This window comes from Solanum lycopersicum, chromosome 1 (assembly GCF_036512215.1).
Source record: "Solanum lycopersicum chromosome 1, SLM_r2.1".
NCBI lineage: Eukaryota > Viridiplantae > Streptophyta > Magnoliopsida > Solanales > Solanaceae > Solanum > Solanum lycopersicum.
In genome coordinates, this window is record NC_090800.1 from 3,668,578 (window position 1) to 3,740,666 (window position 72,089).

Sequence of the window (72,089 nt, forward strand, 5' to 3'; positions counted from 1 at the left end):
TGAGAGAGAGAAAAAATATTGTATCCATCTAAACCCCTAGCTATGGAAGGTTTACAAAAGGGGAAAACACAAAATAAATAAATAAATAAATATATATATATATATAATTGTAATTCAATCCCTTTTTAGAATGATCGAATAATCAAAGATGATGAGTTGAAGTTTTGAATATGAAAAAAAATTTAGTAGAGGATATTTTTTCTAAATAAACCTTACGTTATAAGAATTCGAACTAATTAACCTTTAAAGCGGCGTTGAAGTTTAAGCACTTAATTTATCTCTTTTTTTTTTTAATTTACATGAAAAAATCTTGTTGAATCATAGAATATGACCAAAGGAACATTTGTAATGCAAAATTAAAATTTGTACTTTTGAATATGTGAATTGAAAATATTCCTCTCTAACTATACTTGCTTTTATTAAGCTTTTAAAAAGAGTTTTATTGATGCATCTTTTTAACTACAAACAAAATAAATGACATATACATTGCTTAACATCTTTTAATAGGCCGATTCATAAATAAATTCTTAAACTTGTTGGGTTTTTCACTTCAGGTACCTTAACTACGTTATTTTCCTATTAAATCATTGAACCATCCATAATTTGTTTCTTTTAAACTGTTGGCTTATTTTGATAGATTTTTCTATTGTAAATGCCTTCAGTTATGTTCGCATTGTAATGATTTTGATTGAAGGAATAAAAATGAATTGTGTGTTTGTCTCATTTATTTTCTAATGTGTTCAAATGACTTGAAGAAAAAAATACAATTATTCTCGTACATTTGCACTATCAATTGGACTAATGAGTTCTAGAACAATGTGTATTCTCTTTCAATACCCCCCTCACAAAATCGATTTCCACATCAGCCAACAGTATTTAAAAGGGAACAAATTATGGATGATTCAATGATTCAGTAGGAAAATAACATAGTTGAGGTACCTGAGAGTAAAAACCTAACAAATTTAGAGATCTGTTTATGTATTTGACCTTTTTATATCATTTATAAAATTATACTGAATATATAATTATTATACGTGATTTTTTTCGACAAAAATAATTAAGAGTAATAATGTATACATGTTCTGAGTTAATATCTTTATGATATTATATGAGTAGTTTGTACTTCAAAGAATTTAAATACTTGAAAATTATATGAAATTTTTTATAAATTATTGTAATTTGTTTTATATCAATATGAAAAATTACATGTCAAAGTAATAGTATAATTTAACTCTTTGAAAAATAAAGCATAGATATTTTGAATATTTCTTTTATTCACTTTAACTTCTTTTTAGGCAATTATTGCAAGATAGGGAATTAGGTTCTAAGGCTACGTGGAAAACTTGTAATAGGACACGTCCTCCTTTAATCGTCATGGTTCAATCAGTAGCGAAAGCAAAAACTTTTATTAATCAGTTATGATATTATTAATAGTCAATAGATTAATAGAACAGGTAATATTCGTACCAAGAGATGAATATCGATTCAGTCTACTTCTAATATTACAAAATTAATGAGAATTTGGATTCGATACATACTTATTTTATTTTAAAAGATTTTTTTTTGATCCAAAATGGTTTTCTCAATGGGAAAAAAAGAAAAAAAAATTGAACTTCTAGGGTTTAGGATTTAGGGTTTAGAAAAGTAATCATTAAATTTACAATTATTAATTTTCACATGACAGTATGATTATTTCGACTCCAACACATTGTGGCTAAATTGTTTGGATTCTCTCAACAAGAGGAAGAAAAGGAATAAGAATTTAAAAAAGAATGTTATGAGTGTAATAGCATATCAATCACAACACTTTGGATTATATGAGACAAAATAGAAGCAAGAGCATACCACATCAATATCAAATTGACAAGTGGCAAATGCACGAACTCATTCCATAAAGTCCTACAAATGAAGATTCAAGCCCGACACAATATAAGTGAAGATTCTCACAAAATCCTACAAATAAAGATTCAGCACTGTTATGCACAAACTCATCACACAGAGTTCATCTATTCGAGTCTCTCATGTATGAGCCCATCGCCCATTGCACAAAGTCCTACAAATAAAGATTCAGGTTTGTCATGCATGGGTACAAACTCATCAGACACAGTCCTACAACTAAAGATTCAGGCCCGTCAGGCACAACCCATCACACAAATTCCTACAAATGAAAATTCCAATAAAGTCCTACAAATGAAAATTCTGGCCTATCATACACGAACTTATCACACAAAGTCCTATAAATGAAGATCCAGGCCTATCATACATGAGTTCATCGTCCATTGCACAAAGTCCTACAAATGAAGATTTATGCTTGTCATGCACGAACCCATCACACAGTTCATCTATTCAAGCCTGTCATGCATGAGCCCATCGTCCATTGCACAAAGTCCTATAAATAAAAATTCGGGCATGTCAAGCCTACTTTCCATAATCTAAGCCGGGTGGTGGAGAGAAAAAAAAACTTAAAAGAAGAGTCCGATAATGGCTTGTCTAAGATTCTTCATCAAGATAAATATGTAACATGGAAATAAAAAGGAAATAATCAGCCATTGCTCATTTTCTTGTCAGAGAAAGCTTCTTTTCTTCTTCAAATTGTTACATTGTACAAGGTATCATCACAAATTACACAAATTTAACACCCCCTATCTATGATACAAGAACTCCCAACAGAGATTTCAGGACTATATATATTTCATCAATAATATATATATATATGGGACCTCAAGTCCTCTTTTACCATAGACAAAAATAATACACCTAAAAAGAAGAAAAATATATATATCAACAACGCTGAGAAAGTACAATAAACAAAACAAAAATCCAGCACTACAAGCCCTTGATAACGAAGAAGACTCTAATTCCTTCTACTTGCCTGTGGCTTAATTTACAAAGGCCCCAACTCGAAACCCTCAACTGCTTCAATCAAGTTGAACAGGTGCATCTGCAACCTGGGAAAGTTTCAATCTTGCTCTGTCTGAAGCCTGTCCTTTCTGTTGAAGATCCCTAGGGTCTCGAAGCCTCATATCTCTACAAGATATCTATAACTCCGCCATTTTTCGAAATGGCATCATGCTGTACATACAACTGGAATTCCTCGATGTTAGCAGGAGCCTGAAGTGCAGGGAACAATCTTCACTACTATCTAAATCCAAGCAAGAGAACCTCGATCATTGGCAGTTTGAGGACGACCTCTAGTTGGCGTAGGTGGTCTGTTAGCATTTAGCTCCTACTCAAACAAAGCAATGTAAGCAAGATTGATATAGATCTAAGTAAAGTTAATAGTTGAAGCAAAAGATCTGGAAATATTGAACCTGCATCCAAGTGTCTTCCATACGCTCAGGTGAATTTTCGGGTGATGAAAGTGCTGGTGGCAATGGGTGAATAAGTTTTGGAACAACTACAAGATCTCTACCCAATACCAAGATTGCGCCAGCATTATTAGCAGTACCTGCATCCACAAAAAAAAATATAAGAAAAATCCAGAGAAATACTTAGAAAAAAGATAAAATTCGCTATCTTGAGTAGAACTCTTCCCAATTTTCCAACATCTAAAATTAGAACATACCACAATAATTGGTGGCTGAAAATAGTGTAATTAAATGTCCCTGAGCAAATCGTTCAAAGCCATCCATCACACATTCGTGCGCTCGCACTATCAGTTGAAGATCATTGTTGTTGCAAAATTCCATCACACGATCAGGCTGCACATTGGCAAAGGCTTACATGAGGACACAGGAAATGCTAGAGAAACTGCACTCAACCAAAATTCTACAGAAACAAGATTAGAAGAATAACCTACAGTTTCCACAGACCAAAACCAGAATTGAGCCAACAGCAAAATGATGTCCCTGATACTTATAAGAAACCTTCAAGGACACCCAGCTGACTGAACCAAATACCATTAAAGGACTGTTGAATGCAATTTTCTTGGAAGAGAGTAATTGCACCCAAAAAAAACAGATTCGCTCAGACCCTTGTAGTTAAAACGTAGAATTATTGCAAATGGCAGGACTGCAGTTGATCCCAAAAAAGTTGTACTAAAGATTTTGGAAAAAACACAGCCTATCAATGAAAAAATTTAAGTAATAGAGGGCATGTGGAGACTGACTTTTGTGGTTCAAATGCCAGTTGATACAGCTGAAAAAGAATGTGGCAGCTCCCAAAAGGTTGGTCTAAAACCAGTCAAATGAAAATCAATTTCATTACTACCCTGAAAGAAGAGACTGAAAGAATTACTCACCCCAAAAGTAACCAGCCCTGGACCTCTTGCATTTGGTCTTAACCCTTCAACGCTATCATTTTCCGTTGGATCAGACCTAGATGTACACAAGTAATGTAAGGAAGTGGGAGATAATCAAAAGTAAAAGACATAAGAAAAAGAAAAGACAGAGACTAACCACAACAAATCCATCAGAATAATCGACCCTGCTTCCATGGTGATAGGACGCTGGATATTCTCTATCTGTTCTACATGATTGATCGACCTTCCAATGCCACCGTGCATACAGATTATTTTTTTCTCAATTAATGCTGCGAGAGGAAGCCAATTGAACAACCTGTTAATCCGATGCCAAGCCCAGATTCCATCTCTCTCACCCTGTTCCAGATATGAACATCAGTAGCTAACTCAGAAACTGGAGTTCTTTTCCAGTAAGTGATCTCATACCATGCGTTCAATGCACTCAATTCGAAAGCCGAAAAGTGCATTTATATCTGCCGCTTCATGATTCCCTCGAATTAAATGAACGTTGTGGGGATGCTCAACCTAAATCAACCATTTTATGAGCGTTAAAAAAATTTAAATAATTACAAAAGCAAAAGCAGAGCTAACATCCAGACAGAACAGGTACCTTTAAAGCAAGGAGAAGAGTCATGGTCTCCAAGCTGTGCTGGCCCCTATCAACATAATCTCCTAAGAAGAGATAATCGATATACCTGATGATAATTCACAAAGAAATTTCTTGTTAGAATCATTGAGACTATCTCTGATTGGCAGATAAAGGATCACCTAAAGTGTGCTTAAAGCCCTATAGGGTAGTGAAGCCTGAGTTGTGCACTTTGTCTAGCTCAATTGGGGATCTAGTGAGGCATCAATGCGCAAAGGCAAGCACAATTTCATTAATTGATTCTGTGTATAAGAGCATCACACTTGACAACACATTTAGTTGGCGACTACGAATAAGAAATTACAAGTTTAGTATAAGAAAATTGGCCACTTAGAAACATAAAACTACATCATCTCATCTAATTCAGGAATTCAATGATTTTTAACTTGATGACATGATTTTAACTACATACATATATATAGAAATAAAGAGCTTAACTAATTATTTTCAATTCTTCTGTCCGAATAATTTTATTTTATGATGGAAAAATCCCAAGGGCTGGTGCACGTTCAAAACTCGATAGTTAATGGACTGCCCCCCTACTTTTCTCCTCTTAAATACCAAGTTTTTGTTTAAGGTGGGTTCAAACCAATGATGAGCGTGTAACACACATATCACGCATTACACTCTTACCACTAGACAAAAGCCCTGGGGGCATCCAAATAATTATTTTTAGCTTTTATAGTTGCATTTTCTAGCATTACATTTCTATTTTTTCTTTATTGGATTTTTTCTTGCTAAAACCCATGCTTTAATTGCACTTTGCACTTGAAGCCTCAGCAGACTTGGGCACTTCTCGACTTTTGACTACTTGGTTGGGTAGGAGTACGTGAGACCTAATACTTGAGGGATGTAAGTGTAACAGCTTTCAAGGCTAATTGTAAAGAAGCGTGAAAATTGGTCTAAACGCCATTATCATTTTTTTTTTTTAAAAAAAGTTGTAATTGATCTTTGTCCAAATCTAGTTTCTGTTTCAACTTTTTGTTTGCAATTTGTCCATATCTCACTCGTTTCATTCTTTTGTTCCTATTTTTTCCAATTACTTGTAATTTTGGCTCTACTTGATCAATCAAATTCTCAATCAGTTAGCTTATACATTGTTGATTATTTGAAGAATAACCACAGTACTTCCTCCTATTCCATACCACTAATGCCTTTCATAAGCTCGTACCGATGTACCTTTCACATATGAAGACTTAGGCTCTGCTTTTATCCTAAAATGTTGTGCTCAGCAAATCACATCAAATAGCAGGCTCTGCTCATCCAAAGATTCTTTCTACTATGTTAATCTCATCTACGAATTCTACAGCTTCTGATAGTAGATTCTTAGTCCGAGGACTATTTTGTAGTCTATTTCTGACACAAAGAATACACCATCTTAGTGCTAATCATTAACAAAATTTACTTACCTTATGCACCCAAAAGGCCAAAAAAACGCTTCCCTACCTTAAATAGGTGCCGCCATTAATAGTTATAACTTGTTCATAGCTCATTCTTTTCGAACTATTATTCCTATTTCACCCAGCTATAGTATTTTAGGCTACCACTCTTAACAAGATGTTTGATTATTACTATCTGTGTTGTGTTGATTATTTGCATAACATGGTACTCCTATTTCCTCAACTTTCTTCAATATTTATGTATTTCCGCATTAATCATGCCCTTTGACAGGCCTATAATCATATGGCTGTACATTTCTCTTCCAAATGCTTAAGCTCTGCCTTGTACCCAAAGATATTGTGCTCATCAAATAACAGCACATAGTAGGCTCATTTCATTCAATTCCTGCTGCTATGATCATCTAGAAGCTCTTGGTCATAAACTTCACTCTTCTTTATGCCATTTCATAATTCATACCAATTCACTGCTGATCCTCCATTGGAATCAGCTCAAAAGTCTTCTTTTTCATCCAAAGAAGACATCCTCATTTCTGCGACCAAATTCTTTTCAGCTGTATCATTTTGATAACACATCACACTCATTCAAGTTATTCAAGTGATTTCTGGTTAATAAGAACATAAATAAATATATGATCATACAACACTAAAAAATATAACATAAAAGAGAGACTAGCTTAAAAGTGAGTAGAATTCTTTTATCATCTTTTGTTATTATTTTTATTTCTTAAACAAACCCCCCCATAACCAAGTTACTGGAGAGAGGTAAAGTTTTTAAAAATTATTGAAACATTACAAATTAAGGGGTCCGAGTCTCATATCCATACATATTGACACTCATTTTTGCTCCTACATAACCAAGTCCAATCATCCTTAATAATCAGCATGAGCAATTCTCACCAAACCATTTCAGCAAACATACATCAGTAACTGCTACTCCTGTCCCTAATTACTTGTCCAATTTTCCATTTTTACTTGTCCATTTTGACAAATCAAGAAAAGATTAAAAAGAATTACTTATTATACCCTCAATTAATTAATTTTGAAAAAGGTAGATCTTGAAAATCTTAAATGTTTAATTCATCCACTTCATAATTAATAGGGGTAAAATTGTAAACTCACTATCTCAATCATTGTTTTCTTAATAGGGTCAATCCAAAAGTGGACTAATGATTAGGGACATAAGGAGTAATACTTTGGGCTTTGAAACTTTTGTATCATTATATGAAGCATTTTGTTCAACATTAGCCATTTTCATCAAAAAACTTACGACAACCATGTTTGCTTTCTGGTAGAGTAATGGAAGAAATCCAAATATATTTGCGACTATGTCCAATTAATCATTTCATCATTCTTTACGCATGGAATATAAATTAAGTGTCAGGAATGTATTATATCATTGCATCAAAACTTAGAAAAGTAAGTGTCATGAATGTATTATATCATTGCATCAAGTGATAAGAAAAAATGGTTAGTTTTGTCACACAAAATCAAAAAAAAAGTAAACTTAACACTTGGGGGAAAACTTGTCATGTTTTAGTTTACAAATAGTTTTGATACAATTAAGTAAGAAGAAAGGTGTGTGTTAACAGTCAAAACCACAGGGAAGGTTTGTGCACGTATCCCGAAAGAGAGTTCTAAGATCTCCAAAGAAATAACCTAAGCAGGAGGAGGACATTATAACTACAAGAATTAGCACCTCCGCTAGTTTGTTTTTTTAAAAAAAAATAGAAATACCAAATTATGGCAGATGGAAAGCTAGAACGTGCAAAAAGTGGTTAAGCACATTTGCTGACCATATCCTTTTAGCTATTTCCTTGACATTGAAATGTTTTAGTTTGATCTAGTGCATTTTTGCCCAGAATGCTTTCCAAGATTGGCATCCTTATTTTAGACTAATTTAGAAAGGACTTCAAATTTCCTTACTTCAAAAAAAGCACTCACGGGTGTGACCTAATGGGCAATAAAGGGAGTTCAAAATCATGAGGTCTCGGTTCAAATCTTAGCGGAGGCAAAACACTAGGTGATTTCTTCCCGTTTGTCCAGGTCTTAGTGAACAAAGTTAACCAGTACCTGCGTTGATGGGAGCTAGCAAGTGCGCCTAGAAACTAGTCAAGGTGTACACGGCGCACAAGCTGGCCCGGACACCACAATTATGAAACATACATCATTTGGTTTCTCCCTCGATACACTGTTCCCCTTCTATTTGTATGCTCGAGGGAGTTTCTATTTATCTTTGGGTAGCTACTAACAGACTTTATTCAATAAGGTATACAAATTTATTAGTGTACAAAATAATTCCCACATAGAAATGTTTACAACCCACATAGAATGTTTACAAAGTAGAGGATCTCAAGTTCTCATTCAAAAACATGACTCTCTCTCTACAAAGAGCAACAAATGTATGTTTTCCCTAATTACTAGCAAGAGCTTTGCATGATGGAAAAAAAGGTGATTATCATCATTATAAATATTGACAAGGTATTATAAGACTTTTTCGCCAACTTTATGAATATAAAATGCACAAAAAATTCATAGATACTGAACACAGGCAACCTAAGCTGCTTAAACGGCGGAACTGTTGGTTAGAACAAGAAACATGAAGCAAGATTGAGTCAAGACACTCACGCTATGTCTCCAGCAGTTGATGGGGAACCATACTCATCAAAAAGACGCATCAGATCCCCAAATTGCCCATGCAAGTCACCAAATATCTTAATAGGAGCTCTTAGCTGTAAAACACTAGGTTCACTGGAAAATATTCTCTCTGCACTATCACAAAGATCAGCTATTTCATTGCAATCCAAGAAAAATTGCCGTCTGACAGGCGGCTTCCAACCTCGAGGTTTCAGAAGATGGGCAATCACCTGAAAAGGTAAGGGGAAAAAAGATATAAACTAAAAGCATGTGGTTTATGATACAAGATATATCAGCCAAAGCTAACAACAGATATTCTAAAAAAGTAGAGTGTATTCTTTTATTAGGAAGGAAGGTGTATAAGAAAGTGGACTATTTTCTTCTTCAATCTGTATTGAGAATATTTAACTCCGCATGTGTGAGCTTGTTCACATTGCCGTTCCGAAGCCCAGATAAATAAAATAGCACAAAGCCGGTGTTGTAAAAGACGAAAAACTTAAAAAAGCACTCCACAGCTATTGGTGCTTTAAGCACCACATGCAGTTGTGTGAGTTTTAGGTGCAAAACTAGCCAAATCACATTGGGGCAACCGGAACTAGAGAGTACAAATTTATCGGTCCGGCCCAGTAGACGTGTGAAGCTAAAGCCATAATTCTCATTGCTAATCAATATTATTGAACCACATAACCGAAGTAATCATACCTTTTTGGGAACACTGTTAACGGACATTTGCCTATCCAAAAGTTTTCTCGCTGCTGTTGCATTTTCTGGGGTTCCATAACTTACTCGCCTGCCTTCATTTTCAAATTGATCAATTGAAAGTTGTCGCACCATGCCACCTAGGGCACCCCCAGTCTCTGCAGCTACAACCACCTACAGGTGCATTAAATACATTAAATCAGTTCACATACAAATTTAATCTGATAAGAGAACATATTATTTTAGGCATAGGACTAACAGCACGGTGATGCAGCCTAACTCCAGTTGGGGTAGAATTATTTGAATCAGGTTTGATCAAGGCAGGTTCCTCTTCACCACTAGGTGTTGCCTCAGCTCCCCGATCCCTATCTGGAAGTTCAACTTCACCATTACCTTGTTGTCGAGCTTTGGCAGCTGCTAGTGCAGCAGTAATGGCCTCTGCTTCTGCTGCAGAGGCCTCCACAAGGTATTCAACACCTTTGCCAAGTTTCCTACAAATTAAGCCATGGGAGATGGAATTCAAAAAATAAAATTGCAATAAACGAATAACAGCAGATATTGTCATTCTTATGCAACTGCAAACTCACCGACATCCTTGTAGCATGGCATTTTCAGTGCTTATATCAGTAAACATATCACCATTTACAGGAGGGGCAACAGGACTTCCCAATATAACAGAACCATCATTAACTTCCTCTGGAATGGTTTGCCTTGTTCTTTCATCACCAAATCCATACCTTCCGGTAATCCTTCCATCTTGAACATTAGATGCTGCAGCTGCAGCGGCTGCATGTGAAGCTGCACTAGTTGTTTCAGCAGCAGCCAAGTCTTCCGCGACAAGCAAGTCATCTAGCAGTACCCCTGCGGCAAAAACACCAACTCAGATACCGTCTTGGTATTACAAAATATCACCTACACATAGAGATTCCAAAACATCAGCCATTTCTCAACACCAGAAGCAAGAATGCAGCATAAACCAGGAAACTACCTCAATACCTGCTCCTGGGGACATAATTAACTAGAGAGCTTTGTTAAGCAAGTATATTTCATAACAATAGTTTTATATAAGTAGGATCAATCCTATTTGCAAAATTAAGTTGCTCGGTCTTTTCAAATCCTTGCCACACCTATGTCGACACAACATGGGGGTGGGGGTGGGGGTGGGGTGGAATCCACACTGAAATTCGGTCAACTTACCTAAGGTGTTTTGCCTTCATCTACGAATGGAAAGTATAGATTAATTGGGCTTTTGGTTTTTTAATCAATTGAAATATATACTCTTTTTTTTTATAAACAAAAAAAAAAGGAAATTGAGATATATACTTCAACTGTCATAATATATATTTATTGGTTGTTTCCCAGTACCCATGTCCACACTCGGATCCATACCCCCTGCTAAGATATGGTATTGGGCCCAACTCAATCTCAAAATATAGCTAATGAGGGGATATTTGTCCATCTCCATATAAGGAGACCAATTTCTCATCCCTCTACCGATGTGGGACTTCTTAACACTCCCCAAGAAACCCGAAACTGGAGCATGAACCCTTATAAATGGGGCCCAACATCGGTGAATAACAAATTAGGATGGGTTCGACACGGATAACATGTACATATATGGTGCATAGGTCTAACTCAATCTCAAAAGCTAGTTTATAAGTGGAGGTTTGTCCAAGTCCATATAAGGAGACCAATTTCTCATCCCTCTACCGATGTGGGACTTCTTAACACCCCCGAATCCTAAAATTTATTTAATGAAGAGTCCAGTCTTTAGATCCGCACCGTACTGGATACCGGCATCAAGTCCGAGCAACTTAGTCGAAAATTACAAGTAGATGCCATTCTGGTACTCAGAAAGATGTAAGAGCTAGGAGATTGCTAAGATTCACGCATCTAGCAGTATTTTGGTATCTATAGTTTGGAAAGTCAATAATTACATAATTTGGACTGAGAAACTAATGATCCCAATCCAGATCATCTAATTTAGTGCTTCAGCTTCAACAGTACACATCCAAGATTCCAACACTTCATTTGGAATAAGTTCAATGAATGTATTGAAGGCATGAGTCCATAATAACCTCTCCTAGGCACATATTTCATTACAGTAATTTAAGCAAGTGTACTCCATAATAATTCTTTCACATAAGTAGATGGCATTACAGTACTTGGAAAGAGGTAAGAGCTAGGAGATTAACTAAGATTTAGGAATCTGCCCGTATTTTGGTGCCTATAGTTTGGAAAGTGAACAGTTTCATGAGTTGGAGAATTGCCACAACTCAACAAAAGACTTTCATCTGAGATCAGCTAGTTATTGTTCTAATAATTGATCACAGCTTCTAGTTTACATCTCCAACACCTTTATTTGGAGTAAGTTTAATCAAATATTCAAAGGCACATGTTCCACCGAAGAATAAGGGAAGAGTTTGATCTCAATCTCATCAATGAAGTGCGCATTATAGGTAAGAGTTTTGGTTTTTCTTATGACGGGAGTGTCCAGGCAAGCTTGCGCACACCTCGACTATTCCACCAGGTACATCCTACCTCCCACTAGCATAGGTACAGGTTAACTCTACCAAGGCAGATAGGGTGGTGGATAGGGAATACATTTTGCTGTTTTTGAAGCCTTCAATAGCTTACATATCGAGCAATCAGTTATCAATGTAACCTGGTTGTAATTAGATGGTGTTATGATGTGAACAAAAGGAGGTGCTCTTAATTGCAGTTCAATCTACTGTGCAGGCCCGCTTTTTAAACCTTTTCCAGCAGCAGGGTATGAACATACCTTTGGTGTCATTTTATTCACATGGAAAAGATATTCAGCAAAGTAGAAAACAAAGGAAGTGATCTCAGCATTTCAGAGGCATGTCTTTCACTAGAACAGATAAGGAGTCCATCCCATTTCTCTTAAGCAACAAGAGACTCTTTTTGGCCTACAGCGCCAATTTAAAATCCCTCAATGGGGATAGCTAACTACTAGGTGCTATACAAAGAGCATCCGTTCTAGTTGCAACTCCACCAGGCAAAAGTTGGCCAACCAAGACCAGACCTTTTACACCTTTTACATTAAAAAAAGACATTCGTTCTTAATATTTTAGAACTTAAAAGACAGGCAAGTTAAAACATTAGTTTCTGTTGCATATAAATATATGAGATGGTCACACAATTCTATAAGGTGTGAGGTACTGAGTTTAAACCTCATTGTTACCCGTCATCAAAGAGAATTTCTGAGTGCTTTACCGAAGAAAAAGACTCAAGCTACAGCCCGCACATAAGGAGGCGTATTGCAAGCCAATTTAAAAGTACATACAAATTGTGCTCCTCTTAACAGTTAGATATTTAGACAATGCGGCACACATTTCACCAGTTTCAGTTTTCAACAGCAGCATTTAGTTTTAGTTTTAGTTATATCAGCATGGCTTGGCTCGCAGTCTAGGCACAGCAACAAATTACACAATTTACCTACGAAAGACAAAGAACCCACCTATTAGAAAGTGAAACATAAGAAAAGTAGGCAGTTACCTTACCAATGGTATCCATAATCAGTGGAAATAGGATAAATTTTTTTAAAAAAAAAAATCTATCGAGAAAGTACAGAATAGATGTTGCTCACGCATTCCAAGAACTTCCATTTTTCTATCTATATTTTACTTTACAAGTAGCTAAGATCGGGATTTAGCTGGGCTACTTATAAACACATACACCAAACAGCACATCCTCAGCAGGGAGGAAGTAAGAACATAGAATTAAATGTCTTCAGTTATCTTTTTTTTAAAATAAGTAATGTCTTCAGATCATACTCAAAAAAGTGAAAATAGTTGTCATCTGAATATATCAAATTAGAAGCGAATAGATGGCCATATTCTAGCATTACCTCCACGTAAACCACCATACATATATACCAAGTCACCAACAGCAGCAGCCGCATGCCGACAACGCCTGGTCAATTCAACTGCGGCATCTCCCCCAGCCGCATCTGCACTGTATCTACCTGTCCTAGGACTGGTGACAACAGATTTTATGTCACACCACACTCCTGCAGCAGTATCAAGAACTGCCACCAGACAAAAGTTAAAGGAAAGAAAGAAATATGCACGGTTTTCAGGGATTAACATTTAAAATAATAATAACAATAATTAGAAGTTCAAGCAAAATCAGTTGTCTGTAAGAAAATGACAAGAAATCATCAAAAAGTACCGGCTATACTGGAAGAGTCTTCTACCATGCGTCCACCACCAAGAGCCCCTCCAGAAACATGGAGCCGAGCATTTACAAATACCTAAATTACCAGAATACAACTGATAAACACCTTACAATTTGTGAGGATTAACTGAGTCATTAAAACCACTTACTGCGGCATGCTGATATCTAGGAGATGGTGACACACCAGGAGCAATGGCCCATTCCCACCGCCCATCTCTATGTTTGGCCAGTCCATATGCACTTGCAAGTGGCTAAGAATCACCGAGACAAAAGAATATGGTAAGTACAACAATCACGCAAGCCCATATTCTTAAATCCAAGTCGCAACAATCATAGTACAGATTAACTGCAAATCAGATCCAAACCCTTCAAAGAAGCTTCGTAACGTTTACATCCGTTTAGAAAAATTCAAAATTAGACATCATCACAATCATCTATGACCTGGTGCTGCAAATTGGTAAGCCAGACTTGGTGGTTATCAGGAGAGGAACACTGAGGAGAATGAGATGGCAATACAACGGAACACAGGGGCTCAATGGACATCAGACAGTAAACTAAAACATGAGGAAGTGCGGCCATTCATAATTGTTGCTAACATACAACAAATAAATAAAATGCCCCCCTTCCCCTCTAACAGCTTAAACTTTGGAGATCAGACAGGATATTAAAACATGAGGAAGTGTGGCCATTCATAATTGTTGCTAACATACAACAAATAAATAAAATGCCCCCCTTCTAACAGCTTAAACATTGGCTATTTACACAATTGAACATGTTATTAGAACATGCAATTTTCAGGTCTAACTTCCAACCATTAACAGAAATAGTGTTCACGTGCTTGACCCAAAAAAAAAAAAATCAGACCTGCAAGTGAATGATTAATCTAACCTGCAATATATTGTCCATATAAATATGAAAAGGGAGAATAATTGAAAACTGGGGAGTGTGAACAACTATATTTCACCACTATTTATCCATGAAGGTGACTGGCAACAGCTTACGAACTAAGTAACATAGCTGGGAATCATGTAACATCAAGAATATGGGCGCTTCATGTGTGCGTGAAGGTAAAAAGAAAAATTCTTTGAGAAATGATGGATATAGAAGAGGTAGCAGAGGTGGTAGAATTGAAGCAAAGAGGAATAAAAAAAGGTAAACTTCATGGTAACATAGCCTACCAAAGTGAATGGTATTTAATATTTATAAGACAAGAACAATTATCACCATAAGAAACATTTTTTTTGTTTGCAGTAGAACATGATTCACTCACCACACTATTGGCATCCCGCCCTCCACAAAGCAGAAGAAGACCATCAGAGCGTGCACTTGCAGTTGCGTACCTGGCCAAGTAACATAAGCTGATAAGCATTTCCATTGGTTGGTGCAGATCAGGATTGCAATAATTCATTTCAGCATTGATCTTATGGAAGGAAACTCATGCTAATCCACACAGAAAATTCAAATGGAAATGCCAAACTTTTTCAACCAAACACATAAAGGATTTTTTTCACTGAATGGCCAACATATCTGGTCGCATGTCACTAGACCCTCCTTGTTAAGCCCATCTTCCAAAGAAGGAAAGAACGCATTTCTATTTCTTTTGCAAACATTCTGTTGGCACATAGGCAGGCATGATACAAAGAAGCAGTAGCAACTCTAACGAATTATTGTTAACTCTGTCTGCAATATACTATAAAAAGTAAGTTTGAAATGTGTCCCTAATATTTTTTCATATCCACAGTACATGTATTTGTAGCTGATTTAGGTTTTCCTACTTATGTTTAATCTTTACTGCAAGCTTCACACCCAGCCAAATTCCCACGCACCCCTCCCGAAGTAAGGGGAAGAATAAAGAAGCTCTACACATCAGGTTTGGAGATACCAAACATTCTGTTAACAAAGATTTGTCATCTCTCTAGTATGGGTGTTCTTTTAACAAAGAGGTAATTAACAGGTAAGGGAAGGGAGTATAGGACTGCATCAATCAATCAAGTACTGATAGGACATGGTTGACAGAGTTCGAATGACCCTTGTGGAATGCGAAGTTTTAGTTTCCCAAATCATTGCACTATTCTATAGCTGGGTGTCAAACATGGCCTAAAAATTGATGGTCTACCCAGAAACCCAACATCCTATGGGTTGGACCCAAGATAATTTTGTATTGGGATGGGGGTTTTTTGAGAAAGGTATTGGGTTGATTTTTAGCCTGCCCAACATAACCTATTTTTAAATTGATATCCATTGTGGTCCAATTCTAACCCATTTGAAAGATTTACTTTAATTTGGTAACTGTTTTAGTTTTACTATAATTTTTTTCTATGTAATCACTTTTTTTGTACCATGTATCTTCTAAATTTGATGTTGTGCAGTTTTCACAGCATTAGACTAACACATTTGTCCAATAGTGCAAACAATAACCATAATCTAATTACATGATAAGTTTTCAATACTTCCAAAAGCTTTAAAATAAAATTGAATGAAATATAAGGGAGGCTAATTTTAGAACAAAAATATAAGTAAATGGATAAATCTAGATCTCACACTGAAATATTTTGATTTGTGAATTTTATTATGTTGACATTTTGACCCAGTTGATAGCTCCATATATTTCATGTCGCTCTGCATGAATGAAGGACTAGTACGAGACGATTTGGTTCCAATAGAAGAGGGTAAATTTGGCATTTCTTGTGTGTAATAATACTCATATTTTCCATAATGATTCAAAATGATATCGTACATAATTAAGTAAGATGATAACTTAAAACCCATCTACTAATGCCGAAAAACATTGTTTTTAATTAGAGCATTCTTTTTAATTAGCATTCAATAAGCCTTAAAAATTGGGTCAAGTTGGGCTGGTCATGAACCAACCCATTTTTCGCTCATTTCATCCCAAGTAACTTCTGGGCCGATTTCAGCCCAACCATTTATTGACTCAACCCATTTTCGCCCACCCAGATCCATTCCAACCTGCATATTTGATACCCCTAGCTAAAAGAAAATATATCATGTTTGCATGTCAGCTCAATTGTAACTGGAACTACATAATACCACATTAAATTTCTCTTGCAATCTTTGGAAGCCCAGCCTTCAGACCTGAAACTTCATACTAGCATGATGCAACATGATTCTCCACACAGTAGATGAAAAACAAAACAAAAAAAAGGAGAAAGCTGGAACAACCAGATCATTAAGAAAATATTTGGCCCATTGCAGGTGCAGTAGTTAAACTACATAACACCACACTAAATAATCCTGTAAATTTGGAAGCCCAGCCTTCCGACTTGGACTCCTTATTGTTCTAACGCTATTATTGACCAGAATGAGAAGTGCATTCAGTTCATTTAAGGTACACTAACTACCAATGACACTGCACTCAAGTGTAGATAATTCATAGACTAGAAAAGTGGATACCCACAAAGGAAATAGAGTAATACATTCTTAAAATCAACAATCATATAGATAGACTCTAATGACAGAAGGATTACAAGTAAAGAACAGAAGCAACTGGAGAATCATTCCTGCTACTATTTGGTGGACTGTCTGGAAAGAGAGAAATCTTAGAGTTATTGAGAATAGGGAGAGTAATATGCAGCAAGTAAAATTGAATTGTATTCTAACTGTGTTTTTGGTGTAATCAGATCTACTCTAATGACACTGTCTCTATCATTGATTTTTAGACTCATTATAGGGATAGGACAGTGTCATTAGAGTTCATTATGTAAAAATGATTTTCAGCACTGATTTAAAGAAATAGAAACAGTTACCAATCTCAAAAAAATATAGACAGACTTCGTAAGTTAATAAACCCGTTAATGACATTTTCCACCATTTGGTGCATATACTGCATTATCATATCACTTTATTATTTGTAGGGATAAGTTACCGTTTCAAATAGACATAATATTGAGATTTTCCACCATCTAAAGCACAAAACAATAGAAATTATGAAATGCTTGCAATGAGCAACAAGTGAAATAAAGTGAATCTGGAAAAGAAAAGAGAGAGAGGGATCTCATGAAATTTACATGCAAGGAGGAGGGCCTTCACCCTCTGGTTCCAATTTTCGCCATTCATATGGTTTTGCAGCAGTGTCCAAAGCCCAAACATCTGCTAGAGGTCGTTTTCCTGAAAAAAATGGACCGTGTTATGATTTTCTGACTGATATCATTGCTTACAATGGTGAAGCCTCTTTATTAGACTAACCATCATTTCCACCAATTGCCATAAGATATCTTTGCCCTACCAAAGCCATGACATGTCCATAACGAGGCCCTGGACCAGGTCCTTGGACCACAACCCTAAAATGACAAAATTATTTCAGTAGCTGTAATACAAGTATGTCAGTATTTAAATACATTTTTCACTAGTCAACAGCATACAAGTTCAATGACAACTACAGTTATTTCAAGTGATAACCTGTGCCATCTTGGTCGATGTTGTTGTGTAAGGTCCAGAACGTGAAGATCCTCAGCTGACAAACCAGCTGGACCAATTCCACCCTGGGATGGATCAAGATAGGCATCTTAAACTTGATGAGGTAGATGATCAAGCACAAGGAAAACAACATGATGTCAGTATACAAAACCTGAATGACAACCATAGTTCCAACAGCTGTAGCAACATGAGCAGCCCTCGGCGTCGGTGGCTCTCCAATTGGTGTGATCCTATGATTTCATCAAGAAACAGAAACACAATTCAACCTTTCTGTGAAAAGTACAAAACTGAATTTAGCAGATCACGGACGGACTAACAATCAAGACTTACCTAGACCATTTATTTGTCAGAACATCATAAGAGTGCACATCTGCAGTAGCTCCTGCTAAGCCTGAAATCAGATGGATAGCTAAATTGTTAGTTTAACTTTAAAATGTTCCTATTTCAGTTTTACTATCTATCAAGGCATGCTTCTCTACTTAAGAGGAATGACAAACCCCCTCTATCAACTGACTGTTCTAGATTAACCAGATTTCACTCTTTATATGGTAAACAGAACTAGTTAAAGAGAAGCCTCCTATTCTTGTGTTCCATGAAGGTTCTTCGAGATAACAACCAATAAGGGTGAATGTGTTTGGTATGGCCAAAATTTCTTCTAGAAATGCAGGGAAAACGTTCTTTGATTAAATCATTTTCAATTCTTGGGTTACTTTGAATCGTAAAAATTGATTTCTCCAATAAACTGTTGTTTATGAACGGAAGTCACTTCTTCTACAAATATCCCAACTCTAACCCATATCAAATGTTTCAGTCAACAACAAGACACTGTCATCAACCTTTAATAATCAAAGATATTATTAGAACACTATAGTTGCATTGTATCAACCTTTGTTGATGAGATAACACCAAAACACTATCCTTAAACCTTGTACTGTTTCATGCACAATTATTTCAATCCGAAAACTGAAAAGTAATCCAAAAAGGATTTCCATTTCATATTTCCTAGATGTTGTCCATTATCAACCTTTGTTGATGAGATAACACCAAAACACTATCCTTAAACCTTGTACTGTTTCATGCACAATTATTTCAATCCGAAAACTGAAAAGTAATCCAAAAAGGATTTCCATTTCATATTTCCTAGATGTTGTCCATTGAAAACTCACTTATGTATACTATATATATGTAAGAAACGTGCACATAATGCATATACAGCCTCAAATGGGAAACAAAGTAAGTTGTGGCAACAGACTTAAATGAGCTTGCACAAATTCTGAAACTTAGACTCTCAAACAACAACACACATTAATATTTAACTTTTTAATAGAATACCATAAAACATGTATAATTTTGTGTAGGGATTCTTTGGTCAAACTGAATATGCAAGGTCAATACAAAACAAAAGCATTAGTAAGCAAATGGAGACAATCTATCTTTACTCCCTACTTAACCTGCTAAGACAGAAAATATTAAATGGTGTAACCACCTCATCTAAAAGTCCCAATCAACTCAAAAGCACCAGCATCTCAAATTCAATAAGGAAACAAGAAAATCCAGTATTAATAAGAAAACTTACGAATTCCAGCACCTCCAGGAGAAGAAGGAGCTGCTGCAGCAGCAGAATTCCCCTCAAGCGCAGTAGCACCACCAAAGAGAATCAACCTAGGACCAATATAATTCGGACTTCCCTCCTCTCCAACAGCTGGAACCGCTGTTAGTGTATGTCCACACCTAGGGCCGGGACCATCTTCCTTCTTCTCTATAACAGACTGCACCACCGTATAAGTCGGAGCACACCTCGGCCCAGCCACCGGAGTAGCATTAGGAGTCTCAACCGGAGCCGATTCTCCGGCGTTTGATGACTTGTTCACCAATGTTGGCCCGTTATTCTGAACTGGATCCTGATCGGCTTCTGACGCCATTGAAGAATCTAAGTCCATATCTGAAAATTCAATTCGATACGATTGCAATTAGAAACCCTAATTTCAGATCCTCCGATTCAAATGCAGGAATTTTCCGATAAATCCTCTCTCTCTACCAATACATACACACTCTCTCTCTCTCTCTAAAATCTCTCTCTCTCTCTGTAAAAACTCTATATCTTTCTCTCTCTGCCCATACATATACTTTCTCTCTCTACGAATACATACACTTTCTCTCTCTAAAACACTCTCTCTCTCTACTGAGAATCCGATGATTATTTGATGAAATAACGGCGCTGAGTCTACTTAAGGGGTTGTTTGGTTTACAAACAAAATTACATAATTCAAATTTGGTTCATTTCATTGAATTATTAAATGCCATAATATAGTAGAAATAAACATTTACACATATCATTAATATATATAACTATTATTATATATATATATATATATATTTTATTAATATAAATATATTCTTTATAATAGGATTATGTAACATGGAACAAGGGAATATAAAATATGTTGAAATAATTTTATTATATATATATATTAATTTTGGCTTTTAGAATATTAAGGGGAAAATCTTTTTAAATAGGGTAAAAGTGTAATTTACTTATTTTATTTGTAAATTTTAATTCTACATAAATGTGATAAAAAATAATACATAATTGTTAATCTTATAATTAGAAAATTTTAGCAAATGTTAATAAAATAATTATATATTTTATTTCACAATTGTAATCTTTCATCTCGATAATCAAGTGGTTTTTATGCATTTTGTTGGTGTCCCTTCAGATTTTTTTAAAAAAATTAATATTCAAGCGTATTAAATTTATTTTACATTATTTATTGTGTGATTATAAATCTACCAACTACAATAGTCAATAACTATTAAAGCATGTAATTGTACATTTGTGTTTTTTTTCCTTCAAAATTAAATGCATAATTGACCACTTATATTTTAGGCACATTTCTTTTAAATATCATAATTTCATAAGTAATATTTTACACATTGGTTATTATAGGTCAACTATATATTCAATATAATTTACTTTAGTTATATAATATTGATGTGTTTTATACAAAAAAAAAAAAATTAAAAAATAAAAAAGAATTAACATAAATAATAAAGTACTTTTTTAAAAAAAAAGTTTTCTTAATTAATGTTCTGTCTTATCTCCCTCTTTTTTTAAAAAAGTATAAATAATATTTAAAAACTTAATTTGATAAATTTTATCCCCTATAAAATAAAAACTAAAGAATTTTTAAAAAAAAAAAGATGAGAAAAAAAGCTTTTAAAATAGGGTAAAAGTGTATTTATTATTTTAGAATTCTAATTCTATAGAAATGTGATAAAAAATAATACATGATTGAAAATCTTATAAGTAGAAATTATATTAAATATGATTAAAATAATTAAATGTCTTATTTCAGAATTACAATCTTTTATCCTCATAAATCAAATGATCTTTATGCATTATATTAATGTCTTTTTTGTTCTTTTTATTTTTTATTTTATAATAATATTCAAAATTATTGAACTTGGTCTTACTTTATTTATTGCTTGATTAATTAAACTCTACTTATTCAACTAACTATCAAGATTTAATGCATAATTGACCACTTAATTTTTAGGTAATTATTTTACTTATAATAATTTCTAAATTTAGTTATGTGATATTGACATATTTTAATTTAAAAAAGGTAAAAATTAAGAAAAAATTCTCCAAGTCATTAATTAGTTGACTCTTTCATCCCTAAATATCAAATGAATTTTCTTCTTTATATAATTAGAGGAGAATTTTCAAAGAGATTGAATAGTGAATAAAGAACAAAAGAAAATGTTTATAAAGTCATCGTAAAAGGGAATATTGCAATTATTATTATTATTATTATTATTATTATTATTATTATTATAAACTTTGGAAAATTTTAAAAGAAAAGCCCAAGGTGTGTTTGGTAATAAGGAAGATGTATTGTGTGGATTTCTAACTTATTTTCTCATGTTTAGTTGGTGAGTGAAAAATATTTTCCACAAAATATCTTTTACTTTTAGCACGAGACTAAAAAAATATTCTTTAGTAAAATAATATCTGACCCTATAATCGAACTTGGACCCAACCTTGATATTCAAACTAGGACACAACCTGATCTACAATCTTACCGAGGACCTTACCTGATCCATACTTCCAACTCTGAAATTTTTTTTCATAAAAAAAAAATTATTTGGGGGGGGGGGGGGGGGGGGGGCGTAGGGATGGCGTGAACAATGAAGTTTTAAAAAATTGAAATACTTTCAAAAAACAATTACTTTTTATAGGGTAGGGGTAGGGTTGATGCGGGTTGGGTAAGGTAAAAAAATGTTTAAAATTGAAATATTTTATAAATTAGTTTTAAAACTTTTATATTTTTGTCTGGAGGGGCGATTTAGGGGTAGGAGGATGAAGTAGAGTTTTGAAAAATGTTTTCTTTAATTTCTGAAAGGAAGTCATTTTAATTTCTGAAAGGAAGTCATTTTCATTAAATTTGAGAAAAATAAATTTATTTTAAAACATTTAAGTCAACTAAACATGAGAAAATAGGAAAACATATGAGTCGTGGTGGGATAGTTGAAGTTTTTTTCCTTAACGAGGAATTTTGGGTTTAAGCTCTGGACATGAAAAAAAAAAGGTTGTTGGCAGTCCACCCTTAGAGTGGGCCCTACAGCGTGTGATTTAAATATGATTAAGCTCCAACGTAAATACTGAATATCGAAAGAAAAAGTATCATTGTTTCGTGTTTTGAACTTTAAAGCATGGAATGGTTTCAAATTTACTAACCCTTAATTAAAAATTTCGAATTTGAGCTCTTAAATCTGTAATTAACATTTTACTATTATTTAGTGAAATTCTTATGCCTTATTTCTACATACATCTCCATTTAGTGAAGAAGTTTTGGGTAGGGTAGGGGTACTATTTTATTTTTATCATAAGATGTTAAATACTTCAGTATTTTCATTAATAAATTTAAGTATTTAGAAAACGAAAAAGGTAAAGCATAAATACCATAGAAGTGTATAAACAAGTTTTAAAATCAATAAACAAGGATTTAGCAACTGAAATTCGATATTAAAAATACAAATAATGAAAAGCATAACTCAAATACAATATTAAAAATACAAACTAAAGTCTGTCTCTTTTAACAAACTTAACCTAAAGTTGTTTCCTCAAACAAAAAACTTAACAAGAATTAAGCTGGTTAAATTATGACTCATTTCTTAATCCATTTTAGAACCCCCCCCCCCCTCCGCCCCCACTTCCAAATTCAACATAACACGCTCATTTGACACCTCTAGTGGTTGATATATCTTGTCATATACTCACATTTTCATGTACTATTTGGTATGCCATTTCATCTATCAAACAAGACTGAAAAATAATTTCGATGAAGCAACAAGAGCTATGATGTAGTGGTAAGTACTCCCATCTTGTTCCAATGGAATGGTTAGTGCTCCCATCCCATCCTTAATAAGAAGAGATCTCGAGTTCAAGTCTCGGGAGTACGAAGTCACCTTTGTATGAAGCACTTTACCCCCCAATGTCGGACTTCCTAGCGCAAATCCGGATTCAGTCAAACTACAATGTGGGTACCAGACACCGGGTGGGAGATCGAAAAAAAAATAATAATACTAACTTCAAACAAAGAAAGTCACACAATGTTATCTGCTAAGAATAAACCTCAGGAATGTCAAAATGAGAGTAACTTTAATGCTTTTCCAGAAACTCAGGGATGTCAAAACATTTTCTGCTAAGTTTAAACTCCAATGATGCCAAAAGACAACTGAAACTATCATTTGTCAGTATAAAAGATGAGGAGCTATTGCTATTTGTACAATCGATTTTTCTCCATAGAGCTTAACACCTATGGTACAGTAGTATAATACAGTCATCACAGAAAAGCCTACTAATTTCTACGACACCAAAAGCTTAGCGGGCGTTTCCATGCTGTCCCACTCTCTCTACAGGAATCACAAAGCTCAAAGACTGAAAATCCAATGGCTACTGCACTTATACACCTTCAGTTTTCGATCCATGTTAAGGTTGCCACAATTAAGTTTTTGCTCGGAAGTTCTCCAGCACATGGTGCAAGGTATGTTATCTTTTTCCTGAAAATTGAGATAATCAAAGATAAAGATCATAGTAGCATTCAGAATCGTAAACCTGATTGTCTAATAAGAAGACATTTTGAGTACAAACCTGTGTAAGTCTACGTCAGTTACATAGATGAATCCAGCAACATTACTGACATGGAAATAAAAGAAGTAAATGATGAGATATGAGAACAAAAAGAAAATTGTTATGATACGACAACTGTTAAAAGAGCCAAAAAAGAATAAAGGGTTTCCAGCTACATCAGTAAGAAATGAAACGGAGTTTCTTATACTCTTGATTCTCATAACAATTTAAAAGATTTAAGATTTATGCAGGAAGTGGGGCGAATAGGTCTCGTGGAGGCATCAACCCCTCCGTTTGTTGTGCTGTAAACAAAATAGTTACCTTCCAAAATAGCCTAACGAGTGTATTGTATATTAGTCATGTATTATACTATTATGACAATTTGATCAGCCTTACCTGGAAATTATTTGATCTTGTTCTTTGGCATATGAAACAGCAAGAACCAAATGGAGCAAGTCTCGACTGATACTAACAGGAACCAATCTTGTAGGATCTGCAGCAGGCTCTGCACCAATAGGTAAAGCTGAGCGTGGAGCTTGTGGTCCACCCCCTATTCGGTAGATGAACAAGTCACTGAAGTTCACCACATTAGAATGTGGTGAAAGATCATTCGAAGGGCCATAAAAATATTCCTGGGGAAGAAGCAAAGATAGAAAAAATGTTGGTTTTGCATTACAAGTATAAGCTGAAAAGTAAGAGTACCATACTAAGTAAGAGCAAGCATTATCCAGTGCATGAACTGGGACCAAGTCCCAACTCTCTTTATTACTAAGCTATAAAGGAAATCTGTACCCGTATTCTATAGCCCCTTGCTTTCTGCCGTACTTTAGCATTCCTTGATACAACACCACCAGATTTTTGAAGTTTCACCACATCCACATTGGGTCGATTCTTCAATACATCTTTTAGCATGCTGCAAAGTTTTTCCTACACAAAGTACCAACCGCATCATAGAAATAAGATCCAACTCTTGCTGTGTATAGAATAGCTCTACAGAAAAGCAATTTATGGATACTAGTTCTTGAGGTCAATTATTTGTTCGTCTGTATTTCCTTTTTTTTTTGTTTGGAGGGGGTGGGGGTGGGGGTTACCATTACAATCTGAATATAGTGATGACCAGGGAGAAAACTGTACTGATAGCTAGAATAATCAAAAGCCAAACAACATAAATAGAAGTGTGAAATTATCAAAAATAGAATGCTTTATTTACTGCAAAGCTTCTTCTTCAAGTTTAATACCCCTTATTTCAGATATAGTTTCTATATTAATTTATTTTTGGGAGAAAAGGTACATCACTTACTCCTAGAAACAACATTGATGCCTGGTTGACAATCAGAAGATAAAAGAAGTTCCAACTTCCAAGTATGAGTATCATTCTTCATTAAAGAAACAACGCACTCACTACTTCCATATCCAGTTTCTTGGAAGTTGTAAGCAATATACATCATTATTTGCTAACCTTCTAAACCACTAAGAGATTCATTCTAGGAGAATGGAGATTAACTGAAGTAACAAAACTCCAAGGTAAAGTACTTCACATACAACTGCCTACTGGGAGAGTATTCCAACCAATAAAGTGTCCGAGAGAATTTTAATACCCTGGTTCACAGGACTAGGGTTTCCCATTATATTAACTACATCATAATATCAAATGCCTTCACACGCAAAATTTCTCATATAAAATGGACTTCACTGTCAGTAGTGGAACATACCTGACCCAAGACAAGAATAACTGTGGCATTGAATGTATCAATCGCATGGAGTAGCAACTGCAAAATAAGACTGAACAGTGACCACAAAACTCTAAATGCTACCCACACTGTCTTTTATACTGAAAAACACACAGAATTGAGCTTAAGTACCTCATAACCAACTCCCTCTATCCATCCCATTGTATTTATTACCATGCCTGAAGCTCGAGATTCAGCATTGCCAGAAAATTGTGTCTCCAGAGTCTTAGCAAGCTCCTTGACGAGTACCTTGTACTGATCTATGTTGGCACTGTTAAATAGGAAAGTGGTATCTGCTAGTTAGTAAATATGCCAAACTTAAACTGCAAGTGCTAAAGCAAGTTTTCTTCATACAAACTTTATCATGTATAAGAGGCACGATGTGAAGATAAATGTTAAGGTACAAAATTTCTACCTAGGAGTCACATGGCCAAAGAAGTAGACCATAGGCATCTCAAGTGGAATTCCTTCAACTGGATCGATAGGCAACTCGATTGGTGAAGCAGCAACACATCCTGGAATAGTTATCGATCCTTGACCTATGTCCAAATCAACAAAAGTAGGTTTCCATCCCTGTTTCGCAGCCCAACTAAGAAGCATCCTTGACAGAGTACTCTTGCCAGAATCTGTAGGTCCCACAACAATAACTCTTGGGCCCTGAACAAATCAAGTATGTTAAAACTTGTCAATGAAACACGTGCAGTTCTGACTGTTCTGTTATCCGTATGATTAATTAACAGAAAGAAGGTAAGAATAAGATTAGAATAGAAAACCTCAACATATATCAAAACTAGGATAATTTAAGTCTGCCAGAGCACCCAAAGAGAAGCCATTTCCGCTTCCTATCACCTGAAGTGAAGTATCATCTTCCGTTTACCAAAAGGATGAAGTATCATTGTACACAGAAGCAGGCTTCTATCCTTCACATGTTACCTCTAGTCTTGTAGTCTCCTATACTTAGATTATAGGATTATTGGTGTAGTATTGTTCTGCTACTATAACTGTTTTGTTATCATCTATTGTCTCTACACTTCCATTACATCTTTCTCTAAACTGTTTTTGTCTTGAGTCGAGGGTCTATAGTATACAACCTCGAGGCAGAGGTAAGGTTTGTCGTACACTCTACCCTCCCCAGACGCCGACTACATTGGTATGTTGTTGCTTATTAAAAAGGTACTTCTGGTGAGAAACAACTTTTGTTTGGCTATAAAATTTTAAAAGCACATTTGGCCAACCTTTTTCAAAGTGCTTTTAATTTTATTTTCTCAAAAATGCTTTTCATTAAAGTGTTTTGGAAAAAGCTACTTTTTTAGCTTCTGAAAAGCAGATTCTGCTGCACCCTAAAAGTACTTATTTTCTTCCAACAAACTGGTCTAAAAAGGCTATTAGTCCTGATCAACCTAAACCATTTGGACTCCAGAGCATGTCTCCAAACCTCTACCATCATTGGTTGTGCCACATGTCCTGTCAATCAATACTATGCCATCTGCAAATGGCATACATCATGGCACCTCCGCTTAGATATGTAGCGACAATTCACCCATTACCAAGGCAAATAAAAACGAGTTAAGAGTTGACCCCTGCAGCAATCCCATCACAACTGGGGAGTGCTCTGAGTCTCCTCTCATTGTCCTTGCTCAAGTCTTGGTATATATGTCCTTAATCGCCTTAATGTCCTTGTCGTATGCTTTTTCTAGGTCAATGAACACCATATGTAAGTCTCTTCCTCTACCTATATTGCTCCACCAAACTCCTTAAGAGATGAATGGCTCCATCAACTTTTTTAACACTTTTAGACCAAGGACATGGTTGGTTGGGGTACCTCTTAGGTATTAAGATTGCTCAATCCAAATAAGGAATTATCATTTCACAAAGGAAATGCTACTTATATTCTCAATGAGTCTGTTGAAAAAACACTATAGACCTTTTAATACAATGATGGACCCAACTGTTCAACTTTAACTTCTAGAAGGTTAGGGGAGTTTGGCAGGCAAGTTAAAGTATCTCACTGTGACTCTACACGAAACTGCCTCCCTAGTAAGTGTAGTAGGTCATTTCTTGGATTCTGCTTGTGATAGTCACTCAAAAACAGTTATTCTTAAGACATAAAAATATGCTCTAGCGAGAGGACTACTTTACAAAGAACAAGGACATGAGCAAACTATTGGATATACTACTGCAGATTAGCAGGGTCACTCTCTGATAGACAAATTCTTGCCCCCGAGTCCTAGCTAGAGTGGAAAAAGGTGGAGGATTTGTGGTTTAGGTCGCAGGTTAAAGCCTCACACCACGCATAGTGAAAGCCCAGTATTTAAGTGGAGAAGGTTAAGAGGGGCAGACCCATTATCGACCGAGTTTAGAAGGCTTTGATTGGTCCAAAGGGCGGATCACATAGGATTTCTCAGTTATATATATATTATTTTTATGACAAGGGAAACCTGCAATCGCTATTCTTTGGGTGCGCAAGGGGTAAAACCTCCGCTCCTATGCCATAGCTGCAAACCACACCGGAGAGGTAACCCACACTAGGCAAACTGATAGTAATCAGAAGTAGAGATCCGATAAAATAGAACAAAGCAAGTAGATTTACTGAAAATAGTTTGTGCAAGTATGTTAAACACAACTATACAGATAAAGTTGTCCGTATGGAGAGGACAAGACTCCAGAAATTAGTAGTTTTATTTCTTACTTACATAATACCAATAATTAATCATGATTACATATATATAGAGAACATAAAAGGATAAGACTGACACTAAACTAGGAATAATAACTGCTAGACAACTGCTGTAGCAGTTGTTTGTCCAGAACCCGACTCTTTCTTTTGTCGATATTTTCTTCTAAAGTACGTCTTGAGAGGTGGGTTGGTATCAGAAACTCCTTGTTTTTTGCCGGCAAAGGGGTTTCGAACTTGAGACCTCCAACATGGAAGTCCCAAGCCCAAACCACTGGGCCATATATATATATATATATATATATATATCATCTTTCCTTTCAATTGTATTTTTTTCATTAAGTTAATTCTTTAGCTATGGTTTGCACCTAAAGCCCAATCAAATTCAACGCCTTTATGCCTTTGATAGAACTAGCCAGGTGAATGTAGCTTAGCTTGCAATTTTAGCTTTTATATAGCTTCCGCATTCGTTAACCATATAATACATCATTGAGACATGTTAATCACTAGTGCCAAGCATTTCTAGTATGTCTTCCTCTCTCTCACACAATTGTAAACAGCTTCCATGATACAAAGAGTTTATCAGTAATTTTGTAAGGAAGAAGTTGGTTTCGTAATACCCTATAAACAGAAGACTAGAAGACCAAATAGTTATCTCTCTCTCTCTCTCTCAAACACATAAATGCACATCCCTACAAAAGTAAACATCCTCCATGGTACAAAGTTTGTCAGTGATTTTGTAAATCAGAGAAAGCAGATGGTTCTTGGATACCCCATAAACAGAAGACTAGAAGAATAAATGATAAAGCAAGATAAAAAGAACCTTTTGAATTTTGACTTTTACTCTGCGCTGAAAAATAACCAAATAATACCTGAGAAGTGTCGGAATCACTAGGCGAAGCTTTGGCACGATTTCTTCGTCCATCAAGTACAGCATGGACATTTATATAACTTATCATCGGCGTCTAGAAAGAAAAAAATATAAATGCCTTCAGTCATTCGGTTTAGTGTAGCTCAATTAGATCAAAGTTTACCATTTGATATTAAAAAATGCAGAAACTTAAAAAAAAAAATACAGATAGGTAGAGAGGCCACACCTCATCTGCTGTATAATCAGTTTCAGTGGAACCGTCCATCTCGATTGTGGCTCCATACCAAGTAAAAACCTAGATTGAAAAATTTGAACATGTCAAAATAAAGGAATAGATATTCTCACAAGATGCAAAATCTTGAGTAAGACATCTATAAGGCCATTCTTATTCTTATTTCCACTAGAAAAGAGTTTGACTCACTTTTAACAGACGTTGAAGTAAAGAACCACTCCAGACGAAAATACATTTTTGCATTTTCCAAGGTAAAATAAAATATTTGGCACATAATAATTACTGCAACACAAATGTGATTTATAAAGATTACATCTCAAAAGCTCTCAAAACCGAAAAACTGTCTAAACAACTTGCATCTAAACATATACACCAAAAGAACAAAGACGCTTATCTAGCTATTATCTAAAATTTATGCACAGCAACAACTTGACACTCTCCGTCTCTCTTTACAAAGAGATCATTTTATACAAAGGGGAGTAGTGTCCCAAATATTGCTGAGGCATTGGAACCCTACTTCTCATCCACTTCACAAATCCTTCTTTTTTCTCATATTACCTAGTCCATGCCAAAGCTAGGAAAATATGCTACTACTCAGCTACTCCACACTGAAGAAGTATATGATTGGCTTGTTGAACCTATCTGTCACATGTCACTAATCTGTTGCAACAGTCTCCCTCTTCTGTGCAGGTCATCTACTTTCAAGATTGCTCTTAGATGTTCTCTAACCCAAAAAGGATACTCTTAGGGGTCGTTTGGTGTGTGGGATAAGGATAATAATCTCGAGATAAAAGTTGGGATTAACTTTATAACATGTTTGCTTTGAGGTGTTAGCTAATCCCAGGATTATTTTATCCCACCAAAATGGTGAGATTATTATCCCATATAGAAGACAGGACAAAATAATCCCATGGGATAACCTTGCTTATCCCATTCCACATACGAAATGACCCCTTAGAGGTGCTTTTCCTTCCATATCTCTCATCATGAAACTGTGCAGCTCAACCATTCCTTGAGACAATCTGGAATAGAAAGTTTTCATTGAATAACCTACCCTTCTAGTCTACCTCATAACGAATTGTATCACCACCCACATTCAACTTCACCTACTCATATAATCTACTTAGTCGCTAATGTATCATCTGTTCATCACTTGAAAGAACATAGTCTTTTGCTACCATAATATTCTCATCAAAAACAATTCTCAAGAGTTTTGGGTAGTCATCTCTAGAGGTGTCTTTTTTTTTTACGGTCATCTCTAACGGTGTCTACAGGCCATAAATTCGTCTGGAACTTATTTTCTCACCATTTCCACCTTGCATCTAATATGTACTACTCAATTCATCCTTGCGCTTTCCAGGAGGTAATACCAAGAGGAGCATGAATTGTCTTTGCACATCAATGGTTTATCTCAATTCATACCACAGCACTTCAAAACCTCCACAGCCTATACCTTTCATAGGAGTTACGAAATCTTCATAACCACCTGCTCAAGGACTCAATACTGCTCCAACAATGCCATGTAACCAAAACAATGTTAGAAAATAATCAGAATGCTATTCAAAGAACAGTGTGTCAATTTAGCAAACCACCAGTTGATAAGTATTCTTTGTATGAAGCAAGCTATATCTACTATTAATAAAAGGACTCTAGCTCGAACCCAAAAAATAACTCACGAAGTTATAAGGTGAAAATTGTTCAAAACCATATAAGATGACAAATTTGCCCCATCCCACACCCGATGTGGGACTTCTAACACCCAGCAACATGCTCAAGACTAGACATCTCGAGTATGGACAATATATTATTGGGGGGGTGGGGGGGGGAGGACATCGGGTAAACCAAGACTTGAGATGGATTCATCAGCTCTAATAACATGCTAAAAAATTGAAATTTGGCCTAACTCAACCCAAACATCATTATGAGGAATATCTACAACCATACAAGGAAATCAATTACCCATCCACAACTAATACGGGACTTCTAACATCCCCCAAACACAAGATATTGCATCAAACTAGCTTATAAAGGTAGTCACAATAGGTAGCAAAAAATTAAGTCAATTGTACAACAAAGTATCCCAACCAACTACTAGTATTTGTAACATCAACTACCACAAACAAGCAAACCTTCAACCAAATTTACATGTCTGCCAAAGACCACCTCGAAAGTAATAAAACCTCCCACAAATATATCCAAAAAAAAATTATGACAAGGGAAACACGCAGCCTCTACCCTTTGGGTGCGCACAGGGTAAAACACCCGCTCCTATGCAATAGCTCGTAAATCACATAGGGAAGGTAACCCGCACTAGGCAAGCGTGGTGCGACGAGCTCGACCCAAAAGGCAAACCCCTTGCATTCGCTGGCAATGGGTTTTGAACTTGAGACCTCCAACATAGAAGTCCAAGCTCAAACCACTGGGCCACCCCGAAGAGTCAAATATATCCAAATTATTCTTCTTTAGATTAATAACAAACTAAAATGCTGTATCCACAAATACCATGTATTGGACTACACAGAGTTCCCCTACCACAGACAAACTGTTGAAGCATCTTACTTCTTTTAAGGTTGCACTTAGCAGCAGATTTTAACATCATTCATAAACTGCTTACATTGTCTCTTAGCATCTCAGTTGTGATACCTATTTTTTGAGCATCCAAGGTACCATGGGCTATTAAAGGACCATCTGGAGCTGAGTTGGAAGGGAGAAGTCTAAGAAGGGACTCAAAAAATATTTGGTATACCCATTCCTGCCGATATTTGCTGAACCTTGTGGAGATAAAGAAACAAAAAGTGTATGAAGGCAAGGCAAACCCTATACAGAAGACAAAAGCTAATTTGTTTGCTGCAGCACTTTTTGGCATTTAAATCAGATTTGAAAAGAATGCTTCTTCGATTGACTTTGTTAGTTCCTTAAGTAATTTTTTGCTAGTTTCCGAGTAACAATTTCAGTACCAACTTAGTGTAGCCTAACATTAATACAACTTGAATTACTCAATAAACTCGGGAGTTCAACCCAAATGTGATTGCAGAATGATTCTCATGACAAGTTAAAATTTCCAGAGGACAATCTGCAAAACCCTTCTTCTGTTCTAAACATCAAAAGAAGCTCCCCCACAAGCCCACTGCTTATTCTAGTCCAGCATCTCTATTTCAATCAACTGACTGGTATTGAAGAACATGTCCAATATTCTTAGTAAGGACGCCTTCTGTACCTTCTCCTGTCCTTTTATAGTAGTTCTCTTTATACCCGAGAAATCTCCAAGGAGCCAATGGTGCACAGTTCCAAACTCTGTGGAAATGGGCCCACCTCTCTACCTTTGGTACTCAGTTATTTAGTAAACCTTTACCTTATCCAATAAAATATATACCGTGCTCTTGTGTTAGGCAGGTTTAAACCCGTGACATACACGATGGTTGCGATCTTACCTAGAGCAAAGCATTTGGAGAGAGGGGGGGGGGGGGTTATCCATGCAATTATGAATAGCTCCCACCTAGTGGAAACTGGAAACTACTCCATCTAGCTAGGCTCTTTATAATCCATGTAAATCTAGAAAGAATTTTTCATATCCTTGTATGTCAGTAAGCAGTTCTGTTTATCAAACATAACCTAAATTGATACTCACGTGCAAAAGATATATTAATGAAACTTGAGGCATTTACTAGATTCATCCAGCAAAGATTTTCACAGTAAAGCAATCATTCCAGGGCACACATTCATTTCATTGATAGATGATGGATATAGAATCATACTGCAAATTTAAGTCTTGGAGGAAAGTTGAGCCAGATTCCAGGAGGGATTTCAGTCCCAAAAATCTCAGCCGTGCCAGTTAGGAGCCGAAGACGGAGAGGCGAGTCAGCGCTGGCTTCAACTCGGAGCTCACATTCTTTTTCCAACTTCACCTGCCTCACTGTTGTTGAACCACCTGTTGCTGCCAATGGATTGACATTTGTGCCTCCATAAGCCATATCAGAGATGCTTCTCTTGTTGGCTCCAATTCTGGAAATTTTCACCAAGCCTATGGGTACAGTTAGTTAAAAGAGAAGAGTTAAAGAAAGATCATGCTTTCTACTAATAATAAGAATGGAAAACAATTCCACGCCTTTCTTTTCCTTCAGTATGGTTCTCCTTTACTAGTGACTGTCCATGGACAATGTTGTGGTTAAACTGGGTGACCTCATTTCAGTACCCATGAAAAACAGACAGCAGCATGCTCTAATGAACTCTTATATACATATTTTTATTAGTTATTTTAAAATGGTGTATCAGTTCTTGATTTTCGAATCAATTGGGCATGCATTGCTTAACCATTGAAATTATTGTTCTGATCGCTCCAAATGAAAGATGTACGAATTTGGAACTATTGCTTCAAGTTGCAGGAGACTTTTTCTCTTCTTCGTAATCCCAGTTAGACAAAATATTGGATTAGAGGGGATAAAAGTACATAAAGGATAACTATAAGTAACTTTTCTAAATAACCACAAGAAAAACAATGAAATTTGAAAGACTTGTGCAAGAACTTGCTTATAAAAATATTGAAACAACTCATTGCATAATCAGTCTAATGACCAAATGAACACCAAGTTACACACTTCCCCTTTTTTATACAACCGTTGTGTCCGACGGGCCAGGGTACCTACTACCTCCCACCAACACATGTAAGTGTCCACCAAATTTGAACATATAGAAATAAATAATTCTTGTTCGTACGGGGACCTGACACCTCATGATTCTCAACCTACTTTATTAACACTAGCGACAACATTGAACCTTGGGTGCGCCCAAGTTACACACTTCATACACCACCAACAGATGTACGCGATAACTTTATCCATCAAAATTTGAACAGATAGAAAGAAATAATTCCTGTCTAAATGGGGATGTAAACCTAACACCTCATGATTATCAACCTACTTCATTAGCACTTGCCACAACCTTGGGGTGCCCAAGTTACACACTTCATACACCACCAGCACATGTACACGATAACTTTGCTCACCAAAACTTGAAACCTACAATTTCTCGTCTCTACTAGGATTTGAACCCAAAACCTCACAATTCTCAACCTACTTCCAATTGACACTAGACCACACCCTTGGGTATCCAAGTTACAAACTTTATACACATTCAAACACAATCAAATAAAAAAATTACAAAAACATTGCAATACAATCCAAATATGCAGTTTTTTTAAAACCCAAAATCTATCATTAGGGCAAGGAATAACAAAAAAAAAATTAGGGTTTTTCTGTTTAGAGGAGAAATTGGAGTATAAGGATAGAGGTATACCTATGAGGAGACTTCGCCGGAGAAGAGCAAGTTCGCCGGAGAAGACGAAAATACTGTGTCGTTTCAGTTCCAGTTGAGTTGAGTTCAGTGGGTTGTTTAAATTGGCGGGCCGGAATCCAACAGGTCTCTTCTTGGGTATATGGACGGCTCGAAAAATCGAATTGATCAATAAATTGAATTGAAAAATTATTAAAATATTTAAAAAAAATTATAATTTATAAAATGTTACGATATGAAAATATAAATTTTTACGAAGAAATTATAAATAACTCCCATCATGGCGGTCTTACGAGAAGGAATTATTTATGTATCAAAATTATCAAGTTTATTTATATTTGATAGTAAATATTTAAAAAAGTTCATAAATAGCAAGATTAATGTTATTTATTTGAGGAAAAAATAATAGTGACATTGTGTTACTTCAAAATATTATTATATTTTTCTTTTAAAAATGTATACATTATGCGACATATAAATTGAAATATTGTATATAAATTGATAGTGTCTATATATGCATATATTTTTTTAGTTTTCCACTCGATGATATCCATATTGAAATTCAATTAAATTTGAATTCGCATAAAAAAGTTTTACATTAGAAGGTAAAATACTCTCTATTAAAGACGACTATAAGGACACGTGTATCAACTATAAAATGTAAAATATAGTTATATTTTGTAATTATTTAAAAGGTGTAATTATGAGGCATAATCAAGTTACATTTGGCAATTTTTTCATAGTTTTTAGTGGGTTAATTGGTAGTCTTTCACAAGTTTGCTTATCTTATGCTCTTGTCATCAAATATTTTTGTTTTTATATATAGGAGATCTAAAAACAATTAAAAAAATAATTGAAAGAGTTATTTTCTTTATTCAAAACTATTAAAAATTAGACACTTAAATGAAAAAAAATAGTTTTAGCTAAACTACAAAATAAAAATTAGCTAAAAATAGTTTCACAAAATCAAGATTCCAATATGGTATAATTTGTTAATACAATTTTAGAGAAAATTTTAGAAATAACAAACAGAATAGATATAATAAAGCTCTATAGTTGTAATGTCTATAGTTTTGTTTGCTATGGAGACTGCGGTTTGTTGTATCCATTTGTGTAATTCGCTTGTGAAAATACAAATAGGGTAAATATATACAAATTCTATAGTTATACATTTATGGTTTTTTTTCACAATTCTGTTTGTAATATTTTGGTTGTCAATACACAAATAGAGTAATTTATTATGAATTTTTCATATATCGTTTACAAATAGTTAGAGCAAGCATATACGACATTCTGGATATATACAAACAAGACTAGTTATATATAAATCAAACGAATAGCAAGAATTGAGAAAACTATAACCACGAATTACAACTTTCTTAAGATGTAACTATAGTACCTAATATAGGCTAAACGTTTTTTGTTTACATATTTTTTTACCTCCTCTCTAAAAAGGCCCACTTTTTTGCTCCTCTAATGACTCGAAGTCACAACCTGATGGTTGAAAGTGAGGAGTGTTTACCGTCGTAGCCAATAATTCATTATAGGTAATGAAAGGAAGGAGTCTTGTGCAAAGGAAGTGCTACTCAAGAAATGTAACAATGCACACCATCAAATATCAAAACATCCTTACATTTTGCACATCAAAGATTTATTCAAAGTTTCTATCTATCTATATACAATTACAGAAGTGAATGAATTACATAAATACTAATGTGAAAAAGGGAAGTTAAAGCACCTCTTCAACTGCTTTCTCTTCGCGAATTCAATAGGAAGTTGAATGACATAAAGAAAAAATAATAACAAGTGAGCAACACTGTAGAACAAGCATAATGGATCATGAATTTCGCGCAGAATCTTCAAGCATCATTCCTTTCATACTCTTGGCTAACCAGATAGCTGTCTCCCTCGGTGAGACCTTGTTCTTGCCGAATGGTTTAAGAACAACAGCAAGCTCTTCTAATCTGTCTTGTTCCAGCAAGTCAGCAGATAGTTCGAGTAGACCTTCAAGTGCATCTGCTCTCTGTCTAAAAGACTTGACATCTAACATTTCCTTCATTGGCCTTTCCTCCTCTGCAACTGGTTCTGGAGAATCTAATCGTTGTGCTGAAATAGGAATGCTGTGGTTTCTTACATCAATCTCCTTATTATGGACACCATCAGGGATATTGGAATTAAGAATCACTGATCCAGCAGAAGTAGAAGCATTTGGAGCCCCAACAGCATCTCGACTGTTATTATCAACTTCATCTCTAACCACACTTATTGGTTGCCCAACATCAACATTTCTATCCACCGAGTCCATCACTGATTGCTCACTACCCACTCGGAAACTACTGTGCCGAATGACATGTATGACATCATCAGAAGCTGGTGTAAGCTGAGAAGCAGCTGTTTTTTCAAGAACCATAGTTTTCGGAGCAATTCCCTTCTCTGACAACAAATTATTTAGAGCAGGTGAAAAAGGAGGGAGTGAAGGAGTAGTACTTTCAGTGGGAGTGCACAAGAGTTCCATTGTAATAAACTTGTCATCGTCATCAGATTTTGAAGTGACATCTGAGTTTGGTAGACTAGTTTGGCTGAATGAAACGGGGGGAGCAGTGGGTGAGGCTATTTCTGTTGTTGAGGATGACACCTTCACCATAAACTTATCGTCCCCAGAAGATGTTGAAGTGGGGTCTGATAGAGGCAAAAGATCCGTCATAACATCAAGTCTGCGAGCTGTAGAATGATCTTCAAAGACGGACATTTCTTTGGAGCAAGGGAAGGCACTATCAGTGGCCACAGTCGAAATTGATTTCTGATTGCAAGCACCAACATCCACAATGTGATGCTCGTCATACTTCTCGATGGAGCATGGTTCAGAATTCTTATTATCATGGGTTTCCTCCCCTAAACTAAAAGCAACCTCCGAGTGAGATGAGTTAGTGGTAGACCAAGAGGGCCTTGATCTCGTGGTTTCAGTTTCAGTAGCTCTTTCATGACCTTGGAGCATCTGCTCCGTTAAATTCATAAAAGGAGTTGTTGCATCATCACAGAGTTCAAATCCTTGAATTGACACAGAAGAACAAGCAGAAACACTACTTTCTGCTTGTGTTTCTTTTGAAGCTCCAAATGAAACTCTTCGAGAATGTTGCACACAGTTATTTGTAGCATGTGTATGGAATCCATCAGGCGTAGAATCAGGAGTCCTTTCAAGACACGGAGAATTGTCATTGGAACCAGACTTAACATTATTGTTAGGAGTATTTGAGGCATCATGCCCCACTTGCTTTGTCCTTCTGGGGAATGATGGCCGTCTACTAAAGTTTGGAGGTGTTCGCAGTCTTTGCTTTGCAGGAATTCCATCTTCAGCAACATGCTTTGAAGGAGCAGGCGAGGAGATACCCTCATGTCTAGGTTTAGTCCTGGGACTGGAATCGATGACAGGTAACTGCAAGGAAAGGGTCACTAAAAATGTCACATATAAACCAATATGCAAATACTAATGGAGATAAGAAGATTAGATAGCTAATCACCTGATGCTTTAGAGCAGGCAGTCCATGATTCCTTTTGGTGGAATCAGATCCAGCCTTTGTTGATCCGGGAGATGGCATCTCTGCATTGGGTTTAGAAGGAGCAACTGAACTTGGTTTTGGGACCTTTGGTGGTGCTTCAGCGTTAGCTTTCTGTGCACCAATCTTCGGTCGGTTGCCCCTCATTGGGGAACTATGCTCTCTCATTTTTCCTTCTTTCACAGCCAGCATAATATTTTTTATTGCTCTAGGTTGCTTAGCTTCTGCATCACATCTCCTCTCATCATCAATAATGTTCTTAAATTCAAAGTCATCTGTATCTTCAGGAAAAGCATCATCTCCAGTATCTTCGTCAAAGGAATGAAGTTGCCTAAAGTCAATATCATCGTCAACAAATGCCACATCAACATCAGTGCCCCTGTAATCATAATTGGAAGCCCTGCTTTGGATGTTTTTCTCCTTTGACTTCAAACTATCTTTATCACTACAGGAACTTGTACTACTTTGGCTTTCTGCCATATTCTTTCTTGAGTCGCGGCCAGTAGTGAGAGGTTTTTCAGGATAGTTTCCTACATGAGTTATAAAGGATGGTCGGTATTGCTCTAGATACGGCCGCAAATAGGGGTGCTTCAGGAGCTCGGAAGCCTGGAAAGGTTGATGTCAAATGATTGAAGTATTAATCTGACACAAGTGAAGTAGGAGCAAGTCATGATAAGCTTACACTGGGACGATGCTCAGGATTCTTTCTTAGCATGCCTTTAATAAGTGTTTTCCTGTGAAAAACAATATATAACAGAAGAAAAGTGTATCAGTATCAAGATATGAACTAAGATCCATTGATAATTGCAACAACTACTTAAGCTGAGCATCTGCGGATTGCCGTACTGTCACATACTAATCAATGAATTCTATTCAAGTTAAGCTATTTATACTATAATTTACTTTTATATGGGTTATTCTATGTCGTGAATAATCAACAAACAACTGAAACTAAACCAGATTGCTGACGAAATTTGCTACAAAAATCCAATAATAAAAAAAAGAAGGAATAGCACAATTAAACTCAAAAAGCTAAAATAGAGTTTTGACTTGACTTTCAACTTGAACATGGTAAACAGCGAACTTCTCCACAATTTACCCTGGCATCCAAACTGGAAGGGGACAATAACGAAACATGCTTCAGCCTCTTCAAATTAAGAGATAAAAATCCAGAAAGTTATGGAAATTTACTGCCATGACAATTGAAGTAGACACTACAACAACATACCCAGTATAATCCCACAAGTGGTGTCTGCGGAGGCTAGCATGTACACAGACCTTACCCATACCTTTGTGGGGCAGAGAGGCTGTTTCGAAAGTAGACACTAATTGGAAAAATACCTTAGATTGAATACATTCACTACTGAGACTTAAGCACATCCTAGAGAATATACTAAACTTACATTCTGTCCTTAGTGTAATAGGCGAAAGTCAAATCAAGAACACTCTGTGAAAAAATGAATTAAAGGTTGTAAAAAGTCAATATACCAAAACTTGAAGACGTAACATCCGCCGTAAGGATTAGAAAGTACACACGATCTGATATTCCTCTGTTTCATTCATTTATTTATTGTAACAACTTTTTTCTTTATAATAGGACTATACAGATCATAGTGATTTAACTTTTTTGTAGCAATTTTTTTCTTTAAATGATTCTCTTGACTTACAATTACAAGGATCAAGAATAACAAAACCTTAGCCAAAATGTAAGTTATGCTTGCAGTGACACGAACAAATGTCAGACTTACAAGGATGGAGAATAACATGATGGAAGAGGCCCAATGGATGATCTGTTAATCTTGCTTATCAATCCCGCCATGTCCTGAATCGTGATTAAAAAAACACTTTCAGTCCAATCTTAACTTAAAGGAAGACAGATACAAGGAAAAGTTCATGGACGTGGTTGTTCATTTATTTACTTCAATAAGAAAACTGCACCACATTGTGAGTGTTTTGCAGATTATGTGAAACCAAAATATCCTTCAGATCTAAAACAGGTTACATCCAGAACTTTTCACATTACAGAAGTACTGAAATGCATTTATATAATGAATATAAATCTGGAATGTCAGTAGGTAGACTTTCAAGCAACAATGACAGCTAGATAACTTGGACTATTAAGTTTTCTAATATATGCAGTTTCACTAGTATTTGTAGTCCATGTATGAAATCAGCCAAATAACAAATGGGGTAGCTCAATTTCTTTCTCATCAAAGGCCCCAAGAGATGCCATGAAAATAGAAGAAATAGAGAAGAGGAGAAAAAAAATCTTACAAATGCTTTAAATGCAGGTCGATAAGCAGCCATTTCATACATACAGCAACCTGGTGAAGAAATAATTTCTCATAAAGTCAGATGACACATAGATGTTGGTATCTTCCCACAAAATTACAAATAAATGTACATGTGGTACTTCATACAATGTACACCATTGTCATATAGCATTGCTTGATATAAATGCACTACTTTGATGGAGAGCATGAGGTAAAGAAAGCTCCATACCTAGGGACCAAATATCTGATTTAAAACCATAAGGAATGTCAGCAAGAAGTTCAGGGCACATGTAATTGGGCGTTCCAACTACCTGGAATATTTAACAAAAACATCATCAGCATTCTAAAGTGTCTCTTTCATCCTAAGCTATTGCATAATTACTTCATTTTGATCAGGTATTGCATGACTACTTGTAAATGACATCTCTTTCATTTTTCTTTTCATGTTTTTTCCTTTATTTGAACTTGAGGTGGGGGTCGAGTTGACCACTCTGCATCCTTGGTTTGCTTTCTCTGTTAGTATCGTGTCTGTAGGTTAGCAGCAACATATATAAAATTGTAGTAATTATTGTATATCATATGGAAATCCTTGAGTTTGTGCCTGTTTTTTTTTCCTTAGATCACTAACTAATTAATATTTATGTCAAAAATAGTCAACTAAAAGGAGCATATCACCTAAATGTATGTCAAACTTCAATGTCATATTCTAAACAATTGAGAATGTCAACCAAATTGTTTTATACTTTTCTACAGGTGCAAACTAAAGTTAGTAGCCCTATCTAAAGTTTCGATAATGTCCATATCAAACAATACTAACCATGGGACATATAGTGCAAATTTTTGCACTTCGTTGGGCAGTAATTTAAAAGGCAATATATGTATCAGACACTTACTGAAGAAGCCAAGTCATCTGCCTTCAATGTTTTAGCAAGCCCAAAATCCCCTGCAACAAAAAGTATTGTCAAAATTAGACTTGCATTCATCTCAACTTCAGTGAAAAACACCTGCATGAACTTACCAAGGCGAACATCTTGTTCCTTGGTGAGAAAGATGTTTGAGCACTGCCAGAACAGACGTAAAATTATCTTAGGAAAATAGGAGAGAACAGTAAAACACCAACATGTTAACAAATATCAAATTACATACTTTAAGGTCACGGTGCAGCACATAATTTGAATGCAGATATTCTACTGCCAGTAGTAGTTGAGTGAACCACTTCAGAAGTTTCTGCAAACATAAACTTAAATGGTCAACAAAAGAAATATTGATTATTTGAAGGTTATTTTAGATAAATCATACAGTAACACCTATGAAGTGAACGATTCATCTTGTAAGTTCTAATAGCTATAAACTCTTTTGGCCATGTCTGTGATCTGCAATCTAAAGTTATAACTAACAATAAGTTTAATAATCTGGCAACATACCTCTTCCGGAAAATATTGTCCATTTGCTTTCTTCATCAGTTCGGCCCTATAAAAAAAATGTTTCTTTTTATTATTATCAAAACAATAATAGTAGAAAACTATGTCAACATAACTTCAGTTGTTTAAGAAACTTACATATCGCCACCTTCGCAATAGCCAGTAACAATGCAAACATAGCAACCCTGCATTATGATTAACACAAAGAGCAAAATAGTTACAATCTGCAGAGAAGGTAAGTCCACAGTGACCAAAACTTCATTCTTTTCACCTTTTCTACCCATGCTTCCTTGAATTCTACGATAAACGGGTGTTGTATCCGTGCAATTAACGCCATCTGCACATCAAAATTTGGATTACGCCTTTGTTTAAAATTTTGAAGTATAGATTAATTAGCAGCTAGCGACATGCTCAGATAAAAGCCACACGTCCCCAAAAACTATGACGTGAAATGAAGTCACTATCAGATTAAAAAAATATATATACATGTAATGTATCTTGAAAAACTTAAGAAGCTAGATATGGATTTAATGCAATGTATTCTTCATAAAGCTCCCCTTATAATTAAAAGAACAGGATGAACTTCGAATCTGGAATCTCTATAAAACTGATATCCACTACAATCAACAAGCTTTCATAGCAAGAGAAGATTAGAAAAAAATCAAAAGCTGGGATATCTAGAGAGTCTATGGTTTTCAAATAACCTCAGATTAAACTCCCAGATGAGATAGTAGTTATTATCCCAAAAAGTCACCTTTCTGCTCGATTTTCCAATATTTTTTACCAAAGAAAGTGACTTTATACTAACTATTCAAATGGTCACTCATCTAATATTTATTATTTATCTAAGAGAGACGCCTATCTTATTGATTCCAAATTTCTTCAACATAGAAACAACAAAGAAAATGACTTTCTAGGATAATAACTATTGACTAAGTGACCACATGATAAATCAACTCAAATAACCTATTTAAGCACTCAATGAATAGTCCAACTTAGAATGAAATCAAAGAAAAAAACCAGAAGTGGAAGTCAAACTCCAACAGTAGCTAAATCATATGCAATTTCAGAATCTGGAAAGTAAGGACATTATACTCTATAGATATAGCTAAAGAATCTTTTCTTCTGAGTAAGTAACCCCTCTCACTCCTTATATAGTAAACTCAAATAAAAACAAAAGGACAAAAGGTAAAATCCTTACAACAACAACAACTTGCACCAGGTACGTCTGGAGAGGGTAAAGTATACGCAGAGCTTACCTCTACCTCGTAGAGATAGAGAGAGTAAAACCCTTAACCAATTAAAAGGAACAAAAAATTGTACCTCTTGATGAGCAGATCTCCTGCATCTTTCTGTTTGTCTAGCCAAACGAATCTTCTTTAGCACATACCTATCAATTCCATAAACCCCAGAAATCAAATTTTACAAATTTTACAAAACCAAATGAGAAATTCAAAGCTCAAAAAAAGAAAAAAAAACTATACTCCTTACTTCTTTCTCTCCTGCTTGTGATGCACCAGAATTGCAGCACCAAATGCTCCACGACCAATCTGTTCCATAATCTCATACTGATCCATTCTTGACTCCATTTGCTAAAAAAAAGAACTTCCAATTTGTTCAAAAAAGAAGACAAAATCAATCACTATACATTTTCTTCATCATCAGCCAAACCCCACTTCAATTTTCTCCTACCCATTTGGAAATAAATTACCATACCGACAAAAATTTACACACAGATACTATTTCTTTATCAAAAATAGGTAAGATTTGGCTATTTGGGTACTCTTAAAATGACATTTAAACAGCAAAAAAATTGATTCTTTATCCAATAATGGTAACAATGAAACTCAAATAGCCATTTGGGTGTTCAAGAAAAGACATCTAAACAACAAAAGATTGCTTCATTTGAATCAAAATAGCCATTTGGGTATTCAAGAAATGACATTTAAACAGCAAAAAAATTGTTTCTTTATTCCAATAATGGTAAGATTTGAATCAAAATGAGACTTTTAGGGGACTATTGAAGGACCCTTTTAGGTTTTAAGTCAAAAAATGAAGAAGAAAGAAGAAAATGGAAATCTTGATTTCGTTTTACTGCTATAAATTAGGAGTAGAATTGCTTTGATTTCTTGTTTCGTCTTCAAAGAGGCTGATCTGAAAAAAAACAGTTGTCACATTTTTCTAAACAAACTATTCAACCATGTGTGGGAGAACATCCATTAATTATAATTCGGGAAAAGGGTCGGAAAAATACATGTGGTCACGTAAATACGTTATTATTTAAAATTATATAATATTTATAATGTCTACGTGAATATATATATATATATATATTTTTAAAATACAAAGAGGTAAAAAGTCATTTTTAAAGTTCGGTATTGTTACAATAATTTTGATCAAAGTTCGAATATTTCGAACTATTTTTCCATTATAATATTATGATACTGTATTCGTTTTTTTCAATATAAATGTTTCTTCACTAATATAGTAGGACGTGGTGAAATTGTTATATCCTTAACATAGTGGGAGAGTCATAATTTTTTACAAAAGATAACCAAACATTGCATAACAAAAGGGTTTGCAATTGTTGGGCTACAATAACCTACTTTGTCAAGGATGTCAAAAAGTTTGTTATTTAATTTACTTTGTATATCGTTTTACTTGAATTTGATGTAATTTTCTCGTATTGGACAACCCTAACGGCCACGGCGTCCACCCTTGGCAGTTTGCTATTCGGATTTAGCAGGGGGTTCAATGTGAATTCTGAATATCTAACACCGATTAAAAAATTTAAAATAAATATTTTTTTACCTCATTTTACTTTTCTCACGAAATAAAGTCGAAAATCAAAAATATCGAAACACATTTCAATTATCATATGTTTAATATTTCTGATATGAAATAGTGATAAACAATGACCACTGAATGTATATTTTAATAAATATTTAGTGATAATTTAAGTATGAAACTCTCACGTGATATAATTCAGGCATGAATTTTTGAAAACATAGTTTGGCATGAATTTTGAAAGTTATGATACCTTCAATGTGTTTTTGACTTTTATTTAAAGAGAACAAAAATACAAGGTACAATTTATTAAGTTATTTTTATTCATTAGATATTCTTAAAAAATTAATTATTATCCGAAAAAGTGATTTTTTTAATTAAAAAAATATAATTAAAACTAATAAGTATTTTTTGTCATGATCTTTAAAAGTGATAATTAATATCATTTTTTTTATGAAAGTAATACTTATTTTGAAACGAAAGAGAAATAATAGAAAACTCTTTATATTATTAAGGGATAATGCACAGGTACCCCTCAATCTAAGCCCGAAATCTCATAGACATATTTATACTATATTAAGTTCTACTATCCCTGAACTTATTTTATTAATAATTTTCTACCATTTTTCGGCCTACGTGACACTATCTTGTGGGCTCAACGCTGGTTGACCTTTTTTTTCAAGCTAGTGCCACGTAGGCCCAAAAAGAGTAGAAAACCTTACTATAATATAAATATATCGTTAAAATTTTGAATATAGATTGAAGAGAATACTTGTGTATTTTCCCTATTATTAATATCGAAAGATGTGTTTTTATTACTCTAATAATGGATATGGGGTAGGTTTAGTTTATTAGTCAGTACAAATTCTGTTTTTCTCTCACATGGACATATTTAATTATAATAGTACATGTTTAGTTACACTCTGTTTGAATAGTTGTCACACATTATTTCCTAATCTATTTAATGTATATATTATAGTACTCCCTTTAATTTAAATTAAATAGATTGTTGAATTTTTTAATAATTTAAAATAAGTAAAAAAAAGTTAGAAGTTTTTAAAAAGTTGGAATTTTTTTTTCATATTAACCCCTTGTTTAATATATTTAAAAATTATTTTACATTTTTAGGACATTACTTTGAAAATAATCCAAAGAATAATAATGCAAAAAAGATTTTAGTTTGTGTTTTTCAGTATTTTTATTAATGGGTGTGTTATATCTTAATAAATTACTTAATATGAATTAATGGAAGTATTTGTGTTGTTAGATTATATTTTATTATTTTGATGAATATAATATTTAAATATATATATTCATAATTTAAAAATTAAATCTACCGCAAAAAAAGGTAAAGTACGAGATGAAAGTACTATAAAGGATAGGGATATAAATTCCCTGTAAATATGTCAGTTTCAATTTTTTTTCATTTTTTTTTTAGTGGATTGCAAATCAATTTATTAGTCTAATAAAATATATTTCTCTTTCGAAAATATAAATTTCTCATTTAAAAAAATTAACAATCCAAATGAGAAGAGGAAAACAAGTATAATCTTCGTATAAAATTATAAGTATATAATCTTTTTGTAATTAATCGAAAATTATATTTGGATGTATTGAGATTTGATATAATATATGAAATTTTATACAAAATAAAAAGTGTTAAAAATATGTATAGTAATAATGCATGAAAATAAGACTATCTTAAAAAAAAAGTCTCAATATTAAGCAATTCTTCTATAGTAATCCATAAATTATTATTAACTGTATAATAATCTTCCATTTATGATTCACCGCTTAAATAATTATAATATTATATGAATTTAAAATTATAAGTATATAATCCTTTTGTAATAAATCGAAAATTATATTTGGGTGTATTGAGATTTGATGTAATATATGAGATTTTATACAAAATAAAAAGTTTTTAAAAATATATATATATTAATAATGCATGAAAATAAGCCTATCTTTAAAAAAAGTCTCAATATTAAGCAATTCTTATATGGTAATCCATAAATTATTATTAACTGTCTAATAATCTTCCAATTATGATTAACCGCTTAAATAATTACAATATTATATGAATTTAAAATTATAAGTATATAATCCTTTTGTAATAAATCGAAAATTATATTTGGGTGTATTGAAATTTGATGTAATATATGAAATTTTATACAAAATAAAAAGTTTTAAAAATATGTATATTAATAATGCATGAAAATAACGCTATCTTTAAAAAAAAAGTCACAATATTAAGCAATTCTTATATAGTAATCCATAAATTATTATTAACTATATAATTATCTTTCAATTATGATTCACTCCTTAAATAATTACAATATTATATGAATTTGGACCTTAAAATTTTGATAACTCTTCTTAGGTAATTTTGTGTGGTATTTTAATATAACTTGGTTAGTTTAAAAATAGAAAAAATAATATTTATGAAAAAGGATGGTGCTTGAGAAGAAAAAAAAGAATATCCTTATAAAATATTATTTTAAACAAATACTATGAGACAATAGAGGAATATGCTTCAAATAGACAAAAGGCAAGCACAAAAACAAAAAAGTTAGTTGTGTTGTCAAATTGCTATAAATTTCTCCTGATATAAATAGCACTTTTTTAATTTATTTATTATGATAAAATTTATCTTTCTTGGTTAATTAAATATTGTGCCTTTAAACTTGGGTGTGTTTGGTAGAGACTAGAGAGGAACTTTTACTTTTGAATATTTAATTGATCAACAATTTTTTATAATTTTATCTTTTAAGAAAATTAAGCTTCTATTTTTCAATTCTGTCTCTGGTTCATTTTTAAAGTGACACACTTATTAAGAAAGTAATTGATATAGTGAATTTATTATTTTATCTTTATTGATTATGAAGTGGATGAATTAATATTTAAGATTTTTAAATTTTTTATCTTTTCTAAAATAATAAATTGAGGGTATATTAGAGAAGAAAAGTTTCTTTTTTTTTATTTGTCAAAATAGACAAATAATTAGAGATTAAAAAAAGAACAAATAATGAGAAAAAAATAGAGTAACAGATGAGAAAAATAACTTTGTTAAAGAAAGTAGAAAAATAAGCTTCACCAGTGGCATTTCATTTTTCTATGTTCTTTATGATAAAAGCGATCCACACGAAATGTTTACACCCGACAAAATGTATGATATATATTTGTATATACACTATTAATTAATGCATATATATTTACTACATTAAATCACTTAACTATGGTAAATTGAGTTAATTTAACGTAAACATCTGATCAGATAAGTATTTACCGTACTTTCAATATATCTTATTTCACCCACTTTTCACCATTTTGGCGAAGCTGACATTTATATATATTTTCGAAAACAAGGATTTGGATGAGCCACCTAGCTAGTATTCTGGTTCCACTCATGCTAATTAGCTAGCTAGTCAACCTCATCTTTTTCAATATATTTTTCTAGATTACATATAGAATTTTACAAAATAATATTTTCTGCTTTCTTATCAAATTACCTTAGAGTATTAAGTAAATCACTTCTTTTTCGTTAAAAGCATCTTTTTACCAAACACACCTCTAATATTTACATTTTATATATTTAATCAGTTATCGAGCTTTTCGAACATGATAGCTAGATTTGTATATAAATACTTACTCCATTATTTAACTATAGTTAAAACTTTAATATTTAATTCTTATGATTAAATTATACTAATTTGATGAAATAAATATCGAATAAAAAAAAATTATTTACTAATAATTGGGGTTAAACTTATTTGCTTCAACTAGAAATGACATAGCACTTAGATACATGTAATAGGGGAGAATTAAAATCACTCATTTGATTGAACCTAAAACCCTAACTCAATTTAAATGCACTAAAAAGAATTAGGTGAAATAAAAACAAATATTGGGATCATTAGTTTAATGATTACAAATTTTATCCTCTTTTATTTTTATTTTTTCCTTTTTGATTTTTTATAAACTAATCTCACCTCAATTTAAATGCACCCAAAGAAAGAATTAGGTGAATTAAAACAAATATTAGAGCCATTAGCTTAATGACTTGTTTATACAACCTTTAATCAGAGGCTTTGAGTTCGAGCTCTAGGTATGGAGAAAATTATGTTAGGAGCGCCACCCTCAAATGACCCAACAGTACGCGATCTGAATTTAATCGGAACTCCAATATGGCTCCAGACACCTAGTGAAAAACCAAAAAAAAAAAAAAACTTGCTTAAACATTTTTCATTTAGGGGAGTAGAGTGCAAACCAATTCCATTTGTTTTAATAGGTCGAATTAAATATTAATGTATTTTCACTTTACTAATTTTTTTTTATCAATTCATATTCGATACGAATCAAGCATTTTTTTCTGTGAATCATTAACATTATATTTTTTTAATTAATTTTTTTCAAAGAAATTAATTATTTTATAATTTGTTTGTCAACAATAACAAATATTTCTTGAATTTAATTTTTATAATGACAAAAGATTTGTTATCATCATTTATGGATGTATCTATCATATTTTAAAGATAAATAATAAAGACAAGTTTTTAAAACTCATGATAAACAAATAAAGCTTATGACACAATATTAGAAATACCCCACAATTCATTATTAAGGGTCCAACTATGTCTAGCTTTCCAAAATAATTCACATTTAGAGTGTGATTAGATGATAGATAAGTTCAAAAGGTTCATTGAATCTTAAAATTAATTAACACTAAGAGAAAAAAAAATCAGACCACCAACCAGCAAAATAATTATCTCTAATAGTGCAAAACAATTATCTACACATGATTTTATATCAGATAAATAAATACTAGATATGTACTTCTCATATTATTATTTCTTACCACTTAATTATAGTTAGATGATATGTATTTTTTGTTTTAACTTTTTGTTGTTATATTCATTTAATCTCAATTAATGTGAATGTATTCGACTAGTATAAAATTTAAAAGGAAAAAAAAAGAAGAGGAGAATTTGAAACTTGTGATCTAGAATAGTCGCATAAATTTATGTATCGTTAAATCATTTCATTAAAGATAAATGAGAAGTTTGAATTATAACTGTTACCAAAAATAGAAATATGTACATTTGTTCATAATGACTAAAAAAAAAAGAGTGCATGTCACATAAATTAGGATCACAGTGAAAATAATTTATTAACAAAATAGTCTCGTAACTTTTGGTGAGGGATGATCTCCTATTTTTTTTTATTATAACAACGACGCATATAAGGGGTATTGATTGTTTATTAAAAACACAAGACTGTACTAAGTGGTAATTCGATGTATAGCGTCGGACACCTCTCCGGTGTTAAAAGGTCGAGGAAAAGTGTTATAAATTTTGCATGGAAATCATGAAAAACGACAATAACTTCAGTTGTCCTAAGATAAGTGAAATTTCATGTCGTACAAATAATAATCAACACGAATTGTGTAAACAACTTGATATGGATCCGATGAAATTGAATTCTTCATATGCATATAAAATACCAACAACTTGACGATAATATCTTTCGACTTGCGATATATATTGAATATTAACAAATACCTTTTTAATGAATAATTATGATTAAAAATCTTTGCTTCAACTAAAAATGAAATTTGATTTAACAAAAAAAAACCGCTCATCAATTTAATGTAGTTCAAAAGAATTAGGTGCACTAATAAAACAAATATTGGGACCATTAGTTTAATTAATTATTACAAATTTTATCCTCTAATCTTTTCCTTTATATCTTTATTTTTTTAATTTAGTTAGAAACTGACCCCTCATAAAAATACTTTTTTTTTAAAAGCACGATTGATGACTTGCTTTAACATTATTTTTTATTTTAAGTAGAAAAGTACAAATTAATTAATATAATAAGACTAATGGTACACCACTAAACTCGTAGATTATTAGCTACTTAAAATAAAGTAAGCAAAAGTTGATTTTCCACTTTATTCGTTTCAAAAAAACAATTTTAATATACTTTATTGGAGTACAAAGCCTAAAGGATATAAAATATTAACAAAAATTTTAAAATGAAATATATAAAATTTTATATTAACCAAAATGACAAAATCGCTGGAACAACAGCAATTTTCTCCACCGGAAAAAATAAAATCGCGACTACTGCAGCGATTTTGCAAAATATAATTTTTTTTGTAAAAAAATTCACATTTTGCAATAGTAGCGATTTTGCTTTTTTCTGGTGGAGGAAATCGTTGTTGTTCAAGCGATTTTGCCGTTTTGATTAATATAAAATTTTATATAACATTTTAAAATTTTTGTTAATATTTTATACACATTAGGCTCCACACTCTACTTTATGGTGGTGTTGCCTTTGTACTTATTTTTTCTAAAATTGAAATTATTAACTACGAATTTTATAGCTAATCCATTACTAAATTGCTAGTAAATCATAACAAGTAGAATTTTATAATAATTTATCATTAAATAGAATTAGCGTCAAATTTTATTATTTAACTATAGAAGTTGTTCGTTATTTTAAAATATTGAACTATAATTAGATAATATATTTTTATATCACACGGAATTTGTTGTGACATAATTTATTGTATGTACATTTGAAAACACATATTCTATTTTGCAACGTTTTATGAGCTTACAAATTTTATAATTAGATAATAAAATTTTATTATATGAAAAAATATGAATATACAAATGCATAATTATAATTATATATGTGTCTGGTTTACATGATAATTATTATATAATTATATTTTATTTACTATTATACCCTTGAGATTCTTGTAATAACATTTATTTGGACCAAAACAATTCTAATTAATTTTCCGTGTAAAGCATTTCGAATTGTCTCATTTTAATTGTAAATTTAATTTTTTCACATCTAATAAGAAAAATAATAAATACTCTTTTGATCTTTTTAAGTTGTCATATTGCCTTTTTTGAAAGTTAATTTGATTAATTTTTAAAGTTAAATTAGATTATGTTAACTTGATATTTTTAAATGAAAAATTTAGATATTAATAAACTATATAAAACGTACTATAAATTGTAATTTTTTGCATTTTTTCAATATGATTAAAAAAATATATCATAAAATATCAATCAAAATTCTTATTATTTGACTCTAAAAAAGAAAATTATGACAAGTAAAAGTAGATAAAGGGAATAGTTTACTAAATTATTTCAAATACTCCCTCCATCCACAATTTGTCATGGTTTCCTTTTTTAAAGTCAAATTATAAGAACTTTGACCAATATTTTACGATATATATTTTGATCATATTGATCAATATGCAAAAAGTTGCAATTTATAGTACTTTTCGTATAGTTTTTGAATATCTATTTTTAAAAAAAATATCAAATTAACGCAATCTAATTTAACTTTAAAATTAGTCAAATTAATTTTCAAAAAGCGCAACATGACAAATAAAAGTGAATCGAGGGAATAGATGTGTTTTAAGAATTGAGCAGTATAAGAAATTATTACTTCTTTAATATTAAGAGTATTGAGGTATAATTGAAAACAATTACTCCCTCGGTCTCAATTTATATGATATTTTTTATTTTTTGAGAGCAAAACAATTTAAATTTGACTGAAAATTTACGTATAGGATCTTCAATTTTTTTTTTTTAAAAAAATGAAGTTTATATATTACTAGTAAACAAAGTAAAATATACTATGAGTCACAATAATTGATAATTCAAAATGCTTATAATAAAAAATAAACTTGTTTAAATCTTCAAATCCGAAAAATGACATATAAAATGAAATGAAGGGAGGACACTTAGAATTCTTGAGTTTCTAAAGTAACAATTAGTACTTCAACTCTATTATTATTGAAATGACCTTACACCAATATTAATTATGATGCAAAAAAATTGTACTAACTTTTTGTCCCTTGAGGGGTTACTGATTAGATAATTATTTAAGCTTCGTACATTTTCAAGGGTTGAATGAAATAAGTGTTCATGCAAAAATCGAAAATCGAACCAAGAAAGTTGAATTAAATTAAACAAATTTTTGATATTAACGATGTATATATTTTGGTTTGGATTTGAATTTAAGTAAAAATAATTGAGAAGGTTAAGCAAAATTGATTATATAAATTTATTAAAAATTATAATTGCGCGTATATATATATATATATATATATATATATATATATATATATATATAGTTACATATGTTTTAAAACATATATATTGAAAATAGAAAAAACATTAATTTATATAAGTTTGGAGCTTAACATAAAATTTTCCCTTATAATTGCATATATGATATGGATTAATCTCTTCTACTTTAGAGCATAAATATTATTGGAACACTATTCTATAATACGATAATCAAAATTACAAAATTTCAATAAATTTTGTCAATCACATACTTTTAGAATGATACAGAAAATAATGAAAGAAGAAGGTGATTTTTTGTTTTGTTTCAAATAATGGAAAAGGAAAATTAATTTAGTTCAAAGAATGTATCAATTAATTATATCATTCAATGAAATCTAAATCCAAATCTAAAATCGAAGGACGAAAACGATACTGAATGATTCTCTTCTTAATTCTTTAAAAACTAAAAGGAATGTCCAAATTATGATTTTTTTTTATGTTTATGAAAAAAAACATATAATTTAAAAAGTCTTATTTATATGTTCAGATAAAATTTTAACGTTATTTCATAAAATTATATTATAATTTCAAATCGTGATTTCATATCGTGTTGGACCAATGAGAACATGCCAACTGTTTTGTTGACAAGCAGCCAAACTGCCAATCATTTATATACTAGGATATTGGTAAAGTTTGTTGTAATATTTGCATATGCCAATTTAACTATATTTAAATTTTTATTTATCCGTTTCAAAATAAGTATTATTTTAAGCAAAAAATATGTTGTTAAAATAATTACAATCCTAATGAATGGAGTACTTATTAGTTATTTCATGTATGATTTATATATGTATACTTAAATAAGTATCATAAATAAAAATAATATTTTTATTAACTTACATTTTAAGAAATCTTTTATAAACTTTATAGATTTGTTTATATTCAAAAGAATTATTTATAAGCGTAAAATGAAAATTTTATAAATTGTCAATTAATTTAAGTAATTATTTTTAATAATATGAACAACTGATATGAGATCGGTGTTTATTTTCTAAAATATATAGGTCATTGAGCAAATCATGTTTGACATAATAATGTGAAGTTGGCTTGTAATTTGTGCACATGGTGATTTCATTAAATGACACACATTATCTATCTGTTGTTTTGAGTTGGCTACTTCATTGTTACTACTATTTGGACCCATTTTTTCATTTGTGCTAACATGTTATGTTAATTTTTGAAATTATTGTACAATTTGACTAATCTAATTATTTCAAAGATACACTAGTCTAGTACTAGTATAGTAGGAGTACTATTTGCTATCTTTTAATTGTGGACAAAAATGATCCAATAAGTTTGGAATAAGTTTAAAATAGTTTTTTTAAAAATATGTATTTTATAATAATTTTAATTTTATATGTTTGTTATAAGTGATATTTTTTGATCTTTGTTAAATATATTACTTGAACTATATCTATTTGCGAGAACTGTGTAAATATATTTAATCTGAAATATTAGATAATTTATCAAACTTAAAAAATTGAAATGAAGATGAGAGTTACAGAGGATATGGAATGTCAAGGTGGAATCTGAAAGATTGTTGATGATACAATCTTGTTAAGTCTGGTACTAAAAGGGCAAAAATATTGAGCATAATTTTCAAAAGGGCAAAGATATGAGCATAATTTCCAAAAGGGCAATTAAAATAAGATCGAAGTCAAAAGGATAACAATTAGACGAAAGGGTGACTCGTTGAAGTTTTTATCGAGTAAAATACAGCTTGACATATGCCTTACAAGGTGTGAGTTGACATGATACCTATAGGTCCAGGTGCTTGCACCTTGTAAGACGCATGGGAGTCTGTGCCTTGCTCCTTACCAATTTTATGAGAGTCATACAAGGGTTAACACAATCTAAAATCTTCATTTTTTCTTTTTCTTTACCAAATTCTTTTATTTCTTTTGTTTTATTCTTCATGGCAACACTTAAATTTTTTTTAGAGAGTTTTTTCGTTATTACTTGTCATGTTCACTAATAATTTATTAAATTGTGTAACAAAAAGAAATGAACTTTGGTGATATATATATATAGGCAAGCCATTGTTTGAATTTTAATTAAGAGTTATTATTTGTCTTAACTTGGAGATTACATATTTAAATTGGTCAAACACAATATTAAGGTATATTAATGAAATATCTGCTAACTTTTACTTCCTTCCAAAATAAGTATTTCGGAAGGGAATAAACTTAGCAGATATTTCATTAATATAATTTAATATTAGGAATTTAATATCCTACTTTATATGCACAATATGAAGCATGGTAGTTTGACCAATTTAAGTAGGCAATCTCCTAATTAAGACAGTAATAACTTTAAATTCAAATCCAAACAATGCACTATCTATATAAATATATGACAAAAGTTTATTCTTTTTGCACACAATCTAACAAATTATTAATGAATATGCAGGTGATGATTACGAAAAAGATCTCTCAAAAATAAAAATAAGTGTTGCCACCAAGAAAAAAGCAAAAGAAATAGAAGTATTAGGTGAAAAAAAGAAAAAAGTGAAGATTTGAGATTATGGTAGCCCATTATATGACTCACGAATTAGTAAGGAATAAAGTGCATACACAACTCCCATGCGCCTTAGAAGGTGCAAGTGGACCTGCGACTTACAAGTATCATGTCACCTTGCGCCTTGTAAGACACACGTTAGGCTGCATATAAAATTTCAAGAGTCATCCTTCTATCTTAATGTTTTGCTTTTGGTTTCAAACTTTTTTTGATTGCCTTTTCGAAATTTATTCTCAATCTTTTTGTCCTTCTGGATCTGGACTCTAATTTTATTTGCGTTTTTGAGATAAATATTTAGTAATAAAAATGATGTGGGTACTTAAGAGGTATGAACAGGTGTCTAGCCAAATTATAAATAAGGACAAAAATTTCTTTATCTACATGAAGAAACACATCCTGCGGTGGGAATGAGATCGAAAAAACTCATGCGTATAAAAAAAACTTTTCCTTTTACATACCTAGAACGTACTATTTATTATGGAAAGAAGACCAAGGTACACTATAAAGATATACTAAGGGAAATGACAAAAATGATCACGGGCTGACAAAATGAGTGCTTATCCTATGGAGGATGACATGTGTTGATCGCACACGCTCTACAATATATGTCAGTGTATCTTCTATCAACCATGAACCCTACCAGAGGAATCATAAAACAAGTGCACCAAGCTTTTGCTAAGTTTTTTTGGTACAAAACAGGGGGAGAAAGGGGAAAACATTGGGTTGCGCGGAAGGATTTATGTTTTCCTAAGATAGAACGGGGAGTGGGTTTTGAGATCACTCCATGAAGTAACTAAGCGCTATTTAAGAGGCTATGGTAGAGATTTAGGGTCTCAATAGGATCTTATGGAGTATATTTATGTGGAACAAATAATGTAAATATCAACACTTCGGTTATTGCGAGAGCTAGATGAGCTTCACGTGCATGGAAAAAATAATAGAGGTAAGAGATGAGACTGAACATGAGATAAAATGAAAAATTAAATCATGAAACTTCAAGTTTTGATTTGATAACTAGACCAAGTAAGGAGTATTATACTTCATTGAAAATGTTATGATGATGAAATATATGAAGCGAAAAGTCACACCAGAAATGGAGAAAAGAATAAGAAAAATGGTTGGCATGATATCATAAGATCAAGATTAACATTAGCGTGGAACCTCGAGAAAGTGATACACCATGCTAGATGCCTAATAATAGTGACAATTTCTCAGTAAAATCTGCATATTAACTAATGATAAAAAGAAGACTACAACAAGAATGGTTGGACAACCTAAGACAACCTAAGTTGTTTCCCATGGAGGGTATTGCAAGGGAGGATTGCCACCGAAGACAACCTAAGGAAGATGACGATTTCATTGGCCTCAAGATGCTACTGTTGTGAATGCTACGTACAAAAGACTATGTTTCACCTATTTCTAACAACTTCACTAGATCAAAAGTTATGTATACAGTTGATACAGAGGCAGTGGAATGAACCATCCCTAACAAAATTAAGGTACATATACAAAGCCATTCTTTCTTTGTTAATGTGAGAGTTATGAAAAAAAGGACATGACAATGAAGTGGGATGCAGATATCTACTCCAGCAGACCATGATATACATGCATTGATTGGTCAAAATTAAAATACCCATGAATTGGGGTACCAACAGAGTGGAGGAAATAATTGCCAAGCTACAGAAATACAAACCAAAGAATCATTGGTTGATATTAAGAGGGGAATTACCAGAGTAAGGATGAATGAAATTACTAGAGCAAGGATGGATGAAGTGCAACATAGATGAAGTTGGTAGAGGAAATCTGAGAGAAAGTTCATACGCCTCCTGCATCAGAAATGAATATGGAGATCTTATTAGTGCAAAGGTTCAATGCATGAGATTACTACAAGCATGAAGGCAGAGGCTACTACAATCCTAATGGAATTAAGGAGATGTCAAAATCTCAATTTACATGATATAATTCTTGAAAATGACTCACTCGATTTAAGAAAGATTAATACGGATAAATGGAAGATATCATGGCAATTAAAAATTTAGATTGAAGAAATAAAACAGCTCATAAGACAACCACAAATTATGAATAAGCATCTATTTAGAGAAGCAAATCAACTTGTAGACAAGCTAGCAAATGTGGTATTGGATCAACCGATTACCTTAGCTGTTAATAATTTTTCACAACTTCCAATAGAATGTAGAAAATTACTAAATAGTGACATTTCACAAATCTCTAATCTAAGAATTAGAGCCAGGTGAATAAACAATATTCAATGATGTATAGATTACCTCAGCCAGTTTTATCAATCTACAATGCTTAATAAATGTGAGAAATTTAAGCTACCTAACAAATGTTATGTGCTTACCAAAAGGAGTCACCAAAAAAATTCGAGGGCCAGAGGGACAGATGTGAATTGGGAGAACTAATCTTGAGGAGGAGTTGTAAAAAAGAAAGCGTCTGAGCAGAACTAATCTTGAGGAGGAGTTGTAAAAAAGAAAGCGTCTGAGCATCGCGGTTATCTCCAACACTATCTACCTCATCAGCAAAAGAACGATTTAGTGGATGAAGTTTCAAGAGGAACAACACAATAGAATGAAAAAGCGAAGATGAAGGCTTACAAAGAGCTCACTCAACTAAGAGTCATGACTAGACGCCTCTATCGAATCCAAAAAATCCCACGATATCCACCGGATAACAACTCTACTACTTAAGAGAGAAAGAAACAGGAGAAGAAGAGCCCAACTAGAAAGAATGGATGAGAGTAAAGGCACATACCTTTGTGAGTTGATTCTTTGCTCATTAATAAACCACTACCCAAAAGGGGAACTGATGATCCTCGGATGAAGAAGACAGACGACTTAGTTGATAAACTCTCTCAGAGGATATATGGAGGCGAAATGAGGAGAATGTCGAATTAGAAAACCCTACCTGAAGGGTCTTTTAAAAGAGGTTTCTAGAATTGGGCTGGGCTGAATTTTACTTTTATGTGAATTTTTTTTGGACTCAGTTGAGTCCAATGTTGTACAAATTCATTCATCAATAAAACGTCCATGATCGAAAATTGACCAAAAAGGAGCAATAGGAATTTAAGGTAGAACTTAAATGGGAATTAAACATATTTGTAATGAATTTTTAAAACACAATTAAAGTTGAAATAAATAGATACAATAATACATACATTCATTATATGTATTACTCCAAGCATGTTATCCATTATAAGTTACATATTCAATATATGTATTATTCAAAATATATATGTATATATACATATATATATGTGTGTATATATATATATATGTATATATATATATACATATATATATATACACATATATATGTATATATATATACACACATATATATGTATGTATATATATACAATATATATGTATGTATATATATATATGTATATATATACAATATATATATACATATATATATGTATATATATACAATATATATACATATATATATATATATATATATACACACACACTATTTGAAACACATTTTTTGACCAAACACATGAGATAACAATACTTACTTCAATTACGATTAAATAAATACATCATGTAATACATAGTTATACGGAAACAAGAGATTAAATATGATGCATCTTATGAACAACTCATAAACATGTATTTTGATTATGTGTACGTGTTTCAAGAGCATAATTTTTAATTAAAAAATAATTTTACATAAAAATATATTATTAATCGAAATTAATATGATAATTATAAGTAGTGTGTTAATAAAAAGGGGAACAAAAAAGTATATACTGTTTTAAATAGATGGATACAAATTTATTTATTGATAATACACAAGCAAATTTTGAATTTCAAAAAGATGGGTGCACCATTATCAGGGGCGACTCTGCCCCTTTAAGTATGAGGCAATCATTTTAGGCTCCTAAATTTGAAGGCCTCGTTTATTTTAGCAATACTAGATTATAGAATTTTAATAAGAAAATTATTAAATATGATTTGTGGGAAAAAATGATATTAAAGGAAAGTTATTATAAATTTGATATATCTCAAGCAACATGTCACAAGAAAAATTAAATACATTGGTTATATGAATTATCAATTGACAAAAATTATAAAAAGAAACCATTTATAAAAAATTATATATGCTATTTTGCATCTCAAGAAATTTTATAAGTACACTTTATAAAAACAAAATGAAAATTTTTCAAACAAATAACAAACAATGATACTAGGAAAAAGCTACAAAAAAATGTCAAACTACATATTATATTAAAATAATATGGCTAAACTATACTTTATTTATATTTTATTGGTATATTTAACGAATTAACAACAATATACAATTCACATTCATAAAATTTTACTATTCCCAATTTTCACGCTCTCTTTCCTGTTCTCACTTTTTGAGCCTTCTTTCATTATCCTTAATTCAAATTTTTTATCCTCAAATCAATTCTGTTACTCCTAAATCAATTTCATCTCCTTGTAAGCTTCACAAAATCACATACTTTTGGCCCATTAAATCCTCACAATCAACGAGTTTGCTCAATTTTCGGTGGTTAATTATTGTTGAGTTTCAACAAGTATATTCTAATCCCCCATTTTTTCCTCTTTTTTTCTTTGAAGGTTTTATATAGTTCTACGTATATGACATATTATTAAGGTTGAAGTTAGAGGTTGTGTTCAATATTGTTGTGCTGGAATCAATATTTTCTACTGTATTTGAATACCTTTACACTTTCTAGATTAGTATGTGAAGGATATACCTTCAAAATTAGTATATCGTAGCACACATATAACCATTGAATATTTATAGTATGACATACCATTACACTTTGAATATCTTATATTGTATTTGAATACCTTTACATTTTTGATTTCCTTTAGTGTATTTAGAGTTATATTGTCATTTTGTTTTCTGTAGATGATTTTGCAGTAAGATGTAGTAATATGAATGTAGTGTAAGTTGAACAAGTAAATTTATGTGGAGGATATACCTTCCAAATTAGTATAATGTGGCATACGTATAACCATTGACTACTTACAGCGTGACATACTATTGAACTTTGAATACCTTTATTTGAATACTTTCTAGTGTATTTAGAGTTATGTTGTCATTATATTTCTGAAGATGATTGTTGCAAATGTTGTCATTCTCTTAATATACTTTTTCAAAAAACAATATCATATTTATTAAGTAATGTATTTTCCTCATTTATTAGGGATCGTGAGATATATTAGCTAGCATTTGCGGAGTACCTAAAGTGAGCTAGGGTGAAGGTATTCCAGCTCAATACCTTGATTCTAAGTTACACCGCATCAGATACGACACACTATTATGGTAATATGCAGTGAAGAAGATGAAAGAAGGGGTTGTTAGTGAGAATGAGGCAACACAATGATCGGGCCATCCGCAAGAATGGATAATTGTCAACTTGTTAGGATTGATTATTTTCTTGACCTTGTTAATTTTGAACTTCTATCTTATGGTTAAAACTAATATTTTTATTTTTTTTGTCAAACATTATCAACTCTTTTATTTATATATGATCATGTTGCTTTACTATTTTGATAACTACTTTGTTAAATTTTTTGTTGGGGTTATTGCATTCAATGTAATGGTAGGAAGAGATAAATGTATGTATGTATAAATGTACAGTTAATCTGAAAACGTATACACATGGATATTTGCTTTTGGTAATTGTTTGTTTAGCTGTGTTTGCTTTTTATCAACATATTCAAAAGTATAAATGTATTCTAGAGTCTTTTTTCATATAAAAAAATACGCAAGTATTACTATATTCATTTATTGTCAATTATTATTTAAAGAAATTTGGATACTTACATTCTTAAAAGTGATAAACACACGGTAAATGTTGGTAGTAATTACATTATTATATGTTTTAAGTGGTTTTTATCATAGAAATATCTAGGCGTATATGTATTTTTATAAGTTGTATGTTATATTATATTAATCAATTTTTTCACTAGTATACCTGTTTTATATATGTATTCATCGACATATATTATTAAGTATAACTATTTTACGTATTATTAGTAGTTTGAGTGTGTCGATACATATAAATAATATCAAATAGAGTATTGGGATAATATTCAAGTTAATTTATAATTTAAGCAAGCAAACAGAGAAACAAATATTTAAAAGGCAAATAAGATTTTTTTATTCATTTATTCGACATAACGATAATTAAGTTATAATACACTTCAATAATGGCATGTATCAAGTCCTATGTATTCCGTGTTGCAATTCGACATGAACTGCCTATTATGACCACGTTGCCACATGTATTACAAGAATTCGTACTCTTCCTTTAAGTTAAACTCACTAAGTGACTTCTCCTGTTGCTTCTTTGCCCTTCCTGAAGGTCGTTTGTATTTTGATGGCAACACTACTTTAGTAGAAATGTGTTAAGGTATATTCCATTCACTTTGGATGAGGATACACAGACACTTCATATGTTTATAATATTATTTCTGTCTTGTAAAAGTCTGAACAATGTTCATCTCGAAGAATGTTTTTTTGTTCAACACCCTCCAAATGAATGTGCGCACAATATTCCATCAACTTGAAACCTGGTTCAATTGCAAGTTTTCTTTTCCAAGAATACATTATAGGTCTTCCCTTCATCACTTACTGAATAAATGTAATCACTTCACAGGAAAACCTAAAATCAACACGTAATTTCATTTATACATTCTATACGAAAGTATACATACATCAAATACTTAAATAAATGATTACATAATCAACTGAATACAAGAAATATTATTTTTCTCACAAAAAATAACCTTTCATTAATATACCGTATTCATTCAACACTGTTCCGCCAATACTATATTCTACATACCAATTCTCTTTACTCTATTTTTTGAAATAACAGATCAAAACTGTGATGGTAACCATTGAATCGTATTTTTCTTAGGCTTATAAAGAGCAAACATAATTTTTATTTTTAAACAGATAATAATTCTAAAAGGTAGTGGTCAATTACATATTTAAAGTGCCAAATTAGTGGGTTTAAGGGCTAAAAAAAAGCATTGTTAGTTACATCAACTAATTAACCTTATATAGTGGGAAATTAATTAAACTGTATTTTTGTATTAAAAAAACGACATATGTATGGATATAGCCCTTTTGTAACACAGAGTGTAGCTATTATTTTTAGGGCAACTTTCACATATAGCAAACAAAAAATTCATATTTGTATGCTATAGGAAACTTTGCATAATTGCGCTCCATTGCAAACATAAAACTGTATAATTTACTATACATATACAATTGTATAATTCACTGACCTAAATTGTATAATTCGCTGGCCTATTTCGCTGCAATTATATAATTTGTTTTGCATACAGTTGAATCGAATTAAAATGTATGTATATTGCACAATTATAAGTGTATAGCAAGAAGATATATGTTTTTCTCGCTTTATTCAAAAACAGAAACACAATATATACACTTCTGTTGTATAAAGCTAGAGAAAATTGTATTTCACTGCAATTGTATAATTTGCAATTGTATAATTCGTTGGCCTTTTTCTCTGTAATATTTGAAGTAAAATGTTTGTAAATTGTATAATTAAGTATATAACACGAAGATATACATTTTTGCATGTGTATATACAATTTTCTCTCGCTTTATACAAAACAGAAACAGAATTATACACTTCCGTGTATAAAGCGCGAGAGGCGAGCGAGAAAGGAGAGTGGCGAGCGAGATTTTTGGGAGAGAGACGCTGGCAAATTTTAGCTAATGTTTGCTATGGAGCACAATTAAATCAGACCCTAGCTATTCCATTTAATTTAGGTTATTAGTTTGCTATTATATACAATTTCCCCTTATTTTTAAATATGATATTTATAACTATTTCAATCTAATAACCCTAAAACTTTAATTATTTATGTAAGTTAACACTAAAAAAGAAAATTGTATATAATAGCAAACTATTTGTTTAAATTAAATTTTATAACTGTAGTTTACTTTATTTCCAATTCGCATCTACTTTTCCATATAATTTGCTATCTGTAGCAATTTCTCTAGCGACATTTCTACTCAATCGAATTACATGTTCCTTTAAAGGACAAGAAAATGACGGTCTGCTTCTTCGGCTGTTGTTACTGAGCTCTTGTTGCTTATTTGTATAAAGATACATACAAATCAAAGCATATATTTTCTATCCCCATTTACACTATTTTTTCTTAAAATCTCTCACCCGAATTAGTTTCCTCTCACCCACATTATTTTTGAATTTTTAATTTTTTTGTCTCCCCATATACGCAATTTTCTCCTAAATTGTCTCACCCAGATTAGTTTCCTCTCACCAACATTATTTTTGAATTTTGAATTTTCGCAATTATCCTCCCCAATGTGCTATTAAAATTTCAGGTAACCGCCAAGAACATGTCGAGAACATTTTTATATGTTTTTTCTTTGGATTCTGATAAACAGCTAATTTGCATATAGTTTTCACATATACACTTAAACAAAGAACATGTACATATACAAATCACAACTATATGCACTATACAATGGACTAGCCTAACAAAAAACACATATGCATATAAAAATAACATCTAATATACAAACCTAGTCATCATAATTAAAGACGAACATGGTTGTCTACATATACACATACAGAAAAAATTGAAACGTTTTATATACAATTTATCCAATTGAATAAATAAATTTATACTAAACTGAACAATTTGTATTTAAATTGAATGTATGTAGCGAATTATACAAATCAAAAGCTCCATAGCAAACATAAAATTTACCATAAGGCACAATTATTCAAACTATAACTATAACATGATAACTATAACGACTAACTACAAAAAATGCCTTTAGCAAGGCACAACATTAGTAAATTTTAGTTTTTAATTTTTGTATCAAGATTCATGAAGAAAATAGTATTCAGATTGTTTCACGAGAAAATTGCATAGTGAACAAATTTTGTAGAGATATTCAGAAAAGGAACAAGTATCATAATATTGTCATAAAATTGGTCATGGAAAAGACATATGATATAGTGTCTTTGATTTTTCTAATAAAGTTCTACGAAAGTTTGATTTCTTAGAGTTTATATTGACATGATTTGGAGGCTTAGTTCAAACAATTGGTACTCGGTTCTAGTAAATAAAATCTCACAAAAAAAATTCGCTTCAAAGAGGGGACTGAAACAAGGTGATCCTGGGACCTATATCATCCACTTTGTTTATCTGTGCTTGTAAGAGGGTTAGAAACGCCACATGAAGATGAGAGTTATAGAGGATATGGAATGTCAAGGTGGAATTTGGAGATTGCTGATGATACAATCTTGTTAAGTCCGGAGCTAAAAGGGCTTTAAATTTGAGGATTGATTTCAAAAGGGCAACGAAAATAAGATTTGAACCAAAAAGGAAACATTTAAATGAAAGGGTGTCACGACCAAAAACGGGTCGCGAGTGGCACCCACACTTAGCCTCCAATGTGAGCAAACCAACCAATCTAAACCCCATCATTTCAAACATAATGAACAAAATACAATGCGGAAGAGTTAAAACTCATTAATAAAAATAGATTAATAACTTCTAAAACTCAAACACTTATTATTATACCCAAAATCTGGAAGTCATCATCACAAGAACATCTATCCTCGAATTACTAATTCTAAGAGTATCTAGAAAGCTAAAATAATATAAAGCTACTCCATGCCGGAACTTCAAGGCATCAAGACATGAAGAAGAAGATCCAGTCCAAGCTAGAACCGTTAGCTCACCTTGAAATCCGATGTAATGAAGACTAGCTAGACTTGCGGTTGAGTTGAAGACGACCGTACGTTTGCTGTACTCCACAAATAACAAAGAAAGAAACATACAAGTAGGGGTCAGTACAAAACACAGGTACTGAGGAGATATCACCGGCCAACTCAAAATAGAAACAATATATATCAGATAATATCATAAAATCAACTACAATACTCAACATGCGACATTTACAATTACCATAACCCTTGGTCACAACACCAAGCACATCAATGAGGACTCACGCCTCCCCATCATACTCATTTGGGAATTAGGTTCATTAAATTGAGTATATTAACATCTTTCAAGATTCATTATCTTTATCCCTCTCGTGTCGGTACGTGACACGCCGATCCTCATATACTATCCTGGTACCGGAACGTGGCACCCGATCCATAAACTATCCTGGTGTCAGAACGTGACACTATGATCCTCGTATACTATCCTGGTGTCGGAACGTGACACTCCGATTCTCATATACTATCCTGGTGTCGGAACGTAACACTTTGATCCTCATATACTATCCTGGTACCGGAACGTGGCACCCGATCCATAAACTATCCTGGTGTCGGAACGTGACACTCCGATCCTCATATACTATCCTGGTGTCGGAACGTGATACTCCGATCCTCATATACTATCCTGGTACCGGAACGTGGCACCCGATCTATAAACTATCTTGGTGTCGAAACGTGACACTCCGATCCTCATATACTATCCTGGTGTTAGAACGTGACACTCCGATCCTCATATATTATCCTGGTACCGGAACGTGGCACCCGATCCATAAACTATCCTGGTGTCGGAACGTGACACCGGATCCCCTAATCTCACTACATGTTCATCAAGCCTTCTTTTCTACCAAGGCATCATCATTAACAAAGTAGATTAGGGTTTTTCAAGATTTAGGATTCAATAGCTTCATCACGCTTATTTTATCACAATTATATAATCACATTCATGCAAGCATACAATTAAGCATATAGAAGGGTTTACAACACTACCCAATACATATCATTCGCTATTAAGAGTTTACTACGAATAGCATCAAAAACCATAACCTACCTCTACCGAAGATTCGTGATCAAGCAAGCAATTTCCCAAGCCTTTTCGTTTTCCTCTTCGTTCTTCTTCTCTCTCTCTTGATCGATCTCCCTCTCTTGTTCGTTCTATTTTTCTTATTCAAATCCTCTTTCTTTTACCCTAATTAGCATATAATTAAGTATAAAAGATGGTGAATAACCCATTAATTAATTCAAGATTATCTCTTTTAACCCTTAAGTAGTTAAATTATTAACCTTAACCCACTAAATTTATAATTATAGCAGGAATAGTCCAAAACGTCCCTTAAAATATTTAAAGAAATCCGACCCCGCCTGGGATTACGCAACTTGTGACGGGCCGTCGCGCCTGTGACGGTCCGTCCTGCTGCTTCCGTCACAGAGTTCAGAGATTCGAATTTACTGAAGGGCCTGTGACGGCCCGTCATGCCTGTGACGGTCCGTCCTGCCACTTCGTCACGAAGTTCAGAGAGTTGATTTCAGTACCCAAATTTCAGAATTCTAAGTGTTTTGGAACGAGACCCCCTCGACGGTCCGTCGGGCCCGTGACGGGTTGTCGTGGGTTCTGTCGTCTCAACCAGTTTTTCCAGAAATAAAATCTGCTACTCAAAACGACTAAACAGGTCGTTACAATAGATACCAATTTACCCATCGTTCGTCCTCGAACGATCATAAGAAGAAAAACAAGAGCGAAAGGGAGTACCTGAATCTGTAAACAGGTGTGGGTATCTTTCTTGCATATCTGCCTCCTTCTCCCAAGTGGCTTCTTCAACTGGTCGACTCTTCCATTTAACTTTGATGGATGCAATCTCTCTTGACCTTAACTTGCGGACTTCTCTATCTAGAATAGCAACAGGTTCCTCCTCATAAGACAAATTCTCATCAAGCAGAACTGAATCTCAACGAATGATGTAGTTTCCATCCCCATGGTACCTTTTCAACATAGAAACATGAAATACCGGATGCACTCCGGACAGTCCTGGGGGCAAGGCTAATTCATAAGCTACTTTCCCCACGCGCTTCAGAACTTCAAATGGTCCAACATACCTTGGGCTTAGCTTACCTCTTTTACCAAACCGCATCACCCCTTTCATGGGCGAAACCTTCAGCAAGACTTGCTCACCCTCCATAAACTCCAAGTCTCTAACCTTTCGATCTGCATATTCCTTTTGCCTACTTTGCGACGCTAAAAGTTTTTGTTGAATATATTTCACTTTCTCTAATGAATCCCTCAAAAGGTCAGTACCCCAAGGTCTAACCTCAAATGCATCAAACCAACCAATGGGAGACCTACATCTCCTCCCATACAATGCTTTGAATGGAGCCATATCAATACTTGAGTGATAGCTATTATTGTATGAAAACTCTGCTAAGGGTAAGAAGTTATCCCAATGACCACCAAATTCTATCACACATGCACGAAGAATATCCTCCAACACTTGAATCGTTCGCTCAGACTGACCATCGGTCTGAGGGTGAAATGCAGTACTAAGGTCCAACCTAGTACCTAATTCAGCATGCAATGTTCTCCAAAACTTAGAAGTAAACTGCGTACCTCTATCTGATATGATGGAGAGTGGAACTTCATGCAATCGAACGATTTCTGAGATATAGATTTTGGCTAACTTTTCTGCATTGTAGGTCACCTTGAATGGAATGAAGTGAGCAGACTTAGTTAACCTATCAACAATCACCCAAATGGAGTCATACTTACCCAATGTCTTTGGAAGACCAGCCACGAAGTCCATTGCAATTCTCTCCCACTTCCATTCAGGAATGGGCATTCTCTGAAGTGTTCCTCCGGGCCTCTGGTGTTCATACTTTACTTACTGACAATTGGGACATCTGGCAACGAAATCAACAATGTCACGTTTCATTCTACTCCACCAAAAGTGTTGCTTTAGGTCACGGTACATCCTGGTTGCACCAGGATGTATAGAATATACGGAACTATGAGCCTCTGTGAGAATAGTGTGGATCAAATCATCAACACGGGGCACACATACCCTTCCCTTAATTCTCAAAACACCTTCCTCATCCATTATTGCTTCTTTAGCCTCTCCTCGCAACACCATATCCCGAATTCGGCTTAGTTTCTCATCGTCGAACTGTTTTCCCTTGATCTTGTCAAGAAAAGAAGATCTCGCCTCCACACTGGCCAGAAATCCTCCCTTCTCATTTACTTCTAACCTCATAAAGTCGTTAGCCAGAGTCTGAATCTCTCTAGCCAATGGGCGTCTAGAAACTTGTAAGTGGGCTAAACTACCCATGCTCCCTGCTTTTCTACTTAAGGCATCTGCCATAACATTAGCCTTTCCCGGATGATACAAAATAGTGATGTCGTAGTCCTTCAGTAGTTCCATCCATCTCCTATGTCTCAAGTTCAAATCTTTCTGAGTAAAGACGTACTGTAGGCTACGATGATCCGTGTAGACTTCACACTTAACCCCATATAAATAATGTCTCCATTGCTTTAATGCAAACACTACCGCAGCCAACTCCAAATCATGGGTCGAATAGTTACGTTCATGCACCTTTAATTGCCTCGAAGCATAAGCAATTACATTCTTCTCTTGCAATAGTACTGCACCTAAACCCGAATAGGATGCATCACAATAGACAATGAAATTCTTACCTTCGATGGGCAAGGTGAGAATTGGTGCAGTAGTCAACACTCTTGAGCTTCTGAAAGCTTTTTTCACACTCGTCCGACCATACGAATGGAACATTCTATTTAGTCAAGCTTGTCAATTGGGAAGCAATAGAAGAGAACCCCTTGACAAATCGGCGGTAGTAGCTAGCTAAACCAACAAAGCTCCTTACTTCAGACACATTAGTAGGTCTTACCCAATTCCTCACTGTTTCAATCTTAGATGGATCCACCATCACTCCATCCTTAGAAACCACGTGTCCCAAGAAGGACACTGAATCTAGCCAAAACTCACACTTGGAGAATTTGGCATAAAGCTTTTTCTCCCTCAACATTCCCAATACAATTCTCAAGTGCTCCTCATGTTCCTTCTTGCTCTTTGAGTATACCAATATATCATCGATGAATACGATGACAAAGAGATCCAGATATGGCTTATAAATCCCATTCATCAAGATCATGAAAGCAGCAAGGGCATTCGTAAGCCCAAAAGACATTACTAAGAACTCATAATGCCCATACCTGGTCCGAAAAGCAGTCTTGGGCACATCCGTTGCCCGTATTTTTAATTGATGGTAACCAGATCTCAAGTTGATTTTTTAGAAAGTACAAGCACCTTGTAACTGATCGAACAAATCATCGATGCGAGTAAGAGGATACTTGTTCTTAACTGTTACCTTATTCAGTTGTCTGTAGTCGATGCACATCCGAAAGCTTCCATCCTTCTTCTTCACAAACAATACAGGAGCACCCCAAGGAGATGCACTTGGTCTAATGAATCCCTTTCCTAACAATTCTTGAAGTTGAGCCTTTAACTCTCTCAACTCCGCGGGAGCCATTCTATAAGGGGGTATAGAAATGGGGCGAGTACCCGGTTCAAGATCAATGCAGAAGTCAATATCTCTATCCGGTGACATACCAGGAAGGTCTGCGGGAAATACATATAGAGCTCACGAACTATCGAAACCGACTCGATTGAAGGTACTTGGGTAGTGTCATCCCTGAGATGTGCCAAGAAAGCTAAACACCCCTTACCAACCATCCTCTTAGCACGAAGAAAGGAGATGATACGAACCGGAGTGGAAGTGTAGTCGCCCTCCCACACTAACGGATCTGTCCCAGGCTTGGCTAACATTATAGTTTTAGCATTACAATCCAAGATTGCAAAGTTTGGAGAAAGCCAAATCATACCCAGAATTACATCGAAGTCAACCATTTCTAAGATAACCAAGTCTACATGAGTATTGCTCCCCACAAAAGTCAACAGACCAGACCTATATACTTTTTCAACTATCACAGACTCACCCACCGGAGTAGAAACACGAATAGTCATGTCAAGCAATTCACAATGTAAATTAAGACCATTAGCAAATGAGGAAGATACATAAGAAAATGTGGATCCAGGATCAAACAATACAGAAGCCATGCAATCACAAACCAAAAGATTACCTGTGATAACAACATCAGATGTCTCCGCTTCAGACCGCCCAGGGAAGGCGTAACAATGGGCCCTATCACCTGTTTGCCCGTTGCCCCTACCATGCTGTGCCGCAGTAGTTCCAGTTTGCCCACCACCCCGGTTGGTGTGGTGACCACCATTACCTCGTCCACCATGTTCTCCAGAATAACGGCCTCTTCCATGACTACCTCTACCTCTAGCTATTGGGGGTCTATAACTCTGTTTTGGACAATACATCTTAATGTGTCTAGTCTCCCCACATCCATAACATTCTCCTGATTCAAGCATAGGTCTCTCAGAGAAGTGTTGACCGGTCTGAGGTGGACCCCCAACTACAGTCTGTAGTGAAGACTGAATTGGTCGGACTGAGTAACCTCCTGAACCCTGTCCTCTAGAGTAAGAACCATTAAACTCACCTTCCTTTCGAAACCTTTTTGATGTCGACGCCATGGTGAAGTCATCTGGCTTCACTCCTTCCACCTCTATCACGAAGTCTACCACTTCTTGAAAGAATTTTGCCGTAGCCACTACCTGTAAGGCTGAAATCCGCAATTCTGACCTCAACCCCTTCACAAAACGACGAATCCGCTCTTGTGGACTGAAACAAAGTTGGGTGGCATACCTGGATAATGCACGAAACTTAGCCTCATATGCAGTAACCGACATCCTATCTTGCTCCAGGCTCAAGAACTCATTTCTTTTCCTATCCTCAAAGTTCGGGGGATGTACTTTTCCATAAACAAGCTAGAGAATGATGCCCAAGTCATAGGTGGTGCCTCTGCTGGTTGGCACTCAACATGTGACCGCCACCACATTTTGGCGTTCCCTTGAAACTGATAAGTCACAAACTCAACACCAAACCGTTCTACTATACCCATCTTGTGTAGTAGCTCATGACAGTCAACCAAAAAATCGTAGGCATCCTCAGATTCATCACCCTTGAAGACTGGAGGTTTCAATTTCAAGAACTTACTGAAAAGTTCATGCTGGTCATTTGTCATTATAGGCCCTGTAGTCAGATGAGGAAACGTGCCTATTTCCAATGAGGCATCCATGCGGGGAGCCACAGTAGCCGCATGTTGTACCTTCGGAACCTGAGGTGCTGGTGCAGAAAACACTGGAGGTGTCTGGCCTTGATCAGATAACCCGCTAAGATATGAAAGAACCTGATTGACCATCTCTGGGGTAGGTTGGGGTGGTAATTCCTCATTTTGTACTTGCTCATTTCCCCA

General features: G+C 33.6%; 3 protein-coding genes and 1 long non-coding RNA gene across 6 annotated transcripts; all 4 read right to left on the minus strand.

The window, feature by feature from the left end:
• Window positions 1-3,142: 3,142 nt before the first annotated feature.
• LOC101055539 (Hop-interacting protein THI140) lies at window positions 3,143-20,196 on the minus strand. Its single transcript, NM_001279093.1, has 21 exons — window positions 19,833-20,196; window positions 18,587-18,647; window positions 18,408-18,486; window positions 18,239-18,321; window positions 18,026-18,120; window positions 17,848-17,947; window positions 15,090-15,159; window positions 13,969-14,070; window positions 13,814-13,895; window positions 13,491-13,670; window positions 10,207-10,480; window positions 9,879-10,110; window positions 9,623-9,793; window positions 8,912-9,150; window positions 4,851-4,935; window positions 4,667-4,765; window positions 4,398-4,597; window positions 4,241-4,316; window positions 3,566-3,701; window positions 3,312-3,448; window positions 3,143-3,226 (listed from the first exon to the last, which is right to left on the minus strand). Exons 1-21 carry the CDS (start codon window positions 20,194-20,196, stop codon window positions 3,143-3,145), a joined length of 2,949 nt encoding a protein of 982 aa, NP_001266022.1.
• A 3,714-nt stretch (window positions 20,197-23,910) lies between these two features.
• Window positions 23,911-35,496, minus strand: LOC101249197 (protein CLP1 homolog). 2 transcript variants are annotated; one of them, XM_004228416.5, is made up of 11 exons: window positions 35,192-35,496; window positions 33,655-33,920; window positions 29,894-29,962; window positions 29,669-29,761; window positions 26,538-26,779; window positions 26,255-26,393; window positions 26,105-26,161; window positions 25,185-25,319; window positions 24,789-25,024; window positions 24,414-24,458; window positions 23,911-24,322 (listed from the first exon to the last, which is right to left on the minus strand). In XM_004228416.5, the coding sequence occupies exons 2-11, from the start codon at window positions 33,868-33,870 to the stop codon at window positions 24,235-24,237; spliced, it is 1,320 nt and encodes a 439-aa protein (XP_004228464.1). In that variant the 5' UTR covers window positions 33,871-33,920; window positions 35,192-35,496; the 3' UTR covers window positions 23,911-24,234. The 2 variants fall into 2 exon arrangements, with proteins under 2 accessions (XP_004228464.1, XP_010312308.1); XM_010314006.4 differs by having other exon boundaries at window positions 33,655-33,901; window positions 35,192-35,326.
• Window positions 35,497-36,804: 1,308 nt separating this feature from the next.
• On the minus strand, window positions 36,805-44,728 carry LOC101248903 (serine/threonine-protein kinase Nek5-like). The gene is made up of 14 exons (XM_004228415.4): window positions 43,928-44,728; window positions 43,760-43,826; window positions 42,708-42,773; window positions 42,575-42,621; window positions 42,440-42,485; window positions 42,162-42,242; window positions 42,034-42,076; window positions 41,909-41,958; window positions 41,245-41,326; window positions 41,017-41,066; window positions 40,491-40,564; window positions 39,425-39,476; window positions 38,707-39,348; window positions 36,805-38,621 (listed from the first exon to the last, which is right to left on the minus strand). The coding sequence occupies exons 1-14, from the start codon at window positions 44,023-44,025 to the stop codon at window positions 37,026-37,028; spliced, it is 2,994 nt and encodes a 997-aa protein (XP_004228463.1). The 5' UTR covers window positions 44,026-44,728; the 3' UTR covers window positions 36,805-37,025.
• A 4,442-nt stretch (window positions 44,729-49,170) lies between these two features.
• On the minus strand, window positions 49,171-58,801 carry LOC104644368 (uncharacterized). 2 transcript variants are annotated; one of them, XR_738250.4, is made up of 3 exons: window positions 58,672-58,801; window positions 57,629-57,725; window positions 49,171-49,424 (listed from the first exon to the last, which is right to left on the minus strand). It is a non-coding gene; the product is annotated as an uncharacterized lncRNA (long non-coding RNA). The 2 variants fall into 2 exon arrangements; XR_011213648.1 differs by lacking the exon at window positions 58,672-58,801 and adding an exon at window positions 58,262-58,665.
• Window positions 58,802-72,089: the final 13,288 nt, after the last annotated feature.

Coding starts and splice junctions, on each gene's coding strand:
- LOC101055539 (NM_001279093.1), bottom strand. CDS start 20,196: ATGGACTTAGATTCTTCAATGGCGTCAGAAGCCGATCAGGATCCAGTT. Junction 13,671..13,813: donor AGACTCTTCCAGTATAGCCG/GTACTTTTTGAT, acceptor GTCTGGTGGCAG/TTCTTGATACTGCTGCAGGA. Junction 10,111..10,206: donor GCCATGCTACAAGGATGTCG/GTGAGTTTGCAG, acceptor CTTAATTTGTAG/GAAACTTGGCAAAGGTGTTG.
- LOC101249197 (XM_004228416.5), bottom strand. CDS start 33,870: ATGGCTTATGGAGGCACAAATGTCAATCCATTGGCAGCAACAGGTGGT. Junction 29,963..33,654: donor CTCCAAGACTTAAATTTGCA/GTATGATTCTAT, acceptor TTTTCAATCTAG/GTTTTTACTTGGTATGGAGC. Junction 24,323..24,413: donor ACTGACGTAGACTTACACAG/GTTTGTACTCAA, acceptor CTCAATTTTCAG/GAAAAAGATAACATACCTTG.
- LOC101248903 (XM_004228415.4), bottom strand. CDS start 44,025: ATGGAGTCAAGAATGGATCAGTATGAGATTATGGAACAGATTGGTCGT. Junction 42,486..42,574: donor TATTGCGAAGGTGGCGATAT/GTAAGTTTCTTA, acceptor TTTTTTTTATAG/GGCCGAACTGATGAAGAAAG. Junction 39,349..39,424: donor ATCCTGAGCATCGTCCCAGT/GTAAGCTTATCA, acceptor CAACCTTTCCAG/GCTTCCGAGCTCCTGAAGCA.